Consider the following 71,129-nt stretch of genomic DNA (forward strand, 5'->3'; position numbering starts at 1 on the left):
AGGGTCAATTTGGAACAGTGAAATCCCTAAGGGCTTGTGGGAGGGGGTGGCAGAGCACGAGGCCAGGCGCAGCTGTGGGCTGAGGCCACAGACTGGAGGCTGCACAGACAGACAGCTCACTTTCCCTGGACAGGCCCCCTTCTAGTGCCATGTGTCCTTGAAACCTTCTAGCAGGGTGAAGCTCATGGGGAATTCCACATATTTTGTGTGGGATCACCCCGAAATACAGATGGAGATGAAGCTGACACTGAAAAAGGAAGAGGCGTCAAGCTCCTGCGCCATTTCTACCCAGCACAACTGTCCCTGCGCCATTTCTACCCAGCACAACTGTCCATAGCTGTCCTCTGAGGTCCCCTGAGGGACAACTGGGATGAGGAAGGAAAATCTGCCATCCTCCTGACCCAGGCTCTAGTGAGATGCTAGAACCATCTTGTAGCCCAGCAACCACCAACCTAGAGCACCTTCCCAGTTGTGAACTCCTGGGGCTAAATGTGTCTTAAAGCTATGCACAGTGACAGGAAGAAAGCAGCCTCAAATCCCAGCTCTGCTGTGCACTCACTGGACCTTAAGCATGTCATTTGCATCTCAGCTGCCCAGTTTCCTGAAGTGACAGGTAGCATCCTCTGCAGAAAGCATTTATGGGGGGGGAAAAAGCGCCAACTGCTGCCTATTGGTTGAACCCTTTGAGACCAGGTTATGTTTAGTTGCTCTGGCCACACCCACTGATGGGATATCAGTCTGCCCCATCACTGACAGCTCCATGGTCCCACTAACTAAACTACACTGTCAACCAATGACGTGTGAATAGCATACAAACGTCATTATATGTGGGAGCTTGTGTGTCGGAGTGGGGTGACAAGGCCCCAGAAGACACTGAATGAGGCACTCCTGTCCTTACCAGGACCTGTCAGGACTGAACAGATCCTGGCTTGGCAAACCAAAAAGAGAGTCTGAGAAGGGTTCTTCTTGGAACCTGGGATCCCTGAGCAAATCTGCTCACCAGCCACCTCTGAAGCACCCCCTCTGGGACATACTTTAGACTAGACCCTCCAAACAAAGCAGCTAGGGGCCCAACTCCATCATTCTCACGGCTAGGGGGAAGCCTGCTGGATACTTTAATGGTAGCAGGCAGGAGGCTTGGACACGTGTCTTCCTGGCAAGATAACTCACTAGTAGGAAGGCCCTCAGTTCAGACCTCTCCACTGAGCCCAGGACCTGCTTGTTTCTGCTGGTCCCTTTAAGAAGAGAGGGGAGAGACCATTTTCTATCCTGTGCCCCTCCAGCTGCAGCTGTGAAACTAGGGCTCTTGCACCCAGGCTGATCTGGGCTAAGAGAGCCTCTGCTCACCCCTTGACCTTCCAGCCACCCCTCTCTTAGTCCTAAGCCCCCATGCTTTGGTCCTGGCCCCTCATCAGCCACAGTCATCTCAGCTGATCTTTCCCTGGCCGGGACTCCTGGCTGGGCTGCCCAGCCCTTCCCTTCCCACTCCGTGCTTGGCAGAAGGGTAAGCGTCTGTTCTCAAGCTGGGCCCAGGGGGGCTGGCCAAGGCTAATGAGTGCAAAAGAGGGCGGAGGGCTAGACTGTCTAAAACGAACCCCCTTTCCCAAGGAGCCGGCCCCGCCCACCAGGGGGGATGTGAGGTGAGATCAGCTGTGTACACAGAAGACTGAGAAAGTGGTTCTTTAGGCTTCTAGAAGAAATGACTGGCCAAAGAGATTTCAGACCCCCACAAGAACAGATAGACCAGAGAGAACAGGTAAGGTGAGTACTGGCCCTGCCTGACATCATGCTAGCTGCCTGTCAGTCTGATGCTCTCCCACAAGTGGATCCCACCTCCCACCTCAAACCCCCTCCAAACTCAGAGGACTCCAAGCCCCTGTTTGGAGTGTGGAGAAATGATGGGGACAAGTCCAGGTGCTGCCACCATCACCTGTCCAGCCTCAGTTTCCATATCTGCAAAATAGCAGCGATGCTACCCACCTGGCATTCATGTAGATGAACTGCTGGCATTAGACGGCACTCAGTTGGTGCATACATCTCTCCACAGGTCTGCTGGCTCTGCTCCCTCACCTGCACTCAACAGTCCCTGGTAGGGACTAGGTAGGGACCCCTGAGCACTGAGCAGTGGGTCAGCCCCTCCTCTCTGCTCTGCCATTTTCCTGCCTGAATATGGCCTTGTTCAGCAGAGAGTGCACAGAGCTTCGGTGTAGCACTCCTGCAGAGAGAGTCAGGGTTCCGAGGACCTACCCTCAAGTTGTCCCTGTGCTATCACCAAGGGAATCGGAGTGAAGCAGAGAGAGGCAACCTAGAAAAGAATGGATGCCCAAGGTTTGAGTGTAGACACCCAAGGTCAAGACTGGGTCTTCCACTGCCTCTGCTGGCCCAGTCCTAACCCTCGGTGTCTTGCCCTTGCTGATCCAATAGTGCATGGAAGGTCCTAAAAGATTCCCTAAAGGCTTCAGAGCTCGTGAGCAAGCCAGGGAAATGCAAATTCAGCTCTCAAGACATCTCTGGCCTTTCGTTGCTTTGTTGAGTCAAAGAAAATACTTTGACCCTTTTATGGGGATTTGGGGAGGGGATGTTTGATCCAAGAGAAACAACTTCTGAAGGACTCCAGCCAAGAAAGTCCAAGGGCAGGGCCAGGAGGGTCCTCGGATCACAGCATGGGTAGGAAGCCGAGGGAGTGGGAGCCAGAAGACAGGCAGGTAGGCGGGGGACCTCCATTCCAGCTGCTGAATCTCTCTCTTTTTTCGCTGCTGCTGCTGCTGCTGCTGCTGCTGCTGCTGCTGCTGCTGCTGCTGCTGCTGCTGCTGCCACCCCTTCAAGGCGTCGACCACCATGCAGTAGCCATTGCCTGCTGGTGCACACTCGTGAACTCTATCATCCATTCCCTCAGCACCATCCAGGAACCTGCTCTCAGGTATGCTGCAGCCACACAGGACCACCCTGAAGGCCCAGTGCCCTGGCTGGGGCTTATGTTCTATGCACCCACTCTGAATTCTAGGCCTCCCTAGAGTCTTCTATGAAGTTTTCTATCCGATGTCAGCTAACAGGCAGGAGTGAGATGTCACAGAGCACTAAATGGGCATTTTTAGCCTGGCCCTGAAATTGCATACTTCTCTTGCCTGTATTCCGGGACAGTCACCCTGTGACTACTCACCTACAGGGGAGAGTGAGAACAGAAGAGACAGTTTTCATAGGTAAGCAGCAAGTATGTCGCAAGCAGGAGGCTGAGGAGGAGGAGGAACCAAGCCTATAGGAGCCTTGGTGCTTCTAGACGATGTGACCCAACCTGCACCCCTGTCGGAAGTGTGGAAAGGGTGGCTTGGGAGGAGCTGCAGTCCAACACATCATAGGAAGTGACAGAGACCCCACTTTTGGAGCCTGGATAAATATGTCATCTCTAGGACAGTGTCCTTACCAGTAAAAAGGCTTGTCGCTTGTAGCTGAGAGGTGGGACAGGCATGCACAGGAGGCACTACACACGTGTGACTATTCTGGCCACTGTGGATTCTTGCATCCACTCCCCAAGTGGAGTTGCCTAGACAGACAGAGAGGAAAACGCATCCCCCTGCTCCCCAGTAAGTCTGGTCACAAGCATGTCCCAGCCTTGAAGCCCCAAGAAGAGGGAGGGAGACTCCATGGAGGAGTCTTCACCCAGGCTCTGAAAGACCTTTCTGCCCCAAATACTCAGAAGCCGGGGACAACTGACATATCCATTGAGCCATTATCTAACAAAGGGGACAGCTGAGCATCTAAAACCTCCTATCCCCAAAACAGGACTGGTTGATAGGCATCACAGCATGTGCAAACTCTGATCCATTGCTTGTGGTTGCCTGCCTGGCAGTGAGACTGCAGAGGTTTTTATCAAGGCTCCCATGGAAAACGATGCTGGGATCGATCAGTCATGTCTGCCATGGGTGAGAGTAGAACCTGGAATCTATTAGTCATGTCTGCCATGGGCAGGGGTAAAGCCCACTGCAGGCATTTATATTCCTCAAGGTTAGGATAAAGATTGGCCCTTCTTGCCATCTTTATTTTCTCCCTAAAATGTTTACAAACAGGCACAGAAGATGGGGTTAAATAAGCCAGAAAAGCCCAGAGGACAAAAGCCAAAGGGCTACTTAATTAAAAACCAGTTTAGAATTCCCAGCAACTCTGGTATTTAGTAGCACCCAGCTATGTAGCCAGAGCCCAGTCAGCTACTGGAGCATCCTGAACTACAGCCAACATTCATCATCATTTCCCATCCCAACAACATCCCCACTTCCTCCTGGGAAGGAGCATACCTGACAGCAGGTTCCTTGTCCCCATTACCCACCTTCCATTACGTGTTCCTCAGCTGTTCCCCCTATACCCAAGTCTAGAGTTTGAACCTTGAACAATGAGTCACATGGGTCGGAAGTGGTGGCATCTGGCCCTGTTGTTCAAGCTCAGAATAAAGAGGCAATTCCCAACGCCTACCCTATCACAGATGTTTCTGCATCACACTATAACTGTCTGAGTCCTCAAATCCCTGGTGGATGGAGGAGAACCTGCTGAGTTCACCGATATATCCCTGAACTTTAGCAAGCTGCCTATGCACTACTGGCATTCGGTAAGTTCACCCATTCTTAAATAACTGAATGAGCGTAAATCTTAAGGCTGGGTATATGGCTCGGTGATAGAATGCTTGCCTAGCATACACAAAGCCCTGAGTTCAAATCTCCAGACTCAAGAAAGGAAAGAAAAGGAAGAGGAGGAGAGGGAAGGGGATGGAGGGAGGGAGGGAAGAGATGGGAGGGAAGGGAGAGGACAGCAGAGTCTGGAATTAGAGAACAGGATTCAAGCTCATTTGCTGTGTGGTCTCTGGCCTGCCTCTCTGAGTTTCTGTCCTCTCTTGTGTAAAATGGAGACAATCTAAGCACATCTTTGCGCTGTTGATGGATTTAAATGAAGTAAAGGATATGAAACACAGAGGGAACTCTGATCGTAAGGGAGGGAAGAAGTGAGAGTTTTAGGTGATTTGAAGATCGTGTCTACCCCAAGATCACTGAGCAGGCAGAAGGCAAGTGTTGCCTTTCCCTAAACATAGCTTGTGATGCAATGTCTTCGTTAACCAGAAAACTGAACTCAAAAAAGCTTAGTCAGTCAGGGAACTGTGTTGACTCAAGACATTGGAACAATTTGGGCATTAACTTCAGGTAGGTTTTGATATGCCTAGGTGCAAACACCTAGTTTCTAAGAAGCAAAGACTAAGTGACCAAACACTAGTTCATGGCCCATTTACTGAGCACCTGAGAAGAAACTAGGGTTTTGTTTTGCCAAAGCAGATAATGAAAACTGCCCTTGACCTGACATGTAGAACAAATATTGGCTTCAATCACTCAGAGTTTTGTTTTGTTTGCTTGCTTTTTTTGTCTACATGCAACAGAAGCTGTGTTTCTGTTATTGTTGCTGCCCGTTTTAATATAGTTTAGTATGTAAGATGTGTTTCAGCGCACAGTCGAAGAGATTCTAGTCCACAGCCCTGGCTTCGTTGACTCTGGGCCGGTGCTGAGACAGAGCAGAACATCATGACAGCAAGAATATGTCCAGAGGCTGCTCAGTTCCCGGTAGACAAACATCAGGGAAAAGCACTGATCCCAGCATCAATGTAACAAGCAGGAGCACATCTGTAATTCCAGCACTGTGGAGGCAGAGAGAAGTCCCTGGAGCTTGCCAGTCTAGACAACTCAGTAAGCTCTAGGTTCAATGAGAGAGCCATATACACACAAAATAAAATTTAAAAAAAAAAAAAAAAAAAAAAAAAGCAAGGTCAGCAATAAACAACAACCCCCCCACACACACATGCGCACGCACACACACACATGCACGCACGCACGTACGCACACACGTACGCGCACACATGCCTTCTGATACCAATTTTATCAACGTCCTATCGATTCGATGATGGAATGTCTGACATAAACAAGTTCAAAAGAAGAATTTTTTTTTTCTGTCTAACACTTTTGGAGTGCTCCATCCGTAGTTTCTTGACTCCCCACCTTTAGGAGAAGGTGATGGGGAAAGAACCTTCTTCAGTGATGAACAGGAAGCAGCACAGAGGAACCCACATCATGGCAGACAGGAAGTGGATAAAGGGAAAACAGGAAGTAACCAGCCCATGACGCAATCAATCTCCAAGGACACGCCCCCCATGACCTGCTTCCCTCAACCAAACAGAAAGTCCCACCACCTCCTTATGGTCTGTTCAGGAAGTCCCACCTCCTTATCGTCTGTTAGGGTTTTGAATCTGTCAGCACCAAATCTTCTGAAGTTTAGGTTCCAAACCGTCTATCTCCAAAGCAACATCCTTTCAGACACACCCAGAGTTGTGCTTCACTGACCTCATAGGTATATAGTAATCCAATCAAGATGAAAACTCAAGATTAGCCATTACATTAACTATAACCAAAGAAACGCATGGGCAGAAAGGATGAGAAGGCTGGGAACACGGCTTGGAAACAAACAGGAGTCAGTGGTTGACAGAGCCAGGTCAGGTCGGGCCAAAGTCAGGGAGAGTGGCCTGCTGCTGCTGTTTGCATATGAGAGAAACCTTTGGCTTCAGGCTTGGGGAGGGGGTGGGGGAGGCAGAGATAGGAGAAAAGAGATGAAGAAAGTGAGAGATGACAGAATCAGGGCTTGAGGACTGAGAGACCCAGAGAAAGCGACTCAGCAGGACACGGAGCACGGAAGAGGCAAAAGTGACGACCCACCAAAGGTTCCAAGCTTGAGAGCTGAAGTGGCCAAGGCTGTGCCCTCCGCTAAAGGAGGTTTGCCCTAACTGGGTCTCAGTGGGGTTGATGCAGCCAGTACCTTTTAGCCTACTCAAAACCGGGGCCAGGGAAACCAGTCAGGGATGGACAGACCGCAGAAGGATGCTCAGCCTGGTATCAGACGCGAGGGTAATTCCAAACTCATTTGGGTACGGCGTGGGGCCTCTAGAGCCAAGTTCTGGAATGCTCTTTGCCTCTGGTCTCCTGCCACAGACATCATCTGCAGAGAATAGTCCCAGATGTAAGCATGATGATTTCATCAGGGTCCTCGTGTGAAGGGACACATGTGCAGGAGATGGCAGCCCATCAGACCGTGGAAATTCTGACCCAAGAGGCTGAGACACAACAATGCGGTGGCCTCCTGCCCCTGCTGGCCCGCGCCCAGTTCTCAAACGTGGCTAATTAGTGTAATGAATTATGACAAATGTGGATGGCGCCTCTGATTTGCTGACAGCAGATACAAACAGAGGCGCTGGCCAAGAACCCCAGTGCATACATTACACACACACACACACACACACACACACACACACACACACACCTCCACCAAAAATAGCTTACCATCAGCCTGTAATCCAGCGACCTCCATCTGTTCTGGAATCTGGCTAGTAGCAAGCTGCTGCCGAGAGTGGAAGAGAAGGTTGGAGACGTGGTCTCCCCACCTTTGATCACTCAGACTTGCTTCTCATCGCTGCTTCTCTCTGCCACATGCACCTCTGGTTAGTGAGACTAGCCAGCCCCGTAGTCCATCAAGGAAGGAGCTTGAGTTCTCCAAGGACCTGCAGTGTGCTTTATATACAAGACCAGAATGCCTGGGATCATCACCATGCAGAACTGTGGATCAGCTAGGAGGGAACAAAAAGTTGTGAATCCTCAACAGGAAAAACTAGTTGGTAATGATACAGGTAGCATGTGGATGGACAGAAACATGTGCGATAAGAATTTATCAGCTGTGTGTGCTCATGCGTATGTGTGCATGTATGCATGTGTGCGTATATGTGTATGTGTGTGCATATTTGCAAATCTGAGTGAAGGTATGTGCACGTGTGCATATGTGTTTACATAAATGTTTATTGCATGTGTGTGTGCATGTATAGGACTACTGGAATAATCCTATAATCAAACAGAAGCTATAACCAGGACAGGGAGACAACTAGAGTTGGTGACTGATGGATGACACCCCATGGAACTGAGGGACAAATTGGATGAATGGATACGTAAGAGACAGATACGTAAATAAATTGGTAATAAACATATAACGAAGATGGTCAATAGTTAAATAATGGATAAGTTGATTGATTCTGAGACTGAATATTTGCCTGCTTATTAAAATGTATTTATAGTACCCAAATCAATGTAGTCTTTTGACAGGCAGTCACGTACACTGCGATGGTTAGTATTGATTCTCAACTTGACTGGACCTGGAATCAAGTAAAAGGTCCAGTCTCTGAGTGGGTGTATGAGGACATTTCCAGGGAGGAGGGATGAGAAGCCCTTTCCCCAGAGCAAGCAGCCCAGGCATAAGGAGGTCTGAAAGAAAAGCTGTGCTTCCCCCCCCACCCCCGGAGCTGAGGACCGAACCCAGGGCCTTGCGCTTGCTAGGCAAGCACTCTACCACTGAGCTAAATCCCCAACCCCAAACCTGTGTCTTTTTGCCTGCCCACCTTTATGTCTTGCTGATGGGTACATCTATCTTATTGCTGCTGCTGCTGCTGCTGCTGCTGCCATTCTCCATTGACATTGGGCCATAGCTTCATGGGCTTTTCAACATAGACCGAAGACTACAGCAGTTTCCAGGTAGTTCCAGGCAATTAGCGCCAGGTTGGGGATGCTGAAGCACCAGTCTTATAGAGCAAGCAAGTTCTCAGCCTTTCCCGTGTGCAGGCAGCCATTGCTAGACTACACGGTGAGTATCTAAATTCCCTTTGCAGTATGTTTTCATCCTTTTGGGGTTGTTCTTCTAGAGGCCCTGACAGATATAGACAGGCACAGGTTTAGGTCACCTGATGCAAACATTTTCAGCCAGCATCAAACAATGTTAAGTCCTCACCCACTCTCATTTCTCCTACTGGAAATAAAGTATCCTTTCTGGGACCCATCTGGGGCCAGACTCTGCTTATGTTTGCCTTTGGTTGGTGATTTTGCTGTTTTGGGTCCCGAGTATAAGGACCCAAAGCTCAAGAGTCTGCTTTGGGGAGAGAGGAACATGTTAGGTGGGTTGTACTCCAGCAGAACTCACAGACCTAAGGCCCGTGAGTCCATTGCTAATGACTGTGTTGAATAAGGTGTTTAAAAGGAACGTGCCCAAGGTAAGGTTGCTTTCCAACCTTCTTCGTTTGGCTGGTGGAGGAACGACTCTCAGCTTACAGGCTCCTCATGAAGAATTGCATCCTGGTTACATCGAGCAGCGAGACTCTGTGCAAACTGCGTATCCCCTTTGCAGCCACCCATCCGCCTTCCACACTGCAGCTTCACATCCTCATGGGGCAGAAGCTGGCAGCCCTGGACTTCCCAGCCCTGCCTCCAGGGGTAGGGAGTGCCCTTTCTGGGTGCAAACTTAGGACCGGCCAGCAACAGAGGGACAGAGAGCCATGTCTGAAGACACGGCACCTCCCAGAAGAGCCATGCAAAAACTCAGAAACAGTAATTCCAAAAGAACCTGTTGTCATAGACCTGGAAGGACTGAGCAGATAAATGTCTCCCACTCACATACAGGCACAGGCACACATGTGCGCACAACACATACATACACATACACATATACACACATATGACATACAACTGCACACATATACATGCACTGCACGCATACACATACACATTCACACAAGTATACACTCTCGCAACACACACATCCACGTACACTCACGCGTGAATACACTCATACACCTCCATGCAACACGTTTACACACATACATGCAGCAAGCATGCACATACATACACGCACACACACTTGCAAACATGCATACACATGAATATGTATCCACACATGCACACATACGCATGAGCACACGCGTCTGTCAGTTTCTGTACCGCCCACATTTCTGTACATCCACATGCCACCTGTATGCAAGATCCCCAACTAGCTTTTCTTAAATTAACTCTTTTCTGCCTTTCCTCATATGTACTTAAAAGGGAAATTTTCATTCCTTCCATATATAGAAAGTGATCATCAAAATATACTCACAACATTAAAATAGAAAGCAAATGTTCGTCCTGGAGCCAGCTGCAGCCCTCCCTCTGAAGGCTGAGCACATGTTTATAGCAGGTTTGTTCCAGCATGCACCCTGTCTGGGAGCTCTGTGCAGGGGAACCAGGGCTTACCCTTCCAGCCTAACTCAGGGCCCACTCAGGGCCCCTCTGGAGAGGGGATGGCCGAGGAAGGGAATCCTTGCAAGAGCTGTAGAGGACAGGGCTGAACCCCACGCAACCTCACCTCAGAACTAGCCCTGCTGGGACTGGTTGCTCTCCCCACATTATCCCTGTGTGCTCAGCACCGCTGTGGGTCCTGTCTCCTTCCTGAAGCATCCTTCTTTCTCTGGAGGACTCGATCTTCAAACTCTACTTCACTCCTGTAGCATGGCAGCAACACACTCCATAAAAGCCCAATAGATTCAAGGAAATTCTGTCACCTCAGCTGAAAAAGCACTGCATGGCTTTCTCCTGTCCATCTCTTTGCTCCACCATCCTCAGTGTGGTGACTTCCTCTCCTTATAGTTACAAAATGGCTCCCATAGCTCCAGCCATCACATCCTCACAAAAGCCCAAACTGATAGAGAAAAAGCCAAGACTTTGTTACACACTTGCTGTTGCTTGGAGAGAAGGTTTTCCTGTGTAGACTAGGTTGACCTTGAATTCACAATCCTTCCATCTTTGATTCCCAAATAGTGGGGTTACAGCTGCGTGTCACTGTGTCTCTCCCCTTTGTCTATAAGTTAAGAAGTCTCCCTAGAAAGATTCCACACCTCTATAACTCATTGGCTAGAGTGGCATCCCATGATCCTCTTTGAGCCAGTTACTAGCAAAGGGAATACAGTTGGCACGAAGGGTGTTGGAAGTCCAGGCCCTTCCGTTCAGATTGAGGTGGGCGTGGCCTCTCTGAGGTCCCCATTCCCCCCATTATGTGATCAGAAGCGACTCTTCTCTAAGATGTCAGCCATATCTTCCCCAGCATTTTCCCTCTATGAATTTACCTTCAGAGAACCTGGAAAAGCCCTGTGACCAACAGAAGCTTCAGAGACAATGGGTGAAACACATCTGCCTGTCTCTCCTTCTAGCCTCTTATGCACAAAGGCCAATACTCTACACCCAATCTCTCTGTGCGTCTTGTTCAGTCTCATTGAATTACTTCACACTTATGACTTTTTTTTTTACTTTTTTTTTAATACTGGGGCTACAGCTCAGAGTCTCTTAGGCACAAGCAAGCCCTTGACCACCAAGCCACACCCCACTCCTAAAGGTATTAGGAAGCAACCTGTTGTGAGCTTGTCTTTGTCTCTAGCCTGAGAGACCCTTCCACCATAGCATGGATTTGCTCTGAGATCCATCCGGAGGTTCCAGGCAAACAAATACAGCCACGTTGACAGGATGGAACTGAAGGGACCGGGAAAGGAGGAGACAGGAGGGAGATGCAAGGCGGACCACGCCGCCCACGGAGGCTGCAGTTATTTCCTGCAAGGTCCTCCCAGGATCACCCCACCCCCTTTCTCCTTTCCTATATTTGTTCTCTTCAGCTTAAACGTGGCTTCCTCCAGGCAGGCTTCTCTGACTGCACCTGTACAGCCCTTCACGTGGTAGCATTTAACCACAATATGGTTGCTCTTGACTGGTTTGCTTCTCAGCAGCACTTTTGGATTCCAGGGAGCCCAGTATAGAGTAATTCCTCAGAAGGAGAGGAGGAAGACAGGAAGACAGATCTGAGCTTTATAAACTGCTATGTGCCCGGGTTTCCAACAGGAAGTCCTCCTAAGGGACTCTGTGGAAGGCAGGCAAGTGGCCGATGACCAGAAGAATGTTCGTGATTGCTTATCTGTGTATGTGCACCAACAAGGGGACAGGTGAATGGTCAGATGCATGGATGGACAGGTGCGTGGATGGACAGGTGTGTGGATGGACAGGTGCATGGATGGACAGATGCATAGACAGATGCAAGCATTAACAGGTAGATGGACAGATACATGAATGGACAGGTGGGTGGACAGATGCATGGACAGATGCAAGGATGGACAGATACATGGGTAGACAGGTGGACGGACAGATGCATGGTTGGACAGGTGCATGGATATACAGGTGCATGGATGGACAGGTGGATGGACAGGCAGGTGGGCAGATGCATGGATAGACAGGTGGATGGACAGGTGGTGGGCAGATAGATAACTGAATGCTTAACCTTGAGTTTATGTCTTCTGAATCAAGTTTCTCCTACCGCCCATATTTCTCTCCCTATAGGGAGACCCTGTACTACCTACCATTGAGTGCAGTGAGAAGCAAGATTTGGAGAATGAGAGACGGTTTAGTCAAAACAAAACTGTTGCCACTCCTGACCCCAGCTATGCCTGAGCTCAGAACATCCCAGCTGGCCAAGACATAAGCCATAGTTTGTCTTTTTAAAGCTGCTGGATACCAGCAGGGAAGGCATAGCTCCCTCCCACAGGATAAAGGTATCGTGACTTAGCATCCCACCTGTGGATTCCATGTTCTAAAATTCTCCACAGACCAGAGCAATCATAGAAGCTAGAGCTGCTCCCTTCTCTAGGAAAGTGGAGAAGAGGAGAGCGAAGAAGATCCTATTGGTCCCCGGGGCATGCGCAGGAGGTCAAGCTAGGACACAGCACTGAGGCTGAAGGGCTGTGGGTGAGTTCCCGAGAGATTCCTCTTGGAAAAGTATCACACGGTGGGTGCATCCCAAGTTGAAGGCCTGGCATGGGGACACATCTCACATGGCACAGGAACATGCAATGAGGGTAGGAACACAAAAAGAGAAAAACGTTAACCCCGCAGCGTCAGGATCCTTGGAACTTTCCAGTAGTGTCAACCCAAGAGGGGCCCCCAGGCCTTCTGAAGGTGAGCCTGTTGGGCGGAACCCAGCAACTATGTGTGTCCTGGGCTTGCAATGTGGCCTGAGGTAGGGACCCCAGGCAGAAGCTTCTCTGGTAGATCATGTCTGTGGTCCATCAGTTTCACTTTCAGAGACTGCAGCTGGGTGGAACTGGCTTTTCCCTATCCCAATCTGGATCTAGTCCTGGCTACGTCAGCTCCTGTGTCCCCGGTGACTTGTGTGAAAATGTGCATAACAGAGGTTCATCTGATCAGAGTCAGCAGGACTTTCTTTGGAGCCTCTGAGAATGGCGAAGTTGTTAACTTAGCTGGACGGAAGGTGGGAAGGACAAGAAACCTCTTCTTGAGACCCAGAAGAAGCACAACAGAATGGAGCATGAAGAAAAAGAGCACCTAGATCAAGCTTTACCTGAAGCCTGATGCCAGCTTACTTTCCCATCATACATATTAATAAAGATCTTGCTGGGCTTTGACTTTCTGGGTTTCTAGCACCTGCAGCCCAGAGAATCTCAAACAACACAGGGACAGGAGTGGGGGTGTGGGAAAAGCACTAAGGCTCTTTAACCTGAGTTCAAATCCTGTGATGTCCCTTCCTGTGTCATGTCCCTGTCCCTTGTCATGTTGTCTCCACCACACCATGCCCATCCCTATCCCTGTCCTCCCCACCCTACACTCCCTAAGCCCCAAGCCCCTTTAACATCTGTGTGACTCTGGGTAAGCCTCTTTGCCTCTCTCATCCTTTATCTTTGGTGAAGCAAGAGAACCACCAATGTGTTGTGGAGGGAGAGAAGGGCAGATGTTTCTCCAACTTAATAAAGCTGGAGGGGGTTAGGAAATCAAACAAAAGCCCTCCAGTGAGCAAGTTCCCTTCCCAGTACCTACTTCTTTACTGGTAAGAAGCAACTTAAGAGACCTGGAAAGAAATGAGAAAAGCAGAAGAGGGCCGTGTAATGATGCTGCAACATGGTGACGTCTCAGCCTGCGTGGGGTGGACCAAGCGAGCCCTCAACCGCAGACGGTATTGGGAGCCCCCTTCCGCAGTGCAGCGGACAGAAATTCTAAAAGAGCTAATTAGGCCTGCACACTGCCCAGAGAGGGGGAAAAGGCTGCCTAATAACTGGCTTTCCCAGCAGGGGGCCACATCTAAGGCTACCTGCCACCTTCCCTCCTGGCCAGAGCTGGAAACCTCAGCCAGAAGGCCAGGCAAGTTCTGTCCCAGGACAGCATGCAGAGCTGAGCCTAGAAGCCATCTGGTCCCCAATTCCACCTAATGTCTGCAGCAGACCTTGAGGTAATTGCCTGGTTGGGGCAGTGCCTGGACATCTTTAGCACCTAATTCACTACTGTTTCTCTGGAAGCCCCATTCCCTGCCTGCAAGGGAAGGACATGTCTGTTTACAGGGACTTTAAGCCCCTGGAATCCTGGTCTGACCTGGCAAGGCTCCAGCTGACCCTAGAGCCAGGAGAGCATCTTTGGCTTCCAGCCCAAGCCCTAAGCTGCACGACCGCCACCAGCAGCCCAGCCTCCTGCCCCAGGCTTTTGGGTTCTATCCCCAACTCCACTCCCAGCAAAGGTGGAGGATGGGAAAAGTGAGACATGGGATTAGGGACCTGGGTTCAAATTCCAGCCCAGTCACTTCCTGACATGGGTCCTGGAAACAATACCACTCTACGCTGGTCTGTTTTCCCGTCTGCAAAGGAGACACTGTGATGCCTCGGTCCGTTAACAGCTGAGGTAGCAACAGTTCTGCTGGTGTCACTGATCAGAATCAGGCACACGCTGCTGCAGAACCAGCAGGGAGACTTCATCACCACAGCACCCCCGGGTAAATGTAGAAAGCACCTTGTCCCCAAACTCACTGTATCCCAGATTTAGTGTCCCTCCATACCTCCTGCCACCATCTTGAATAGCTATGTCCAGACCCCTTTGTACCCTTATCCAATGCCAGTCACAGATCCCCCACTGTGCGCATAAGTAGGGCAATGAGCCGGTGTCCCCTCCTGAAGCCCCTCCCCATCTGACACTTCTGATCATAGAACCAGATGGAGGAGGGATCTAGCTGTCCAATGATGAGGACATCCTGAGTCAGGCTGGGTTATAACACTCTGTAAAGCCTAGAGTCCCTGCTTCCTCTGTGGGTCTGGGCTGCCTCTTCTCTGAAACAGATAGGAGAAGACCAGAGAACAGAGTATTCCAGCTCCTGCCCAGCAGGATGAATCCCCTGTTGTCTCTTTAGAATGAGACATTAGCCCCATGAAGTCAAAACAGTTGGGACGTGAAAGATAGCACCCTAGAAAGGATTTGCCTGAGGCCCCACGGCCAGGCAGGGCGGATGGGTCAAGGCACACTCTGGCTGCAGGTCCTGTCCAGAGAATAGGAAAAGCAGTAGCCAGCCTGGAGATGCTGAACATGGGGTTTGCATCTCTGTTCCATCGAGCGGGAAGGGACATGAGGGGCACCAAGACCATGAGGGGCAGCCTTCAGGGTTCCAGAGACTGACTTAATGGGTTTGCAGGAAATGAAAAAATGGCAAACACATAGAGACACAAGAGAAAAGCTGGGATCAGGCAGTCTGGACTCTCGGATGGAGACGCTGTGGCATTCTGGAAGCCCAGTGTGCTTATTATATACAGTTAAACAGGGAGGCAAGTTTAGCTGATCTCTGTAGGGGCCGCCTCTCTCTGTAGAGGGTAGTCTTCATTCTGTAGGGGCAGTCTCTCTCTCTGGGGCTCTCCTCTCTCTCTCTCTCTCTCTCAGTCTCTCTCTCTCTCTAGGGCTCTCTAGGGGGTCTCTAGGCAGTTGCAGGGGTCTCTCTGTGGGGCCAGTTTCTCCTGTCTGGGGCAGTCTCTTTCTATAGGGCAGTCTCTCTCTCTCTGTAGGGGCAGTCCCCATGTGGGCAGTCTCTTTCTGTAGGGGCAGTCTTTCTCTGTAGGGGCAGTCTCTCTGTGTAGGGCAGTCTCTCTCTGTAGGGTAGTCTCTCTCTCTCTGTAGGACAGTCTCTCTCTCTGTAGGGGCAGTCTCTCTCTGTGTAGGAGCAGTCTCTCTCTGTAGGGTCAGTCTCTCTCTCTGTAGGAGCAGTCTCTCTCTGTAGGGGCAGTCTCTCTATGTAGGGGTAGTCTTCAGGCTGTAAACATCTGGGGAGAGAAATCTGCAGAAGACGTTTTCTGCACACGCTGTCAACCTCACATACCAAAGGAAGGCTTTGCCTCTGAGCTTCGGAAGCTTTACCATTTTCCCATAGATCTGAGGCTTTGGTCCTTGACATGGCTGGCTCATGTCAACAATACACATCTACTTGAGAAGATCACAAATTCAAGGCTTCCTCTGTTCCCCACAGAAGCCAAACCAGGGATCAGGAGTTATATAGGCACCTCCAAGCATCCAGACTTGAGGTCAAGCTATGGCATTAGAGATGGGCAGGGCTGGACTCAACTCCTAGCTTCTGTTTCCTCGCCGTGTAATCTCAAGCAAGCAACTCTTTCTCTCTGATCTAGACCTACCAAGCATAGTTAACAATGTTCACCAAAAAGGCCACTTGAAGTGGGCTGCAGTGCACAGCATAAGTTCTGAACATGGTGAGTGTGGTCCTGAGATTCCCTGCACAGCTGTGTGGAAGAAGCCCGTCCTGGCCTCCTCCCTAGAGTGAGCGTTCCTAAGAAGATATCGTCCGTGGCAGGGAAGTCTTCCCGCCGGCCCCCTATGCTTATCACTCACATATTTCTCCTAACTTGGGAAATACACCGAGCATGCTAAGCAAAAGGACGCTGGGCCACATCTGCCTGTGTCTTCCCACCTCAGACCCAAAGACCCCAGTGCAGCCTGGGGGACAAGCTTGGAGGCTCGAGCCATCTTGGGAACGCTACTTCTGGGCAGTCAGAGTCAGCAGAGGCTTATGGGAGGCCCCAGCGGTATGTCCTTGAAGAGGATCAGAGGACGCCAGGCCTTTTCTCCTCTCCCTCTTTTTCTTCTAGGCCATGATGTAGCCATGAGTAAGACTATGGCCTGCCACATGCTTCCCTTGTAGCCTCCTCCTAGACCCACACACTGGGGTTTTCATCAAGAGTTTCACTGAGGCCTTGGGTAAATTGGTGATTGTGTTGAGCCTGGGAGTATTTCTCTGTCAAATATGGAAGGAGGCCATGGGCCTGGGAAGGTGCCTGCCCTGCTTACTGTCTTACTTAATGCTCTTGGCCAAGCAATTTTATGTTTCTTAGCCTCAGTACATCATCTACAAATGGGACAACCAAAGAACTTTCCCATCTACAGGGCACCTAGAGGGCTTCACAAAGTTCCAAGGACATAGGCTCTGTGTCTGTCAGGAGGGAGAACCAAGTGGCAGGAGCCGGGGACGAGGTGGGGGTAGGGGTGGCATGTGAAGGTGGTGGGCGGATCCCAGAGCAGATTCGCTTGTTGGGGCAAGCTTTTAGAAGCCAACCAACGCCTTCCCTGGCCAGACGACTTCCCCCTCCAAATCCCTTCCGCATGTGGGATCCCTCCAGCCAGTCTCTGCAGGAGGAGGGGTGAAAGAACAGAGGGTCAGGGTCCCCTCTCACTTCCAGAGACAGTTATCCTGAAGGGACACCCCCACGCCCCAGTTGAACCCCCCCCCAATAAAAGGGTTCCCGGGAGCCTTGTCTGCTTCCAGCCCTGGGAGTCACCCTGGAAGAGAGGGGTCCTCACAAGTCACCAAGGCATAAATAACCCTTACTCTCAGCACAGGAAACTCAGGGTTGGAACTGACCTCAAAAATCCAGCCTCAGCTTGACCAAACACTATGGAACTCATAGACTGTGATGGATTCCCAGCACTTAGCAAGAGTGAATGGACAGGCACATCAGTGAAGGAATAAATCAGAATCACTAATGGTGAAGTTCCCCATGGGCCCCGAGGTAAATTCCCCAGGGCCCAGACTAACAAGGCTTGTGAACAAATGGCTGGGTTTATTGCTTTATCAGGGACACCGGGAACCTAATTTCTCGGAGGAAGCGATTCCCATCTGCTGGGAGGTTGCCTGCTCAATGCCTTGAATAGTGTGCCCCAGCATACAACCACCATGTTGAATGAAAAGCAAATGCATGATAATGGCCCCAGCCCTCAGCATTAAATACCGAGAGGAAGGAAGCACCAGAGACCGCCCTGCCCCAAGCCCTGTCCCCAGCCACCACACTCTTCACCGGTTTGCTTTTTTTTTTTTTTTAAATAATTTGTGGGTTGTTTTTAATTGTTGGGGCAGTAATACTTGGTTCATGAGACTGCAATATACAGAGAGGTGAAATAAATAGCTTATATATATAATATATATAATATAGCTGGTTTTAAAATATTCCCTTATCATTGGTGTACTAGGTCACGTGAGTCACGGAAGGTCCATAGCAGCATCCTCCAGAACTGCGGGCAAGGCAGGCCACCATGATTGGACGAGGCGTCTGTCGTCGGAAAGTCGAGGCGCGGAGAATTCTCAGGGGCGCCTTCCCTGCGCGGTGTCGCGGGACAGCTTGCAGTGGACAATAAATAAATGACTGCAAACCAGAGAGCGATTCTTGTTGGAGTCTGGGGCAGGGAGGGGGTGGGGGTGGGGCACTACTTTTCCTTTTTTTTTTTTTTTTTGTTTGTTTTGTTTTTGTTTGCTTCCAGAACCTTTGGGGGGAAAGGACTTTGGTTTCTCGCAGCGTCAGTTTTCTCGTTCAAGTCCTCCTCTGGGGATGAGTTTTGAATTGTCACCTCCTAGAGAGAGGCAAGCACCTGTGGGTTGACAGTGGTCCCCTTGTGTGAGTCCTTCGTCATGGGGTTCAGGTCAACAGTGGGATCTATCACCCCTCCCCCCAAGACTTTTAGGTTCAGTTTTTGTCTTCTTTTAAACACAATGTACAAAAATAGAGATTTTTTTCCTTATTTTTCATGTAAAAATATTCCTCTGATGTAGTTCTCTGGGGGGCGAGTGTGACCGGACCTAGCCGGGGTGAGTGGGGCGGATCCGCCGGGATCGCTTAGTAACTGTGGTGTACTTGAAGGGCTTCTGCAGCTCAGTCTGTCCCTTGGGGTAACGCTTCATGAAGTGCACATCTTGCTGGTTCTCGCGGGTCTTGGGACCCTTGCGAGGCCGCCCCTTCTTGGTGAAGCCCACGTACCAGCCTGAGTACTTGGCTGACATCAGGGCCGTGTAGTTGTTTTCCAGAACCTTCTCAATGAACACGCACTCCTTGCTAGTACCATCAGGCTGCAGGAGAGAGAGAGAGAGAGAAGAGGTGTCAGAGCCTGGTTAAGTGTGCCACAGCAAACATTACTCACAACCACAGCGATGACTGGGTACTGGGCCCACTGCACCCAGGTCCCCCCAGATCTAGGAAGGCTTTGCTCAGCTCCCAACCTCACAGCAAGAGCACATGTACTTTATAGCCACAGAGCCACTAGACAGAAGTGCCCGGGGAAGGGAATGAAGACAGGCACGAGCAGATATGCCTGGGAGACATGGTGAGCAATCAGATACCAAATTCTGCTTAAAATTGCACTTCACAAGCACTATAGAGCTAGACCTAGAAGAAGATTCAGAAGTCGGACTAGAGCCCAGCGGGGAGCCTTTTGTCAAAAGGAGAAAATAAAAGAAAAAAGAAATTGAAGGAGCAAAGTTTCGTGGAGAGGGCACAGGGCACTTGGGACAGGGCAGGCTGGGACAGCACAGCAGACCGGGTCTAACCTCTGCTTCCTGATACGCAGAGTCTTTTGTTATAGGCCCCTATACCTTCTCCCATCCTCCACCCAGGGAGCAGAGTTCCACTGTCTCGCAGAAGTCCACCTCATCCTTAAGAGGCTCCACATCATCCCTACTAGATCTAGCCAATCAAATAGTAGCCCCTCCCAGACATGTGACCCAAGCCCACCAATCAGTGTGCTATGTGGGTCCAACTACCAGTGCCCGAAACAAAACAAACAAACAGAAAAGAAAATGGGTTTAAACTCGAGGTATTTGTAAGGCTGAAATGAGGGCAGCCATTTTACCAACACCAAGGGAAATCCTGCTGCGCAGCGATGCCAGCCGTGAGGAGGCAGAGCCAAGCAGGGGAATGAAAGAAACAACCAAACCCTGGTCACATCACTTGGGCTCTGAATCCAGCTGCATCTGCAGTTCACGTTACCTCACCACCATGCGGGCCAACGATGTCTCATTTCCTTTAACTCAGCTGATGTTTTTAGTCTATCATTTGTAAGAGAAACGGGTCCTGGCAGATCTGCCCAAAATCTGACATTCAGTCAGCTACTCAACTCTTCTGCGACACAGTTCAACACAACTACACTCAGTGTGGGATGTGGCACGCTTGAATACTTAGTATGAAGTAAGCCAGGAGCCTCCAAAAATAAGGCGTAACATAGCCAAACTCCACAGGCTGCGAGCGTAAGGGGGCCTTGGAGTCTCGGGTTGCCGAGTAGATCTCTTGAGGGCACGGACTCTGGAGCCAAGAGCCAAACGAACTCTAGCACATCCTGTGACCTCGGGCTGCTCAATCCTTGCTCCAAACCTCAGATTCCTCACCGAGCAAAAGAGGACAATGACTTCTGCGTCATTGCGACACACACAAGGAATGATACTTGGAAAGGAGTCTGACACACAGGGGGACTCTCCAGGTTGTTCCTCAAGAGCAGGTGGCTCTGTTGGGACTGCCCTGAACAAAAGACGATGGGGAGACAGCTTGCAGCCTCCTTCTGGAAGTGATTGCTGGATGGGAGAGAGTGGGAAACACAGAGTTGGACGGGCTGACCTAGCAGCACAAGTTTCCAGCGAACATCTCCAAATTTAGGCCAGGCCCACTCCTCGTTCCGGACGGCTGCCCAGCCAAGTTGGAAGCCCAGCGGTCTGGCTATGTGTGGAGACTGAGGTGTGGGTTCCAGCCTTTTGTTTGAAGTGGAAAACTGGCCTGGGCTTCCAGGGACATTTACCTTTGAGAGGAGGGCAAGCTTACTCCCTGCAGACAGAGTGCTGAACTCGGCAGAAAAGGCCGGGGGAAATGCCGTCTTTCCAGACGGCTGAAGGATAAAGGGCAGGTTCGAGACACACACGATACCCAGAGGATAGTCTGGGTAGCCATTGTAGTAAGACTATTAGAAAGGAAGGCAGAAAACATGTGTAAGGCAGGTCGGGGAGGCGAGAGACCTCTGGGTTCTGGGTCTCTCTCACGGAAAGGTCTAGAAGCTCCTCACCCAATTCTCGGCCTGAGTCAAAGCAACCTGAACCAAAGCTAGACAACGCCATTCTGTGTCTGCCCTTCCAAGCTCTGAAACTGCCACCACTAGGACGCACCCTATGACTGCCTCTTCTCTCTCTAGGCGACTCCTTCCCTTCCTCAAGAGGCAATGGTCAAACTCAGGTGCAGCCTGCTGTTGGCCTTGTAGCCTTTCTGACTGAGTCCATGGGTGACAATCTCTGCTCACTGTAGTCTTCACCGCTGGGTCCCAAAAGCCCCTCTGTGTCCTGAGATGTTAGAACCAGCCCAGAGCCCAGCTCCCCAGCCTTTTGAAGTAAACTTAGATATGTACTGAACATTTGTGGTTAGAATTTTACTGGTCTACACACTTCCATTTCTGGAAGTCTCTGGCTAACCCACTCCTCTCCTACCCCCACTTGGTCTTCCTACTCCTTCATTCAGTATTTACTGATTGCTGACCACAGGCCAGACATTCTCAAGTACGTTATGTCATTTTGCCCTCTTACGTCATTGAGAGCGACTCTACCTAGAGAAAGGAAACATCTAAAAGAGACAAAAGGGCTTGCCCAAGGTCATGGCACTGGAAAGTGTGGCCCCAAGCACACTTGTCTCATGTCCAATTCTAGAGAAGTCGGTGGGGAGAAAAGAGGAGGCAGGGTGAGTGGTGCCCCTCCCTCCAAACTCCTCACCTCCCTACAGAGCCAGGTTGGACACGAAGTAAAACTGGGCACAAAGTAAAAGTTGGGTTGCAACAGTGTAGCACAGATCAAGCTTTGAGGCTCAGTGCTTATCTACCTTTACTCTGTGCGGGTCCCAAGACACAGAGGGGCTCTTGGGTTCAGAGGTAGATCCTACCATGAGTAGAGAGTTTCCAACTTGGTCTGAGCCAGAAAGGCTGAGAGTGCACCTGAGTTTGGCCCTTGTCACTGTTTCTGAACACGTCTATGGCCCTAAATCACCTACAATTACATTAAAAAAAATCAATGTCTGGGCCCCACCCCAGAGCTTCTGACTGTGCTGGCCAAGACAAACAGGAGCATCAGTTTTTAGAGAGCAACCTATCCCTCCAGAGCCTTGGAAGGTTAGTGGAAATCAGTCTTCCCTTCCACTCCCACTTCCCTCCCACCCCCTTACTTCCTGAGAGTCACCATCCTTCCATGTGACGTGTCCTTCCTGATGACATCACTAAGTCCCACCTCACCTAAAACCTAGAGACTTGGGTTTTTTTAGCTCTTTTGGGGGTGGGGGAATCCCCTTCTGCTGAAAACATTGAGTTTTCAATAACTTACAACTAAAATAGTCTTAAAAAACACCTGCCCTGAAGGACTCTGCAGCTCTGTTGCTCCCTAAGGACAGGCAAGGACAGATGAGGAGATTCTGGTTAGCATATGATAGATGCTCAAAAATTCTTTCTGGCCTGTGCTACCTTCTGCCCAAGTGGTTATGGTTCAGAGAAGTGACTGAGAGCAGGCTACCAGAGCGTGCAGGACTGCAAGACTGCAAGACAGATAAAAGGAGTGATTCCTGCCCATGGCTGGAGCATCTGAAATAGCTGTTTTCAGGCCCCAATGCATAATCCCTGTGCTGGCCACTCACAAGGTTGGCACCTATAACCCACAGGAAGGAAGAAAGCTGTCCTGCTAAGGCATTCCATCTAAGGCAGCAGAGGCCAGAGTTCCCGTGGGTATAGGAGTGATGTCAAGTCCTGCCTTCTGGCTGGCGATAGTATAGCTCAGCCCACATAGTGCCTACTTGACATGCACAGAACTCTGGGTGCATTCTCAGCACCACACGAAGCAGGGGTGTTGTACACGCCTCTAGTCTCTGCACTTGGGAGGTAGAGGAAGGATGGTCAGGAGTCTGTGGTCCTCCTTGGCTACATAGGGAATTCCAGAGTCCCAGAACAGCCTTGGCTGGAAGAGACCATTTCTCGACAAATAAATAAAATAAAGTAAAATAAATCTATCTTCAGAGGAAGGAGGAAAAGACAGTCAGTCTGAGCCTGCTTAAATGCTAGCATGGGTCCCCCTTACAGACAAAGCCCCAAGGTTCACTGGGACAAGGTACCTAGTGGGCCAGAGTACTAAACTCCCCAGCATCGTTCCTGCAGACTCAGAAAGCAAGGGCCATGTCCCCGCCTCTTTTTGCCTTCTGCACCCATCAGGCTCCACATGAGCTCCTGACTGGGAAGGGAGTGCAGACCTGAGGATAAGGAGTGACATCAAGCTGAGCAAGTGGGGCCTGGGGTGAGGGTAGGGATGGCATAGACAGCCGAGGGAGGACCATGAGTTAGCTAGGGGCTAAGTGAGTCTAGAGACCATTGAAGGTGAGCCAAGAAGAAGGGTCCATGGAGAGAGCAGGATAGGGCTGGAATGGCTCATGCGTGAAGCCCTAAGTCTACATCTTGGAGATGTGTGAGCAGAGCAGAGAACCCAAGCTGGGCCCTAAACTTCCACGGAGAAAGAAAAGATCAGTTGAAGGCTGAAGCTTCCCAAGCAGGCAATGAGGGTTGGGGCAGCAGTATGCAGAAAGAGCTGAGGGTAGCCCAGGTTGTAAGGGAGAGACACACCCAGCCATCAAAGATGGGACTCCCCACACAGCCTGGGTGAGCAGGGGAGGGGGGTCATCAACAGTCTACCAAAAGCATAATTCCTACCCAGCACAGGTGGATGGGGGCCATCAAGGCTTTGAGCCCAGAAGGGTGACCGAGGCAGTTGGGCTGGAAGGACAGGGCAGAGGTGGAGGCAGGGGACTGGACCTGCTTCGCTACTGTGCCTTGAGCCAGCTGAACCATCACCAATATTAATGACGGGAGAGAGGGCAAGGGGGCAGGAAATCAGAGCCGGCTCCTGTGGAAGCAGTGACTCAGCGGCCAGCCAGCAGGAGGCGGCGGTGGCTGCAGCCAGAGGGGACTGGGCGCTCTCCTGACCCCGCGATGGCACTCCTGGGGGTCAGGATGCCGGGAAGAGCGCAGGCAGGAGGCGGCATGAGGCGGCACCGCACTGCGCGCGCGGGCACCGGGCACAGAGGGAGCAAAGGGGAAAACCGAGTCTCAAACTCAAAGCAGGTTGGTCTGGGAGGAGGCCCAGACGGGCAGGAGAACAAAGCGCCTGACGCGGGGCTGGGCAGCCGCCGCAGGAAACTGCTGGCCAAGACGGGGACGGGCCAGGCCAGGGGACCAGGCACCCGCCCCTGCCCGCCGTCCCAGCCGCTTGAGGGACCCCCTCGCCGACCGGCCTGCGACGGCGGAAAGTGAGTCACTAATTGAAACCACTCCTAGGCATCCCGACGCTCTGCGGGTCACTATTATTTTGGAGTTTGGGTTGGTATGGGTGTGTGGCTGGAATCTTTCCCTTCCAAACCCGGCTTTGAATCCTGCCTAGCTCTAGTGTGGGACTTAGGACAAGAGCCCAGGAATGTGGCCAACCCTCAACTTTCCCACCTGTGAAATGGGAATGGTAGTGGGTCCAACCTGTCAAAATTATCAGCAGTTTTTTTTTTAACCCAATGCCTGGGAGATAGTAGGTACTCAATTAAAGGAAGCAGTCATCATTTATGTGACAATTCCTTGGTCCTCGACCCAGGGATAAGGGGTCAAAGAGCAGAACTAAAGGCTCAAGAAATCAAATACTGCTTCAACAGGACTGACCATTCTCCCCTTATCCTGAGTATAATAAAAATCAGTTTCCCTGAGACCTTGTTCCTAAGCAGTGGTCTGTTTCCCATGCCACCTGTCCAGACTGACTTCACTCTTGGTTCAGTCTAGAAGCAGAGAGAGTCCTTACAGAGAGCAGAGGACAGAGAGGTGACTTAGCTACAGAGCTACTGTGAGTTGACAAGCTCCTCTTGAATCTTTGCAGGGAGACATACTCGTGAACTTCACGAACAAGCACATGAAGGATATAAAGAGGTGAAAAGCAGCCTCCAGGGCGTATTCAAGCCCTGCAAGTGTGTTTACACACACACACACACACACACACACACACACACAAATGCACACATAAGCATGCACATGTATACACGTGCAAGCACATCCATGCACACATGTGTATGTGAACACACTAACATACACTAATGTGCCTCATGCAGCTCTCTGGCCTGTTCCAAAGTAATAAAATCTTCCTGAATTGCTAGAACTGTGGGCCCCAGCTGAGGAGCAACTGCTCCCGGAGGTGGAGGCGGTGGCTGCTGGCTCCGGCTGCTGCTGAGACCCCTGGTAAGTGTTAGGATGATCCCTCAGTCACAGCCCTCGGGCTGCAGGTTCCCTGTTCCTAGACATCCATGAGTAGGTTGTCCCAGAATTCCACATCCTTCCTCATCAGAACCCGGGGCTCTTGGCACCAAGTGGCAACCATAAATAGACCTCAGCCTGACTGCTGCAGGGACCAAAACAAAAAACACGGTGACAGAAAGAGAGGTCATCAAGTGATTCTCTCTCCCACCCAGATACACACCACACCTGGGTTCCAGGTAAGGCCAACAGGGCCCTGGGTGGGCTTTGCTGGTTTTCCAGATCTGGCTGAATCGGACCCCGAGCACCCATGATGTCACACTCACCTTCCCCACGAGCTTGCCTTTTCGGTTCATACACAGGTAGAACTCTGTCTCTTTGCCCTTGATCCGGACTTGACTCCCGAAGGTATCCGTCTCCACTAGGAGCTGGGCTTCGAAAGGCAGAAGGAGAATAAGACAAGCTTTTTAACCAGAGGCAATGGTATAGTCTAAACCAGCAACACGCTCCCTGACCAGATCCCCTGGTCCTTTATTTCCCCAAAGTCAAGCACAGGGGAAGATTCTCGCAGGTCCCATGAGAGCACTGACTCTGGACAGGGTGAGAGAAACTGCCCCCTCTTTCCTACAATCCAGTCTGAGGGCAGTTCTGCCTGTGGCCCTTCCCCCTCATACATCTCCAAGCTCTCCGTTCCACTCCCCAAGTGGGACCAACAGTCATTCAGAATACCCACAGAAGTAACCAAGGGAACACACAGAGAGAGCGACAGACAGATGGACAGACAGACAGACTACAGGACCTCATGCTGTTTCCTTCAAAAGTTAGGTCAGATGTCCTTTTCCCTCAGAGCAAACATCTGGTGCCCCTACTGATGCAGCTTTCGCACCTTTGACCTGGCAACTTGACCCAGGAAGACACGGAGGTGACAGTGCTATAGCCCTGGTAAAGAATCCATGTTCAAAGTCGCCTCCCCACCCCCGACTGAGGCCATCAAAACCGATGGGTAACTAATTTTCAAGAGCACAGAGGTCTGATCAGGACCCAGTTCTCCCCACCCAGGACTGGAGCCCACCCACGCCTCAGCATCAGGATGGAGTTGTCCAAAATTGCTGCCCCGAACCCCTACCAGACAAAGGCATCAGCGACCTCCTCCCTTTGGCTAGTCTAGGTTTCCCCCTATGGGATTCAGTGTGACCTGGGGTGAGCTCTCACTCTGGTCTTGAACTCTGGACCTGTTCTCCATTGCCACTCCCCTCCCCCATGGTTGTTTTCTTTGGCTGTGACCCTTCACTTCCAGCACCTGCCCCTCCCTCAGCTACAAAAGTTTCATTTCAGTGACAGGGGACTTGCTTCTCCATAACAAAATCATAGCCTCAAATTCCTGAGTACAGTACCCTTGGAGCCGCAAGGAGTGTACCCCAGTGCCCCTAAAATACACTAGGTATGATTTTAATAAAAAAAACATTTACAAATATAGGCCCTGGTGCCCTGCTGTGAAAATTGAAACCACCTGGAACTTAGGATCTCTATAATTAACCTAGCCCTCCTTTGACACCACTTCTAATTAAAATATGATTCCCACCTTAAAAAAAGAATTTACATAAAATTTAAAGACCTAACAAGAATTTTGTAATTCTGGGAGGAAGGTGGGGCGCATTCTTCTTTCTGCCTCCCCCCATCCCCAGTAAACACCGAATTAGAACATGAACAAGGGCTTGCTGCATTCTGCTTACCCTCGCTCAAAACCTTGTCCTCTTTCTCCACTCGTTAGATCCCCAGAGGGAACGTCACAGAAGCTCCCCAGCTTGCTCTACCATCTCCTGGCAGAACTCAGGCCTCCGATACTGAGAAAGTTCTAGAAACCTCTATGGAGCTAAGTGTATACGGGGAAGGTAGGAGTCTGGTATGCCTAAATATGGACTTGACCCCGGGGCTGTACCTCACTGACTTCTGTGTGGCCTTGAGCCACAGGGTCTTCACCAGCGAAATGAGAACTGCCCTGGCCCTCCACAGGGCCTGGGAGGCCAGCAGCATGAAAACACTCCACTCTAGAGGTCCGAAGGGGAAACTAACCTTCATTTTAAGTTTCCTAAAAGCTACAAAGTGGAACCTTTCCTGGAAGAAAAGGAAACCCTGCTTCCTGAGGCCCTGTCCCTTGCTCTGAACCAAGTCAACCTTCTCCAGGCCCAAGAATGCCACCCCAGATAGGGCATCTGAGAGCACCCGCAGGTCTGCTGCCATCGAACACTGTGTGACTTGAACCCTGAAGGGAGCGTCACACCCCTCTCTGAGCCTTAGCTTCCTCTCTGGTGCAAGGGGGCATCAGGCTCAACCCTGCTCTATTTCATTCTGGAATACTGGACGAAGTCAAGCCTGGGAGAAGGCCAGGCTCTACTGGGAGTAGGGAGACAGTCATTAAAGGAGGAAACATTGGAGATAGGGCCCAGGATACCACCACCCAACTAAGAGAGGCTGCTCTGTCTGCCTCCTCCGACAACAAGATCTGCCTCTGTACAATCAAAGCCCCGCCCCCACATCCACAGGAAGCAAGTCCCCATTTCCCAAGGTAAGCAAGTGAGATGCCCACCAACAGCCTAGCAGAGGGACTAACTACAGGATTGGCTGGCTCTGAAAGCCACTACTAACATTGCCCCACCTCTCAGCAGCAAGGACCCTGGCCATCACCACCACCCGTCCCTCCTCATACTACATCCCCAAGGTGGGTGCTGATATCCAAAGGGCCTGGGGCAGAGTCCACCCTCCACAGGCCTGGCCACTCCATCCAGCCTGGGGAGGGTCTGAGTCTAACCACTAGCAGTCTGTTCTTCTTACCCACCCTGACCACGGCTTTCTGGAGAGTGACCTAGACTCCACTCAGAGAGTGACATAATGAGGGAGCCAGGTCAGAATTATGTAAAGTCTTTGGGGAGTAATAGACCGGCAGCAGCAGCCGCAGCAGGAGAGAAAGAGGAACAGAGGCTCCACCCAAGCTAGGTTTGCTCCAGAGCCTTCCTGGTCCTCTTCATCCTCCACCCCCTCCTGAGAGCCGAGCTCCAATGATGCAGCTCGGGAGAAGCCTCATCTTGGTTCAGTTTCATTGACAGGGCCTACAGCTGGTGTGGAGGGGGTGGGGATGGAGGATGGGGGGAGGGGGATAACATCTGGCCACCCCTCCCCCACCAGTCTGTATAGCTCAACAGCCACCTCCTTCCATCACTCTTGCCCCCACCAGTGTTCCCTCCACATGTCAGCCTGAAGCATTCTTTAAAAATCTTAGATGCTTCAGTCAGTAAAGTACCCACTGTGCAGCATGAGTACCTGAGTTCAGATCCCCCAACAACCCACATGAAAGTTGGGCCCACAGAGACAGGCAGATCCACTGACTTCACAAGCTCACCGGCCAGATAGTCTAGCCAATCTGTGATCTCCAGGTTCAGTGAGAGACTCTTCCTCAAAATTAAAGATAGAGAGTGATGTTGACCTCTGGCTACCCATGTACACAGACACAATTATGTCTCTTCTCCGCTGCTGCAAACCCTCCCAGTGATTGCCAAAGTACTTGGAGAAAATGCAAACTCTTCATTGGGATCCACATCATCTGCCTCCTTCCTCCATCCCTCCTTCCTCCTGTCCTCCCTTCCTAGACTTCCTCCCAATCTCCCAATGCACACTGACTCCCTTTCTATTACTCTGACACACCTAATTCCTGCTAGAGGCCCTTTATGCTTGCTATTTCTTCTATCTGAAGGTTGCTTTGTTCAAACCTCCTTTTCTTCCACGGAGCCAAATATCATCTCCTTGGAGATGCTGTGGTTTGAATAAGAATGGCCCATGGCCTCATACATTTTTCAATGATTAGTCTCCAGGGAGTGGTGTTTGAAAGGATTAGAAGGATTGGGATCTGTGGCCTCGCTGGAGTAGATGTTGGAGGAAGTGTGTCACTGGGGATAGGTTTTGAGGCTTTAAAAGCCCATACCAGGCCCAGACACTGTGCTTTCCCTCTCAAAAGATCAGGATGTAGCTAGCTCTCAACTACTTCTCAACACCATGTCTGTCACGTCTGCTGCCATGATGATAATGGACTAAGCCTCTGAAACTGTAAGCCAGCCACATTAAATGCTTTCTTTTGTAAGAGTTGTCTTGGTCATAGTGCCTCTTCACAGCAAGAGAGGAGTAACTACAACAGATGCCTGCCCTGACTGTACTGCCTGATGTTAGTATCCCTTCCCCAACCTAGCACACTTCAGTCCCCCATGCCACATTCCAACACTCTATTCATTTTATTTTCTCTGTGCATTGTTGTTGTTTCTGTGTGAGGGTGTCAGACCCCCTGGAACTAGAGCTACAGACTGCTGTGAACCCCCATGTGGGTTTTGGGAATAGAACCTGGTCCTCTGGAAGAGAAGCCAATACTTTTAACCACTGAGCCATCTCTGTGGCCCAATATTCCATCACTCTCAAACTGTTTGTTTCTATTGTTTAGATCTTAAATGTTTCCCCAAGGTCCATGTGTGGAAGACTTAGTTTCCTGCCTACAGTATTACAAGACCCTTTCAGACGTGAGGCCTGGGGGAAGAAGTTAGGTAATCTCTCTCTGCTTCTCAGCTATCATGAGGCTGGCTCTGTCACATACTCAAGCCATGACATTCTGCCTTGCCACAAGACCAGGAGCAAGGGGGCTAACCAATCATGGACCAAGTCTTCAAACCTGAGCCCAAAGAAACCTTACTTCTTTTTAACTTGATCGCCTCAGATACTTTGTTGCGATAATAGCAACACTATTTGCCGACCTTTCCATTGTGCAGGTGGTCTCCATGAAGACAGAACAGCTTCTCCTTACTCCAGGAGTAAGTGGTGGAATCTTGCTTTTCTGTAACCTCAGCCCAGGCCTGGCTCATAGTAAATGGCCACTAATTAAATTACAGTAAGTGCATGGAAGCCTTGGGATGTAGGCAGTGGCCAACATGATTCAGGAGCTAAACCAAGATTCAGGATGGTGACGGGACATGTTACAGAGCACATAGTTGGTGATGACAAGTTTAATCGGCCTCTGATTCAATGTCCTTCCTCACTCCATTCCTCCCTGCTGTGACTCCTTACTGGGCTATGCCTTGTTGGGACGCTAGACTACTACCTACCCATCCCCAGCCACAGTGACAGACAGAAAACTCCTTGCTGTCTAACAAGGGAAGTGCATGGGCCAGAAATAAATGAGTCAGGGGCCTCCTTTGCTTCTGCCTTTCTGTTGGGCTTGAGATGTCCTGGACATGGCACTATCTCATCTAACCATCATCCTTATGACGGTCAGCACTGATGTCACTGTCCCCATCTCACAGGTGTACAAACTGAGTTCCAACAGTATGCACATGGGGCTAAAGTCAAACTCAGGCAAGCTGGTCGCAAAGTCTTGGTCTGAATCTGCCCTCTCCACCCTTCCCTTTCCCTACTTGGGACATGTTCCCGGGGTGAGTGAGCCCTGGCTGCAGTGGTAGGGCTTCTCTCTCTGGCTTTGCTTTCCTGAGACAGAATTGAGTGAGTGGTTCATCCCTGTTCCAGATCCATTTCCAGATCACCTTGAAACGGGAGGAGTCCCGGGCCACCCTGAAGAGTAACCCTGGAGTCAACATGGGGAGATGGAGAAAATCTATGGGGGCTCCCAGGTTGGACTAAAGCCATAGACAGAAAGGAGAGGGACTCCCCAAACCCTCCAAGAAGGTGGGGCAGAGGGCGGGAAGAAAGCTGCATGGGCAGAGCGAGGGAAGACACTATGGGCCCCAAATGGCAAGAAGGGACAAGTGGCCCCATGGATGGACTGACATTGAAGTGTAGGTCCCCAGCTGGCCTTACCAAAAACAACTCAGGGTCTCTGCTTTTAGACTCTGGGTTTGAAGGGTAGGAAATGGAGAGAGACTTGGGAGCTTGCTTCCATAAGAGGCAAATCAGAGAACAAAGCCAGGGGTTGGGTTAGATCTCCCTAGCCGCAAGGGAGATCCCAGCTCTGAAAAAAACAAAAACAAAAACAAAAAACAAAAAACAAAAAACAGAGAACAAAGCCAGGATGAGTTAGATCTCCCTCTCCCAGGGAGATCCCCAGAACTGGTTCAGAGCACACACCACACACTCTCTCTCTCTCACACACACACACACACACACACACACACACACACACACACACACACACACACACACCAGGGAAAGGCTGGGCAAAGAACTGTGCAGAAGTGCCTGAGGGACCAGCTGACACATTCCCACACCACAGAGCTGCTGGCTCTTTTCCAGACATCTTCCCAGGAGGAAATGTCCTTGTCTCCAAAAACACCAAGAGGTCAAGTCACCTACCCCGCTCGCAGCTCTCTCTCTCGCGCGCTCTCTCTCTCTCTCTCTCTCTCTCTCTCTCTCTCTCTCTCTCTCTCTCTCTCTCTCTCCTCTGAAGGTGAGCCAGGTGACACGAAGCAGAAAGAGGAGGTCCTTTCTGGAGCCATCAGCCTGTTGCTGTTATACATACACGCTCCAGTGCTCAAAGTCCCCTTCTCATAAGTCCCTGGAGACGTTTACAGGCCACACAGACTCACCAGAAAGGAAGAGAGGAAGAAAAGAAATCAATAGGATTGATCAGAAGCTTTATTGAATCCTGGCTGTAGCTTTATAACACAGATTCATAATACGTGGGTGGCCGCTGTTCCCCGGGGACAGAGGCAAGGACAGAGGATGGGAGGCCTAAGTTGAAACGCAAAGGCCCCGCTCAAGATGAGAGGGCTCCTAGGGAAGCCAGGTCTGTTCATTTAAGTATCCGCAAGGCAAAAACAGATGAGAGGAAGGGAGAAAGAAAGGCTTTCCTGAGCACTGGGCCACGTGCCCCCTGCATGTGCAATAAGCTTTTTGCTCTACTGTCCTGGGCTGACTTCCTTGTCCCTAGTCTTAGATGTACCCTGGAGGTGTCCCTGCCCTCAAGCCATCCTGATCACATCTCTGCAGGATACATGACCCCAGAGGCTCGGACAGAGACAGAGCTGGGAAGTATGTAATGGTGCCCGACTAGAAGAGGAAAGTAAGCCAGGAGAAGGCAGAGACTGGAACCCTGTTGAGAAGACAGCAAAGTGGGGGGCTGGGCCTCAGGAATGTAGAGAGCATCCTAGGCCTTTAGATGACCACTGAGGCTGGTACCATGCCTGGTGGAGCACAGTGCACAAGAAGAGGTGATACAGCCTGAGATTGTGGAGGGATGGGCGTGTCTCATGAGCAGAACCATTTCAGGCCTCCGGCTGACCCGCATTCTGAGTGATATGAGTCTCTGAGCAATGGAGTAGTATTTTGGACTAATAGACAGAAGATGGAGAACGGGACCAGAGACTCAGGACAAAAAGAGGGCTCTCCAGCCTCAACCATGCTAGCTGGTCCAAAGAGCTCTTGGCTCAAACCACCTTCCAGAAAGTACTAACATAAAGAAGCAGCAAGATCTGAGGGTCTACGGACCAGAAGCCCTGTACCCAACAGAGGCCAGCCTTGGGCGCCAGACCCGGCTCTGAGGAATCCAGGTGTTCACCTGGCATTTGTGGTACTCCTCTGTCTCAGCAGATAACACAAGGATGTGTAGTCAAGTGGGTATCACAAGTCTCTGGGGGCCCGGGCCCAGCCCTGAGAAGACAGAGCAGATTCCGAAGTGCCCCTGCATCCCACCGCCCCTCCCCCAGCAAGGCAGCTCCCGGTGCAGAGAAGCCGCCCATCCTCCTGCCCTGCACGGTCACATAAATCACCCTCCCAATAATATTTGTATTGATCATCTAGATTGGAAGCCTCAGTGGGCTCCATTGTCTCACTTCCTCTCCCAGGGCTCACAGATGGGATCTCCCAGCCTCATCTGCGTTTCTAATGGGACATTCAAATGGAACAGTGGCAGCCCGCAAGGCCCCATGCTGCCCTGGGTGTTGGGGGGGTTGGAAGATCATGTAAACATGTTCCTCTAGAGAGAGGATAAAGATCAAGTATTTGAGGAGACAGAAGAGCAGCAAGCCAGGCCAGTTCGAGAAACTCAAAGCAGGCTTCCATCAACCTGAGTGCCGTCAGCACTGCAGCAGCTCAGACAACACCGGGACCCACGAATCACTGAGTACATCTTGAAAAGACCCCTCTCTCAGAAACCCTTATGTGTGTAAACGGCTCATCCGAGCCTGGAACTGTACAGATGAGAAGTGGGGACAGAGAGGGTAGCCGCGTACTAGAAGATTGCAGAGTGGCCCAGTTGAAGCAGAGAAAGTCCGAAGGGCTAGCAGCAGCCTCTGAAACGGGGGTGAGCCTCTTTGAGACTCATCTCCCTCCCCAGCTCCTGCCTCCCATCCCAGGGTGTGGACAGATGGCTCAACCAGAGTCTGACCCCCCTCTCTGTACTCTCCAGCCTGGAGGGGCCAGAGCGAGCTCCGGGGACACCCCAGGAGGGCACCTCCTCCCGCCTGGCCAGCCAGCTGCCCCTTCCCTGGCAGCACTGGGCAGAGGGTCCCAGGGAAAACTACCACCTGGGTCTGCCCTGCACAGCCCAGCATCTGGGGGTGTCCCGAATGAGAGTCAGAGGACCTGTGAGGACGGACGCTGTGGTCAGAGCAAGGAAGAACAGGGACCATGGGGAGGGAGGAACAGAGATGGACCAAACAAAGATGGAAAGGGGCAGGAGACAGGAAGGGGAGAAAGGAACCATAAAGAATAGCTGTGCAGGAAGCAGAGAAGGAGGCAGCTGGCCTGGAGGTGCTGGGGCCCGGGACCCAGCCCATGTTGCCCAGCCTGGCCCAGCCCCCAGTGTGGTGCAGCTGCCTCACTCAGGGCCCTACCATGAGGTCAGTCCTGCCCTGAGGCTGTGGGAAAATAAATGGTGTCCAAGATAAAAGGTCTAAGAAATTATTTGTCTTGTTGTCATGACCTGACAGCAACGGGCAGGACCGACAGGGCACCATCCCAGAAAGGCGAGGCTCACAAGCTCACACACACACACACACACACACACACACACACACACACACACACACACACACACAAATGACCCTGCCCAAAGAGGTAGGGAGACTGGGGACAGGGGCATCCCAGAGATGGGCAAGAACCAGAAGGACTCCTGGTAGTGCAGAGCCTTTCCTGTCTAGCAATTTTAAGTAAAATATCTACGGGTTTAGGGTTTGCATGGTGACTGTCTTGGCTGAATCCTCTCCAAAGCACTGACGAGGTGGAATTATGTCTCCTCTGTTCACTGCCCAGGGCTTTCATGAGCCAGGCTTAGGAAGAGAAAGAATCCTGGTGTCCCTTATGTGAGCCTCTGCAGTAGGAGAGGGGTATAAAGGTCCCTCAGCCCTCCAAGGAGAACTGAGCTGCTCCTGAGCCAAAAGAGAGCATGACCAGAGTCTTCTACCCCACAAAGTAGCTGAGCCTCGGCCAGAGGGAGCTGTGGTTGCAAGAAGCAGCCACTAATTTTTGGGCATTCCCATCCAAGCCACCGACAGGGCACCATCCTGAGTAAAGGCACTCTTTTTACTCACGTCTTAGTGTCCCCAATGAGCTTCTTAAGGAGTCACTAATGCCTCCCCATTTTACAGACTGGTAAACTTAAGCCCAGGAGGGCTGGTGCTGGTGGCAAGACCATGCATCCAGCACAACACAGGGCTGGAGATTTGAATGGAGACTCTCCAAGGCTGGGGAGACTGTGGGCGAGGGATACCGGTTGGATCTGGCACATACCATACTTGTCCCCGTCCTCGCCACGGGCACTGATCCTACGGCCCAGGACTTGAATGTGCTTCCCACTGGTCCTGCTGTAGAGCTGGTACAAGCGCAGCTGCTTCCGACTCACATCATCGCGAGCCCGCGTCTGGTTCTCCACATGGATGCGGAAGTCCACGTTCTCCTCGGCTGCCAACACCTATGCGAGGGGAGGGAAGATGGTGAGTCAGCTCTGTCTCTCCTCTGCACCACCTCTGGCCAGGCCCCATTCCACAGACAAAGCAACCGAGGCAGCTGGAAAGTCAAACGGCTGAGAATCGAGCCGAGGTATATGGTTCTCCCCACTTGCCCACACGTGGTGTCTTCTGAGACCTCGGTATGCAGGTTGCTCTGCCTCCGTTTCCCTTTTGGCACAGAGGCCCCTAACTCAGTGGCATCCGAGAGTGTCTGAGCAACTAGGAAGGGAGCCAACATCCACTGAGCTGCGGTTGGAGGGACACGCGGCAGGGAGGACGCAGGATGAGCATCTCAAGTACTGCCACTGGGCTAGAGGACAGCATGCCACCTCTGCCCCAGGATCTCCACGGGGTCCTTCACATGCATGCCATGGTCCATATCCCAGGCCTCCAGTCTCTAGCCGCCATGGTAACTCCATGGATCTCTGACTAGAGGTCTGCATTGGCCGTACCATCTAGGAAGCCTTCTTAGGTTGTACCAACAACCACTGTTCCACAACCGAGAATACAGCCACCATGTGAACAGTATGCACACATCTTCTGCTCAGCCTACTCCATTTTTGCCCTGCTAATAACCTAGACTCCACCAAACAAAGCCCTCCCATAGAATCCTCCCTGTCCACCTCCTCAGGGCTTCCTCACACCCATACAGAGGTCCTTGCTGGGGCTTCCACACCCGACTGGTAGCCCCTGATGCTTCCTTCCCCCTCCTCCTCTCCTCATCCTCTTCCTCCTCCCCCTCCTCCTGTTACTTCCATGCCAGCCATACCGCCTTACTTTTAAAGGCTTTGGGACCTTCCTAATGCTTAGCACACACCAACCCCAGGCCCTTTGCACATGCTCTCACTTCTAATCTGATGCTCTTTCTCAGTTCTCTACACTCAGATTTCCCCCAAGTGTTACCTCAAACAGGCCCTCCTTGGATTGTCCTACCCCTGCCTCTCTCCATGCCTCTACTCTGCTTTGAGATTCTTTCTAGCATATGTGGTTCAACATATCGTCTACCTAACATGGTTTTGTCTGATCTGAACACACTGGCGGTGCCGTGAAAGCCAGACTGCTTGCTCGCTCTCCTGCTTCCCCCCTCCCCTCTTTCCCTTCCCCTCCCTCCCTCCCTCCTTTCTATGTTGCTAGCCCTGCAACCCAAGCACAGACACCCAAGCACATGCTCAACAGATAAGTGAATGAATGAATGAGTGGATGAACAAATGAATGAATGAGCAAATAAAGTTCTGTCAGAACATTAAGCACTGAGTTGTGTTCACCTGTGCCTGCTAGTTAGCTGCATGGTCCCTCGCATGTTATAAACCAGAACAGGTTCTGAAGCACGGGTAGCGTTATGGGTTTGTTCTGTGGACTCACCAAGCCTGACACACAAAGCTAGCACACAAGACCCCATTCCCAGAAACGAGTTGCCCGCCCAAACTTTGCTGGAGCTCTCTGGACCCTGGCTACCCAAGACCTCTCAGCCTTAACTGCAGGTCCGTTTCTTCACAATGAACTTGATGAAGACACCACCCACTTCAGGGGTTGCTTCAAAGACAAAATCCAAAAGGCAGCATGGCAGCTACTTTCCACATCTGAGCAAACACCAGGACTTTTGACAAGACTCCAAGTGAAGCTCAGCTAAGCAGACATCGAGGTTCACAAACGTCCATTCTGCAACTACTCAACCACTGCGTGCCTCCCTCCCTCCATCTCCTCATGGCGGCCAGCCTCCTCCATCTCCTCATGGCAGCCAGCCCACAGTACCAGGACTGCCTCTCCTCCAATCCTGGCATCTAGGGAGGAAAGAGCCTAGGACCCAGGAGGCCCATACCTGGAGGCGTTTTTCTGGAAGATTCCACACTTGGGGCCACTGCCTCTTCTGGAATGATTCCTGGAGCCAGTTTACTTCTGTTTCCTCCCCCAAAAGTAGGCAAAGTATCCCTGTCCTCCAACGTCCTTCCTCTCACAGGACACCCTATCGACTAGAGGTCAAGCCAATCTCCTCACCCCCAGTTCCCACGGGGCGCTCCCTGCCCCTGAAGCTGGCCTCTCGTAATGATTTTCTTCCTCGCCCACTGGACAGAAGCAGTAGAGTGACCCAGGGTCAGCAAGGTCTATTGGGTGGCCCTGCACCAGGATATGGGGGTACCATCCATCTTGCCTAGCTTCCACCGCTTAAGCCATCCTCTGACCAGGTCAATCCCTAGGGTCTCTGCCGGATACTGGGCTCCTCTTCTAGAAAGGCTGGATACCTTGGACTGCCTATTAAAACCTCTGGTGGGCTCAGGGCACCAGTCCTTTATACCTGCCGGCTTGAGAGATCCTCTCCTGACATTACCTCACAGGGCAGGATCACGAACATGCTGTTGTCCCCAGAGTTAGGATAATCAGGCTCATCCCTGGGCATCAGTTTGTCCCCAGGACGAAATCAGCAGTGCTTCTGGTGGTGACTGGCCAGGAGTAAGGGACACCTAGAGGTCAACAACCAGCCTTTCCCTTCTCATCCAGATAACTATGGTCCCCAGCAGGCAAGAGATGCCATGCTATGGGTGTTGCACACTGCTTTGCTCCAGACACCCTGCTAAGAAGACCCTAGGCATGGCCCGGATCTGATCCCATCAGCTTCCAGAGCTTTGGGATATCAGGGAGCCAGAGAGAGCCCATTTCCCAAGTTGAACGTAGAGACCACTGAGAACTATAGGGTTGGGTACAAGTATCTGGAATTCCAGGTTCTGCTCCCAGAGCCATGCAGGGCAAGCTTGTCTTGGGAGAGTCACTGCCCCTGCTTTCTGTCTGAGTGAGCGGCAACTCTCTGGGCTAGGGTGCCTAAGAGCAGTCTGTCTGTCCGACGTCCCTCCAAGTGCACAATGATCAGAGGGCTTGAAAAGCTTCAGGACGAACAAAAAAGCCACAGCACACAGTAGAGAGCAAGAAGTCCAGATGCAGAGACGACATGGCCCCTCCTCCCTCAATGCTACACCCACAGATGATCCCTGGTCAAAATGGGGCCTCCATAATGGGTGACCGATAGTGTCATGCAGCTTTAGACTCTAAGTATCCCAGTCCAGCCCTTCCCTTTGCCCTAAAGACTGGGCTCCGGTGGAAATATTTGCTCCCCGGGCAAGAGCTGCCCATGAACAACAAGGGCCCTATAGGCTCGAATCGCATTCTGACCTTGGGCTCTTCCAAAGCCTCTGCCTAAGAATGGCAACAGGGTGCTCCATAGACAGAGCCCACAGCTATGCCTGCATCCCGTCTTCACCTAGAGTGCTCTCAGTTCAGGGGAGGGTGTCCCTGCCTCTTCAGAAACCTGCCAGGCCCCAGCTCTCCAAGCACAATATCCAGGGTCTTCCAGCAATCGATCCAGCCCCTGTTTCACTCCAAGTCTATTGTCCTTTATCTTGTTAATAATCTGACTAATATTTAGCATTTCTACCAGCTTCCAGAGAGCAATCAAGAGCAATCAAGGTACCCCACAGGGATACCTGCCACCCACCATCCACCTATGCTTCCTTAAAGGCTTCAGTCCCCTGGCTCTGAGAAAGATGCTTGGGAACAGCCTCTTTCTCCTCGGGCCACATTAGCATCTCCCTCGGGTCTCCACTGAGGTGCAGCTCACCCAGGCAAACCTCTGACAAGAGGATAACAAGAAGCACCATTCAACCTGCAGGTTACCTGGCTCCGCCCACAACAGCTGACTTACTTGATCTCTTTACCCTCAGTTTTCTTGTCTGCAAAATGGGGATCGTTTGTAGCATTTGCCTTGGGGAAAATGACCTTAGTGACCACAGCCATTTCATTCTTTCTTTTTTAAGTCTGGCTTAATAAAATAGCTATGGGGTCCTTCATCTTCGTGTGTGTGCTTGTGTGCAGTGCATACTTGGGGGAGGGAGGGTATATGCTGAGGTGCATGTGTGGAAATCAGAGGACAACCTTGGGGGCCAGTCCTTGCCTCTTACCTCTTGAGGCAGGGCCTCTCTTTCTGTTATTTTTCTCCGCTGCATACATCAGGTTGTCTGGCCCATGAGCCTCCCTAGTTCACCTCCTGTGCTGAGATTACAGGCACACACCACCATGCCCAACTTGATGTGCCTTCCGGAGATTCGAACTCAGGTCCTCACACTTGAACAGAAAACACTTCGCTCGCTGACCCATCTCTCCTGTTCAACAGTCACGTTCTCTAAATACTCACGATCTATCTCTCCTCAACAGCCATGTTTTCTAAATAGCCACCGCAGGTGACTTACCCTGTAAAATCACCTGAGTGAGGTCAGAAGCAGGAACAATTATCATCCCCATGTTCAAGTTGGGGAAAGTGGGGCTTGGGGGAGGTCCTAAGTCACGGAGTTAGAGAGGAGAGGACTCGAGATTCAAACACAACTTCCCCTGAGTTTAGAGTTTAAGTTCCCCCATCCACGTTCTTCCTATCTACAACCATTTTCCCTTGCTCTTACCACTTCCTTCTCATCACTGTCCCTGAATCCTTGGTTTCAGCTATACCTGGACAACTAAGGACCAAAAGTATTAAATGGGAAATTCTAGATATGAACAATTATGTTTCTATTCAGAGCTGTCGTGAGTAAGCAGTCCGATGAAGTTCCGTGGCACTCTTTGACCAGCGTATCCAAGCTGTATCCGCTCCCCACCCATGTTAGTATCTAGGCTATCAGACCCTGTTGGTCTTGGTGCTTGTGCACGGGGTAGCCATCCCCAGAAGATCTGAACAGGTATCTTGCAAAGAAAAGGATACAGCTGCACTTGGGACAGGAGCTGGATCAGAACTCATGGATGCACGAATGAGGGGGAGGAATGCCATCCAAGAAGAGGTTAGTCTCTTGAACTAACTCCCCTGTGCGAAAGAGATAATAGAGTCCTATTGCCCAGAAGTGAAGGCTCTCCCCGGTCCCAAGAAGGACAACCCACAGGCCTCAAGTAGTAGCAGGAGACGGGGCTTTTAGAGCTCTTCCAAATTCTGGGTTCAAACCTAAGACTTTAGGCCATCTAAGAATGGACCCCAGTAAAGTCAGCCTCCTCCACTCCAAAAGGCAGCCCTCCAAATGCCTCCTCAAGGGCAGCCTGGACTCCAGCCCGGAGTCAGCTGCCAGTTACATCAAGAGTGAAACTCACATTGGCTCTGAATTCCTGGGCATGCACTAAACACTGCCTGGGGGGCCATCAGCCTCTTCCTTACCCAACCTGAGCAAGTGTAAACTGTACTCCCCTGTGCTCCCATTACACAGGGAGGCACAGAGAGGACAAGGGACTTGCTAAGGTGCACAGGAAGGACACAGCAGAACCAGGGTCTGAACACATTCAGCTCTGAAGCATTAGTCCCTCCAATTGCCCTGCTTCACATGAAGGGGAACAAGGCGCACCCCCCACGGTCCCTCCCGTGCTCCATCCTCCCATCAGCTCAAGCGCATTGGCCTCTCCCCTCGTACTCCCCACACCCACCACAGCCTGGATAGAAAGTGAGGCCACAGAGGACCTTTCCCCACCCCCAGCCTGTCCATTAAGCTCCCAGGGCTATCAATGTATTGATTGGCAGCACCAAGCCATCAGCATGGGTGGGGCACTGCAGAATGGGGGCTGGGCCCAAGCTCCAGCCTCCTTCTCCCCATACATCAGCCGTCTCCATACAGATCGTCAATATGGAGCAGATACTCAATCCTGGATATCGCCTGGACAGGGACAGGACTTGTGCGAACTGAGGTCTTTTTCCCTTTCCCTTCCCCCTGCCAGCATCTCAACATCACTCCATCTCGCTGAAGCCCCGGGCCCCCGTAGTCATTAAGCCCAGATGGCAGACAAGTTTTTTTTCCTGGTGTTTGGTGTCCATGAGGACCTCTTCCATCAGCCCAGTTCTGAGCATGACGTTCCAGCAAACGCAATGAGTGTACACTGAACACACAATGCTGTTCCCTCCTTCGGGTAGCCTGTTCCAAGTGCCTCAGAAATCTTACAAACACACGTGCAAGCCTACACACACACACCCGCAGGTTCACAGCACACTCCTCATCTGGCCAGCTGCTCTTGGCCCGGATCCAGTCTCAGAGTCCTTCATCATAGAACCCATTGTCCTTCAAGCTCTACCCTCCAGCCTCATCCCTCAGTTACCACTACTTGTGGGCTGGGATACAGGTATGAACCCTTAGGGGCCCAGTACCGGGCATAGGGGCAGCAAGCACAGGAATTCAGGTCCACATCCAGACCCCCAAACCCTTTGTTCACTAAACTGAGGGTCCAGTCAGTACCCAAGGGCTGCAGCAGGGGTCTGCTGTCCCCTAGATTTCTAGAAATAAGTGCAAACTTGGTGGGCAAGCAGGCCTCAAGACACCACAGCTGAGAGCTGAGGCTCTCATTTACTTAACATCTGCAAAGAGCCTGGCTCTGTGCCAAGGGCTCCCCCAGGGACCACAGTCCTCCTCCCAGCAACCCCAAGGGCGAGCCTGTATTTTGGTGCTTCCTTAAATGATGAGAACAGAGGGGTCAATCCATCCTCTCTATCAATACAGCTAGTGAGTGACCAGGGTGTGACCAGTGGACTGAGAGCTGACCCCCGGCTCTTTCCTGTCCCTGCGAATTCCAGCAAAGAAGGCAGGTGGTCAAAGACAGTAGACTAGTGCTACGGGATTCCAAGTCAAAAGGCGGGAGGAGGGGGAGGAAGATAGCCAAAGTACTAGTGACCTCCTCGGATAGCACACTGTCGGAAGCTGAAGCATTGATGAGCAGACCCAGCGTAGGGGCAGGCATACAGGAGGTATGCCATAAATGTCCAACTAGTTAAGACTGGTGCCATAGTTGAGTGTCTACTGCATACGTCGTCCAAGCTATGACCTTCATCGTTCCTATGTGGAGAATGCTTGAGGAGTCTGCGGTAGTCATTCAACTTTTGAAATAGGGTCTCCCCATCTGACTAACCTAAACCCCAGGCTGACTCACCATCCTGCCTCAGTCTCCCCAAGGTCAAGTTACAAGTGGGTGTCTCCATGCAAAGCCTTAGGAGTCGTATAATTAGTCGCTGTTTATACATGATGAGGAAGCAGTGACTCCAAGACGTCTAGGGTCTTGCCCAAAGCCATGTAACCTGAATGTGGAATAAGATGCGTGGGCCTAGTTTCAGACCTGCACTACCCATAGACCAGAGCTCCCACTGTCACTCACCCAAGGAACACGCCTTTCCTCGCTTTCTCGAGCACGTGACAGCACCTGGTGTTCTAGGACACAGCATCCTGACACAGTCACTCAGTTATTTGACAGGTGTTGGCCGTTCTCTGTATAATAACTCTTATTTATTTAGTTCTCACTGACCCTTCACGTTACCTCACTTTACAGATATAGGGAAAACAGAGGAGCGGGAGGGTGAAGGCCACAGGCCATGGGCTGAAGAGCTACAGAACTGAAACTTGAGCCTCTCTGTGCATAAGGCCCCGCAGAAGCTTTTGGTGGCCCGTTCCTACCCAGCTGGATAGACCCAGCAGAGCAGTGGCTCTCAACCTTCCTAATGCTATGCCCTTTAACACGGTTCCTTATGTAGTGGTGACCCCCAACCAGGAAATAATTTTGTTGCTACTTCATAACTGTAATCTTGCCACTGTTATGAACTGTAATGTAAATATTTTTTGAGACAGAAATTTGTCCAAAGGGTCACAATCCATAGGTTGAGAACCAGTGAAGTAGAACAAAGGTCCAGGGTTAATTGAGCCAAGGTAGAGACTCATCATGCAACCCTGAGCTGACCAGTGCAGTGTCTCTGGCTCCATCATCAACAGGGCAACATTTTAAATGTCACTTAGATGTTAGAACATAAGAACTACCAGCCAGGGGGCCTGGAGAGATGGCTCAGCGGTTAAGAGCACTGACTGCTCTCCCAAAGGTCCTGAGTTCAATTCCCACCTACTACATGGTGACTCACAACCATCTGTAATGTGATCCAATCCGAGGACAGTGATAGAATACTCATATTTGAAATAAATAAATATTTAAAAAGAAAGAACTACCAGCCAGTCAGACCACAGCCTGCAGAGCTGCATACCCTCTGATGTTCCAGAACAAATTCATACTCAGGCCCACGGTGTAACAGCAGATCTAAGCTCATCCTAAAGTCACGTGCCTCTCCTCCTGCCCTGGCCCCTGCCCTGGCCTATGGGGACAGATGTCAGTATGCCCTTTCCCCAGTGGTCTGCCAGCAGCCTTAAAGTCACACACAGGACACATACAGGTTCATTAGAACAGCCCTTGTTGCCTTGTTGAACACACACACACACACACACACACACACACACACACACACACACCAGGCAACAGAGGCAGCCGAGACTCCTCCTAGAACCAGAGACACAACAGCCAAGCCCAGAACTGTCATCTACTTCCTCCCCTTAGAAGACAGGGAATATTTCATTGGAGTTTTTGTTTGCTATGGGGGGGGAGTGTTTTTTTGTTTTGTTTTGTTTCTTTTTGCTTTGTTTTTGCCATTTCACCCTTACAGAAGTTAAGCCCCAGAGAGGTTAAGTAACTTGTCCCAAGGTCACACAGCAAACAGAAGGCAGATCCACAGTTTGAACCAGGCTGTATTAATCGAAAGCCCTTAAAACGCCTTTTAGCTTGGGCCCTGGAGTCAGGCAGCCAGAGTCGAATCCGTAACTTTGCTTTCCTTGCACTGTGTGACCAAAGGCAGGTTACCGTGAGCTGCTGAAGCTCTTGCTCCTCAGAATTGCCTAATCTCAAGTAGGTTGTGAGCTAGAACCTGGCCAGCGCACGACAGACACCCAGTGAAAATGGCGGGCTTGAGCTGTTGTTGTCAGCGGCCTGGGGGCCAGCACCCCTGTGTAGCACCCGGATACAAGACAAAGTTCTACTGGGGATAGACCTCCTCCCGGTTCCACTTCAGCCTCCCTCTGGAGGCCTGCAGAACCCCAGAGCTGTCCTAGCACAGGGAGGAGGCTACACCTGTGACTATGACAGACTGCCCCCCAGCCCACTAACACTGGCTGTGCCAACCACAAGAAATTTAAAGAATCCACCTCCTTATCTCAAAGCAAGTGGGTGACCTTCCCTGGCTGCAGGAATGCTGGCAGGGTGCCCCACCCCTCCCCTCTCTCTCTGCCTTGGGAAGGAGGCTTGGAGAAAGCATTAAGTCTTCTATGACACTCTATCCCCCCCCCCACACACACACACAGCATCCACCTCTAGCCCTGGAGTGCTAGAAGATCACCACTCCCCCACCACCACCACCATCCCCACCCCACCCCAACCTTCAGGAGTGGAGCCTCCTGACAGGGGCAGGGAGGGAGCTGTCCACAACTAGAGTCACCTATCCTCATAAGAATTTACACAAGACTTCCCACTAAAGACCCCCCAGCATGCTTCCTGAGACTCTTTTCCCTGCTAGCAAACTTGAGGGTTCCTTCTAGAAGAGAGAGAACTAACACAAGGTCTTAAATCCAGTTCTTGGCTTGGAGCCATGACCCTGAACAAATCCTTTCCTGGCTAGCTCTGTATCTTCTTTCTCTCTGTGTGGAGCAGGAATATGACCCCATCCTACCTGACTTCCTTGTAGAAAGCTGGAAGGCTGAGATTAGCTTCCTCTCTTGCACCTAGGCAAGTCTCTTCCCAGAAAGCGGAAGGGTTGCCACAACGCCAGAGCATCTGACAGTGTTCTCTTCTAAGGCCAGGGGACTGTCTAGTTCTCTCCCAGGGCCAAGGAGAAGCAGGCTAAGTGAATGGAAACTCAGGAGAATGGACCAATGAACGATGTTGCTTTGAGATATTACAAGTGCCATCCAACAGGACAGCTTTCTATTCTCCTCTTGTCCCAAAGGACACTGTCCCCTAGCCTCTCCAACCTGGCCAGCCTAAAGGAAGGGCCTAAGCTTCAGTGAGGATGCTAGGTGTGGGTGGTCAATCAGGAGTATGAAGGGAACTGCAAACTTCAACACCTCCCGGTGAGACAGGAAGTAGCTCTGTGGGAAGAACAAGGAACTGGCAGGAGGGATAAGAGACTGGAGGAAGCCCTCCCCCCCTCTCCCAGCACTGGCTGACCTTATGCTAGCTTGTCTGAGGAAGGCAAGGACCTAGTGGAGCCTGGCGGCAGGAACAATGTCCGGCAGGTGCCGGCGGAGCTCCGTGAAAAGCCGGGCCCGGTGTCATTGTCAGAGCTTAGCCAAGTGCAGAAAAGCAATTTACTGGTCACGCTGCCTGCTCCCCGCGGAAATTTTTAAAATTCTTCCGATTTGAGCTATCTGTGGTGTTCTGAGTCGTGTGGAGAAAGGATGAAGGGGTTTTATTAAATTCCCAGCTTCCCGCTTCCCAGGGTGGCCAGTGGGTGAGGGCGGGGCTCACCACACTGGTGGTGGGCGGAGGACAGTATCTACATTGAGTGTATTCATGGAAACCTGTCTTGGTGAGGGAAATCCATTTGGGGCCTGGCGACTGAGGGCTGGGAGGAGGGGAGGCACCCAGAAATTCCATTGCTAAGACTGTACCAATCCCCTAAAACAGTAAGGATGGAAGTAAATTGTTTTTTTTCAGTTAGCCAAGATGCCTCGCTGGGGGTGGGGGTGGGGGGATTGACAATCAGCAACATGTCTTCTGACACTTCCGCTTACCGGCCACTTTTCACAAACAAGGAAACAAAAACCCTCACAAAAATCACCTATTTCCAAGCCCGGGTCCCCTCCTCCCCATAGGATGGCCTTCTGCTCTTCTTACACCAGAGGCGTTCCAACTGTAGGTGCCCCTGTGCACCCTGCCCAGGACTGCACCTACTTCCACAGCATCACGCAAACTTGCCCCTGCAGGGTTCAGACTGCAGACTCCCGAGGCAACCCACACCTTTGAAGCCATCCTCGCCTCTACCACTAAGGGCCACTCCATGGTCTATAAACTGTAAAAGCAAACACGAGCCCGCTAATTGTTCCCCCTGGTGGTTTATTTACCTTTTAGGAATCTTGGTTTAAAAAAAAAAAAAAAAAGTCTAAAGATTGCTATGAATGAATTCTCTTCCAGACATACCAGATTCGAGCACTGTTTTCTGAGTGATCTTCACGAAGACCCCTAGCTGGTCCCAAGGATAGAAACCAGGGGTTTAAAGACGCCAGCCCAATGCAGGTCAGATGTCTAGAGGCTGGAGGGGACAAAGGGGCAAAAGGAAGGGGGGTGGAAAAGAAGAGGCTCCCTCACCTGCATGGATCCTGCCTCTTGACCTAACCCAAGCAGACCACCCAGATCTTTCTTAAAGATGCTGGCTTAGTTCTGGCCAGGAGGTGGAGGTGGAAGCAGAGTCCAGACCCCCTCCCTCACACACACTCCCATCAGAGAACACAAAGACCACCCGGCAGCCCCTCCCGGGCCCTACTTAAAGAAGAACCGAAAGTAGCAAGCAAGCGCGGGATTGGGCAGTAAGACCCAAAGGCTCCTTTCTGCCTCCACACCCATTTCCTCAGCTCCTGCCCCAAGCTCAGCCCAGCCAGACAAGCAGACCCCCTGGAGTGACCCTGGAACCTGCCTTCTGCTTGGGAACTCAGCTGCAGACAGACTAGGCAGCCTATGCCTGGCACTGGCCTTTTCTCTAACATCGACCATTCCCACACCCTGTCCCCCACCCCCTCACCACATAGGGTCACATCTGCTTGGGCAAACAGCCAGCGTTAAGTTACTGACTCCAGTTGTATTGATTCAAGAAGTCACTGGGGACCCCAGCCTAGCCAATAGAAGGAAAGAGTCATCAGTCTGTCCATCCATCTATCCTTCCAGCCCAGAGTCTCAACTGGTTGCCCTGAGTTTCATGCCTGTCCCAAGGAACAGTCATGATCAAACTAGGAACCACAGCCCCAGAGACACAGACAAGCTTCCTTGTACCAGAAAACTGAGAGGATCACCTCTGGCCGGTACACAGGGCTGTCTCCAGGCATCTCCAGAACTCAGAAGGCTACAACCAAGCATCTTCCCATTAGCCCTGCAAGGGCACCTGCCTTTCACGCAGAGGGGGAGGGGACAGATAATCCTCTTTTGGCCTATGTCCAGTTTATTCAGCGTCCCCTCCCTTGTAGCTGTAGGTAGGTAGGTAGAGGTATTGGGCAGCTGGTGTTTCCTAGTCTACTGCCACCCCTCCCACCCGCCCCACACACACCATGCTGAGGCAGCCCTGGTCTGGTTCTAATCGGGGCTGAAGTCGACTCCCTACCCCCCCCCCTTTCCTTCATTTCCACGGCTTTGGAAGCCAGAGCATTCCAACTGTCTGTGTGCCAAGACCTTCCCGAGTCTGAAAGCTGCTGAAGTAACAGATCAGATTTTAGCAAGTGCTTTCCAGGCTGAGCGCCAAGCTCTTTTCTGATTCACAGAGAGCGAACGGGGACCAAGCAGGGAACAAGCCCTGGGCTGCACCACCTTGGGCAAGGACATGTGGAGCAGAACGCAGCAGGATAGGGAGCAGTCAGTCTCTCTCTCTCTCTCTCTCTCTCTCTCTCTCTCTCTCTCTCTCTCTCTCTCTCCTCCCACCCACAGAGTAATTTACAACTAAAGCTCTCTCTCTGGACTCAAAATCCACTCAGCTGAAAACAACCTTTTTGTCTGCAGGGACAAGCAGGCTGTAAAGGGACAGTTGGCATAAAAACCTCTAGGTCCCTACCTCGCCAGCTGTGCTCGGGGGTTGGAGTCCCACACATCACTCCGGCTGAGCCCTCCGGCTCTGGGGGATCTCCCTACCGAGGCCAACCGAGGCCGCGACAGTCCGCACTGGCTCAAGCAGTAGCTCCTAGCCCTTGGCCTGACACCGCCAGCGCAGGACGCGCGCGAAGCCGCCCTTCCGCGCCCTGGGAACAGGTGCACTGGGCTTGTTGCCCAGGAGGGGTGGGGCACCGAGAGGGGGCGCGGTCCCGGGAAGGGGGGTCAGCCCGCACCTCGAAGAAGAGCGCGCTGAGGTTGGCGGGGGGTTGGGAGGGGGGGACAGGACACGACTCTCAGGAGCCCACGTACCTGAACCTGGAAGCACAGCAATAGAAAGTGTAAACACCTGCAGGAGAAAGAGGGAGAGGTCAGTGGGATCAGAGGAGGGACCGCAGATGGACAGACAGACATGCAGGCAGAAAGTCGGGCGGGCAGACAGACAGAGCCACACGCACGGGGACAGGCATCCAGGCAGGGTGGCCAGAACCGGGCGGGTGCTTACAGGCAAGTGCAGGCGGAGGGCGCTGAATACATCGCGGGGCGGGGGGGGAGGCGGCGGCTCCTAGCCCAGCCTGCACATGTCCGCTCCGCGCGGCCGGGACCGGGCGCCTCCGCCGCCGCCGCCGCCGCCGCCGCCGCTGCTGCTGCTGCTCCCTCCTCGCCGGCTGCTTCTGCAGACTCTGCTGCTCCGGGGCGCTCCGCGGCGCGCCCTGCGGCATCAGCGCCCCGCGCGGCTCCTCCCGAGCGCTGCGCCCTCCGAGCCGGCGCGGGGGCTGTGGGGCGACCGCGGTGCGGGAGGCGCCCGGCCGGTGCGGGGAAGCTGGACTGAAGCGGGCGGACGGAGGGCCGTCTGGGCGTTCGCGGGACGTGGGCAGCCGGTTCAGTGGGGGGCAGCATGCACGGCAGGGGGCTGCGGCTGAGGCGCCGCGGCCGGGGCGCGAGGCTGGCGGGACCGGGGTCAGCGCTCCGAGGCTGGGGCGCGCATCTGCAGTGCGAGCGCGTCACGCCCGCGCCGTCTGGGCGCCCGCCGGCTCATGTCTCCTCCTCCGTGTCTCTCCGGCCGTGCACATCGCCGCCTCCCACCGCTGGCGGCGGCCGGGGCGTTTTCTACGCGCGGGCGGCGAGGGGGCGGGGGGCCAGGGGCGGGCCCGGGCCCGCGCCGGCACAATGAGGATGCAGGGGCCCGGGGGCTCCCCCCTCGGGGCGCGGCCGGACGGGCGCTCAGCGCGGCTGGGTGCGCCGCGCCCACATCAAAGCCGGCCCTGCCTGCTCGCCTGCCTGCCGCGGCCTCTCCACTGCCTCCTCCTTCTGGCGGCGCAGGGTTGGAGGGGAGGCACTCAAGACTGTCGGCGATGGGACTGGCCGTTCAGCAGGGCAGAATCACGAAGCTGGAGCTGGTGAGCTCTGGAAGCCGTCGGAGCTCTGCGCCACAAGGCTAATATTGGCCGAATGGAACAGGCGGAGTTCCCAAAGAATGCAATTAGGTGCAAAGGGTCCGTCCTCCCTCCCTCACATTTGCTGTCCACTAGTGTTCGGAAGCAAGAGGAGGACAAACAAGGCCCGCCCGGTGAGGTTGACTCAACTGAAAGGAGTCGTGTTTACCCTTACCCTTAGGCCACGCGAGATAGTGGCTTTTCCCAGACACACACACCCCACCACCACCACCACCACCACCACCACCACCACCACCACCACCACCACCACCACCACCACCACCACCACCACCACCACCACCACCACCACCACCACCCAACACAACCACCACACCACCACTGCACCACCACTGCACCCACCACCACCACCACCACCACCACCACCACCACCACCACCACCACCACCCCACCACCACCACCGTGGGGGTGACTACAGTAGTAATGCCTTTTTCTGTTCTTGTCCCTGCTATGGGAGATGGGAAAGTCTTGGGGGCGTCTCTCTCCCTACCCCTGCTCTGGGACTCTAAGGTCGGGTCTAAGGATTCCAGCTGCGTTCTCTGCTGTGACCCGGGTTTTGGAAGCACACGACTACCACCTAGCGGCTCAAAAGTGTCGCTGTAACCTCGGCCCTGACTGGCTACATGCCTGGGAGTAGCCAGGACTCTGGTCAGCGCTCACTCCAGGCCCTCTTCAGTTCACACACTAAGCAGCTTGTTTTCCTGCCCTTGATCACCAACCCTGAACTTTTTCTGTCCTCCTATTAACCCCAAAATGTAGATATTGTTGTCAGAGGCCTGCCTCATTCTGTCTAGAGCCTAGGTCAGCCAAGTTCTGCTTTGGACTGATGCTAAAACTAACAGGTCACAGTGGGCAGGCAAGAAACTAGAGAACGAGCTCAAAATGCAAAACTCAGGAATTCGGATTATTTGGTTTAAAAGCCTTGTCCGTAGCTGTGGTTGCTATTCCCCTTTCGCTGGAGCATACAGTGAAGAAGGTGCTGCTCAATGGTGTTATTCCTGAAGTTATAGAAACATAGTAGTATTTGTTCCAAGTACCAGACCTCCCTGTAAGCTACTTTCAGTTTTTTCAAAGTTGAGGCTAAAGGGACAGTATTAAAAACAAATCCTGAAAACCTTTGCAAAATCCAGTGTTTTGAGATAGTTCTTGCATGAAGCGAAGTTGATTTTATGTCGTCTGTCTGGCTGCCTGAACTAGCCTTGCAAAGTTATTATAACTTCCTAAATTCTGGAATGAACGAATAGAGTGAAACGACAAACCACAAATGGGATGAACCAAAAAGCCCTTGGCTTGCTTTACAGACTGCCACTCAGCACATGTGTGTATCTGCTAACATGTTTCATGTATCTTCTAAGAATAATTTCTTCCTTTTCCTCTGTGCATTTTACTAGTATTTTTCACCACTTTTGAATGCAATGGGTAACTAGTGTCCCACCTACAATGGTTTGGTGACCTCAGTCATCACACAAGACAGCCCCAAACCCCAAAAACCCAGTAGTGTTCTGAGATCATTCAAGAATCAAAAGTTCTGGGTGCTGGGGATATAGTTTGGAGAGACTCACAGTTCAATTCCCAACACTCACTAAATAATAGGATAAAAGTGTACAGATCTATAATGTAAGGCCTGCCACTCCAAAGGTAGAAGCTGCAGGATCTATTCAGGCTTATGTTTGGGTCCAGCCACCTAGTGGTCCACCTGGGTGCTACATTAGACACTATCTCAAAGGGATGAGGGCTATAGAGCTGGCTCAGCAGTTGAGGACTTGTGTACCCGCATACTTGTGACATACGTAGTTCTTTAAAAATCAAATCCTAGACTCAAATGTTTTTCCTTGCCAGCAAAATATAACTAACTCAAAAGATTTGCTACTCAGCAAATCTTTTTACAATGAGATAGACATGACAAAGACAACCAAAGACTGACAATAGCTGTAATTCCAATCTTCTCATCTCAACTTCATGTAGAAACCAGACCACCATTCCAGTTATAGCATTGAAAGTTATGTTGACTTTAGCCACTTAGATCACTCAATTACACCCTGAAGCCCAGTTTGTTACCAATACATATTTATCAGTGACTTTTGAAATGTTGAAACTCACTCCATTCCACTGCTATTTGAAGTCCTACTGTGTTGTCAGTCCTAAGTTACCTCAGTTTAAACAAAAAAGAAAAAAAAACCTGGGGGGGGGGGCGCAGAGTGACAGTGAGATGAATCCATAGGATTTACCGAAGCTCACGTAATAATCTACCCATTATCTTCTGACTCCCACATGTAGACTGTTAACACATGATACACATACATGTGAGTACAAACCACACAAACCCCCAGGTGACCCAAGACCTAGCAATTTAGATGCTAGACTTTTAACCAGTATTCTGAAGAATAAAAACATGTAGCTAAGACCAAGGTAGATGCAGCCAGCTAAAGGAATATTTCATGTGTGTTCAAGACAGGCAGGCATTACCAGGGACAGTAGTGCCTTGTAAACAGGCCTTCCTAAGGAACCAGGTAGACAACATTCTTTGTTAAAGGTTTACATTCATTTTAATCACTCAGTTTTGACAAACCCACCAGTGTACAAACATCACCTCTTAGGAAATCTCCCCACCTCTAATAGGACAAGACTCTTTCCCCTTCCAGTGGAATCCGGTGAGTCATTTGCTGCTACAATCACCCCATGCTTGACCACTAAAGCCAGGAATGGTGGCATGAACCTTTTATCTCAGCACTGTGCAGGCAGAGGCAAGAGATCTGTGAATCAGGCCAGCCTGGTAAAGGGCAACCAGGGCTATTACATGGAGAAACCATGAAAAACACCACCCTGCCCCCTCAAAAAAACAGGCACTTCTAATACAGCAAAACTTGGAAGTCTCTAAGGCATCAAATTCTGATAGCCTGCAATTTTAACCCTCTATTTCTGGAACCCAAACCCCACTTTTAGCCCCATAACTTAAAAAAATGCTTTAGTAATTCCTCAATGTGCTTTGAGAACACTATAAACAAGCTACTCTTCATTTTACATTGCCTATACTCCAGGATAAACTGCCTTTACTGAGCTCTGCAGTTTACATCAATAGCTTGCAACGCACAAACACAAGTTACACATCAGTCAGCAGCTGGCTACCTAGGAATCAGGATTAATAAGCTTTGAGATACATGGATTTTCTTTGCCTTTTTGTTTCATATACTTCCACCTTATATGTTAACATTTTTCACAAGTTAGCAAGCAGGCAGAAACATCTTGCATAAAACAGGACAGCCAGCCTCTCTCATGGTGTTCCCTCTACCTAGTTTTAACTTTAGATAAAAGTTGTTTCAAATTAGAATCTTAGACCTCTCCCTTCCATTAAGACGTCAATATTCTTACCTCTTCTGATGTATTCAATGCTAACTGAATACCCTACTGTATATAAACCCTACCTGAATACTGTTTTTTAAGACTACCACCAAAGCACATCAATATTCCTACTTCCATGTAGCCATGGTAATGCTCACTTGGCATTGTGCGTAATCATACCATACACCAACCCAGGTCTGCACAAAGTCTACCTAGACAAAGCTCTGCTCCTACAGTTTAATGGCTGAAGCTTAAGACTTAATTCTTGGTAACTAACTGGTTAGGACAGTTCCAAGATTCAGAAATGCCGCAAACATTTTACCATTTGTAATTAAGAAAAGTGCTCTTCTCAATAATTATTCTATTATTTAGCCAAGCAATCTTTATGCAAAAATCAAGCACATTTAGCTTAATATGCAGATATTAGTCTAATCTATTTACCAAATAGCTGTATACACCTGCATGCATAGTATTTCCTTAGTGAAGGTTATTTTTTTGACTAGAAAGTTACCTCAAGTGAGTAGGAATAGACAAACTGTACCACACTTTCTAACCTACCTTGTGACCTGCTAGACAACTTCAGAGTCTCAATCCCAAACCATCAGATTGAAAAAATTCTATACAGATAGCCTAAGAATTTATTAAAACTATCTATCAAGTTTTATTTTCACATATGGATTCTCCCATGCACTGTTACAATGCTATTTTGTTAATATCCCAGCAAAATAGAGTGAATGAACCAGAATGGTTAGATGCAACTTATATCTGAATCTCAGTACAGAAGGTGTTTTTAAGTGTTAGTCCCCTAAATGTCCACAACTAAAGACTTACATGGATGGGAATGACTGCTCAGAAATAGCTGAGGGGATAGTAGGAACACTTAACTGGGATGAGGGCACCGATGAAGTATGAAACCATTAAATAAGCAAATAGAAACAGGGCTACTTTATTAAAATACTGAGTTTATTTCACATGTATATTTGTCTCCCTACCATTTCCACATCTGACCACCACTACTACTATGTCCTATCATAACATTCCATACATACTTAAAACCAAGTAAAGGGTGGAGTTCCATCCTTGAAAACTAAACAGGCATTTTAGACAACACATTCTTGGCAATTGAACCTGGACAACATTTATCAAACACAGTAGGGAAAGTTCTCACTTTGCATTATAAAAAGGACAGCCAGATAGCAACTATTACAGAAATGAAGTAAGACAGAATTATTTCAAACTGTTTAAACCATTTTCTTAAAGAGACTTCCTCCACTGCCAGAGATCTTGAATAGCCTGTAAAAAAGGAAAAATGGTAAAGAAATGTTAACTTTATAAAATTAAATTTAATGTTTTCATCATACAAAGGGAAAATGCAGAATTTTAACTCAAACATAGCCATGAATGAGACTCCTAATTAAATGGCTTAGCCATGACTTTATGGCCAATGCTGCCTCCTCAGTCTGTGTGGGTCAACCCTATTTAGGGATTCAGAATGAGTTTACAGTAAAGTCCAGGCAAGTATTACAAAGCAAAAAAACACAACCTGGAAAAACCCAAAGGGACATAACCTATTCTTAATGAAGTTTGGATAGACACCTATAGCTCAGACTGATGAAACCCTTTAAATCAACTGTTCATACAGAAAGTCTAACAAAACCCGTATTTCCTATTTACAACTAATAGAAAATTTAAATTCACACCCTTGCATGGCCCAAGTGACTCCACCACAATAAACCATACCATTTATCTCACTTGCATGAGGCTTTTTAACCTATCCTAGTTTGATTTTACCAATATTGTTCTCCCCCCCCTTCGCTATCTGGAGAAGACACTACCACTCCCAAGAGAGCAAATATCAGACTGTGTAAAGCAAATAAAAAGCCACAGCCTATTTCCTTAGCCAACACACTACCAAGAGTAAAACTAAGTTCAGTAACCAAGAGATAATTGACCAACTATTTAAAAAGCTGGGGAAAAAATGTGCACTAAAAATTATTTGCTCAGTCTGCCAATTAAATTCTTTCCATGTATTTAAGTACTGTCTGTGGTTAGGAACCTTTTACAAGAAGCCAACAACTTAAGAGTCTAAAAGAAAGAGTCATAATAAATCACAATGAAAATTTTAGATTTGGTCATGTCCACAGAAAATTCAGTTACCTCCTGGTCAGTCATCCGGAAACAATTCTTCACATAATTAATGAACTTGGCTTCCACTTTGGGAAGAGAACCACCCTATTGAGGAAGAAAGCATTAATTATTAAGGACAAGCACAGAAGTGAGACACAATTAGAAAACTTCCAAAGATTTGCATGCCATTACAAACTATCCCTCAACACTACCATTTGATTAAAAAAAAACAAAAAACATCGAGGCCCAAAAACTCAGAGTGGTTTTTCACTGCTTAAAGTCCAATTCCTTCCAAACTGCCAGTTTAAAACTGTATGGTTCTACCAGCATGCAAATACAGCAATTTGGTGCCTATTATAATAAAAGTTAGTGTCATCACCTACCACCAAAAACCAAATTAAATCAAAACTGTTTATAAAAGTGTTCCAATAACCTAGGAAAGCACACAATCAAAGGGTTCTAAAAAGCTACCCTCACTGTTGCACCGACCTGGCATGTTTCCAATTATGAATATAGGCAGTGAACCACAGTATCAGCAATATCAGTTTTGCCACCAAAACTCTTACAAGCTAGGTACAACTGTAACCAGCATAAAGTTATCACTACAGAGATTTATCCCTATTCTAAATAAAATCCACTTCTCTATAAATTTTAGGTTTTTTTCATTTTTATGCACTTAGCAAGTCTAAGGCTTCCAAATTCCAGATTCATCTTGAGTATAAAGTACTCAAATTGCCTCCATCACCTAGAAGATAATTCACTACAATTTAAAAATATTGTCACATACATCCTTATTGGTTCATTCAAAAATTTATTTCGAGCAGCTAAGGATACAAAGGTTAAAATTAAAACATGGTCAGAGTTAAGGCATATGCACAAGTGATATAGAAAAGCAGTCAAGTTTTCTGCATCACAAGAGTGAAAAAGAAAAATGCTTTAGGAAAATGATTGCTTCCAGCCTGCAAGGGGGAATGGATGGCCAATCAGGAAAGGGGATTGAGATTAAAATAGAAGACTTCAGTCTGGATTGTTGATGGTACTATATTTGTTTCTCCTTTTCCTCTTTCCCCATCTTTGGGCTTAATTTACCAGTAGTGCCCAGGAATGTTCAATGCGCCTGCAATTAAACCAAGGAGATAGGACCACATTAAAATGGGGGGGAGGGGCATCATTTTAGCAGTGTATGCAAGGGATAAAAAATAAATCAGCGACACCAGGAAACTTAAGTTTACAGTTTTTAAATAAGAAATATATGTGCTGGCCAAGTGCTAAATTCCAATCCATTCGTGGTTGCAAAGGAAGAAACTTCTGAAGCCATGTGAGGCCTACAGGACAGGACAAGACTGGGCAATTTCCTTATCTTTCACATGTATTCTCAGTATGTTGGAATCATAATGGAGAATCTTTAATTCTCCAATAATCATGTGTATTATTCAATTTTCTACACAAACATGGTTTATATAATAATGTATTAGTTCCAGCCAAATGGCCAAGAAAGAAATTCTACCTAAGACTAGATGAAAGCCTTTTAGTAGCCACACATAAATTTCAGGTCATGGACTAAGGGTGCTCTGGTACAGAAGGCACAGAAATAACTCAAATTGTTGTTGGTGGTGATCCTTTTCATCTTAGCTATAATCTCAGGCAGCCAAACACTTGTCTTACTTTTCCAGCTGTTTTTAATTTTACTGAAAACTGCGCCCTCTGCTGGTTCTACAGCATAACCCCAGAAAGGACAATGTAAGATTGGAGTGCACCCTTACAAATTTTGAGTGCACAGGATTATTGTTATAATCTACTTTTTAACCTGAATTCCCATGTTAGTACCATTTAAAGTGGGAGAAAGACGAATCTATTTAAAGGTAATTTTTACTCACTTTTTCTATACTTGCTTGCATTTTTGCCTTAATGTCTTCTACAGAGCTAGGTCCTTTGGGTGTTTTGGGAGTTTTTTCCTGTTTTTTGAAGGACTCTTGACCCTGGAAAAAAGTTTTTAAAATTGTTAGTACAGTTCTTAACAAGCAGTAACTACAAGGACTTCTATTATCCTTATAATCCCTTTTATAGATAAAACAGAAGTTGCTAATATAAATTGATGCATTGTAGTAATTCTTCCTAGCTAGTTTCAGAGAACCAAGTAGGTCATCCTTTAAAAAAAAAAATCAAATAACAAGCAACTGTGATGGGATCCGATGCCCTCTTAAGACTGTCTGAAGACAGTGACAACAGTGTACTCATATTTAAAAAAGGGGTTGGGAGAGATGCTTCAAAGTTAGGATAGGATAAAATCAAACTTGATAGGCCTCTTAAGATAATCAACTCCTGACAATTATTTGACCTCTACAAGTATATACCTAGATCATGAAAGTTATACACACACAACACAGCTCAGAATTGGTGTACAGCTGGTGTACAAAATAAAGTCAACTACAGATGCCATGTAGTCCATCCCAGTACATGACACACTTCACAAATTTATGTATCGTGATATTTTAATATACACGACAATCTCAATCTATTATGTATACAGGGTTAATTAAGTACCACAAACACCAAGTTTTGGCAGACAAGGTTTTTAACACGGAATTTGCTAAATAGATGAATGACATCCATTGTTAACTTGGGTACTTACCTTTGACCTTGGTGTTGATGGTTTTAAATCTTTCCCATTTTGGTTTGATTTTTGTGCATTTTTGGCTGGGGTATCTCGTACAGACTGCAATTAGAAAATGATCTTAAATCATTAAATGCCCTCTCCAGTAGAGATCAACTCAGATTAAACTGCCCTAAACCAAAGAAATCAACAAGTTGTAGCTCACATATAAAAAGATAAAGTCCTCAAATTTTCTTGTCTAACTCAGAACCAATTTTTTTCTTTTTTCTTTCCTTTTTTTTGGAGCTGGGGACCGAACCCAGGGCCTTGCACTCTACCACTGAGCTAAATCCCCAACCCTCAGAACCAATTTTTAAGTTAACAACTAAGCCAGCTTTTACTAATAGGACTAAGAAATTTCCATATCTTATGTACTCACTTTCTTCACTGGAACCTTTTCTTCAGTTTCCTCTTCATCAAAATCATCATCATCATCACTATAAATGAAATATGCCAAGACACTTAGAACTAAGCCATATTGACGCACTGTAGCAATGTTAGTAGCACCAGTACTTGAATAGATTGATATTAAGAACCAAATAATTTACTTGAAACTATTGTTTCAGAGGGTTGTGAAATGCAGTTGTTTAATTTCAGTGTTAGCAAATATCTCCAATCAAACCAGTTGTATCAAACTGTAAAGAATCTAGGCTTTTTAAAGTTAAACTTTTAGCCAGGTGATGGTTACTTATCTTTAGTGCCACTTTTAGTGGACAGCCAGGGCTAGATTAATCCTCCTTCTGCAGGGTGGGGATTTAACTTTTACATGATCCCTAACTAGAGCAAAGATGCTTGTCTAATTGAATCTAAACAGACCATGTCTCCCCAAATACTAGTATGGTCAATAAATATGTAAGACTATTTTAGTCACCAGGGAGTATAAACCAAACAAGACACTGCTTCATACATTACTCAAGATGCAAACTTAGGAAGAACTCTCATGGTGAGAATAACCCCAAATACCCACAGCAATAGCACATGCACATGATATTTTTAGCCATTAAAAAACTAAGCATAGGGATCAATCTCGTCAAAAATCAAAGCCAGACATAAATGGGGTTGATGAACTATTGTACATACAGTAATACAGAAAGTAAAAAAATTGACCAAAAAAATTTTACATCTTCTGATTGTACCTGTGCCCCGTTTCTCCTATCAAAGCTCTTCTGCTTATACTTCATTCCAATGTGTATGTGCAGTGTTTGGCAAGGCTTATTTTATTGGCTCTCCCTAAAGATGCTTAAGTTGTCAGATTGCAATTAACAATCCACCTCCAACTACTTGAGTGTTACTTAACATCTATCTCAAAAAAAGGTGCTGCTGCTTCTCACTTTCAATCTAGATCTGAGATTATGATTTAAAGCCACATGGCACTTACTAAGAGGAAGTACAAAATTTTCACAAAATATGATTTTTAGAAGGGGGTGAATCCGTGTGGTCACTGAAACATCCTATTATAAGTACATAAAGTCTAACTTCATACCAAGTCTACTCTGAAAGCAAGGTCACTATTTTTCAATCTAGTGTTAATGAAGTTAAAAGCACGAATTTCTGCTAAGTTACCTTTTCAGTAGTGGGATTGTCTTGTTAGAATTAAGTCAAAGCCACCTGTAAATCCAGTGGTTTTGGTTATTTTTAACTATTGGTCAGTATAAAACTGGCCTTACAGAGCTGGAGAGAGCTCACTGGTTAAGAGCACTGACTGCTCTGCTCTTACAGAGGTCCTGATTTCAATTCCCAGCAACCACATGGTGGCTCATAACCCTGTATGTAATGGGATCTGATCCCCTCCTTCTGGCCTATCTGAAGACTGCTACAGTATATTCATACAAATAAATCTTTAAAAAAAAGACAGTTTACTCAACATGTGAGTTAAAAATTACTAGCCTTACAACCCAATCCATGGAGGTGCTTTCTGTTACCACAATCAATGTCAATTCCTATAAAAAAGCTTTTAGCATCATAATCCATGCATCATCATTCATCCAGCACCTAAAACTGATTCAAGAAAAGCTGTATCAGGGGTTTCGGATTTAGTTCAATGGTAGAGCCCTGGGTTCAGTCCTCAGCTCAAAAAAAAAAAAAAGGCCATATCACCAGGCAATACCATCTTATTATGGAGAACACATATATATAGATTCATTACCTAGTTTCTAACAGCATCCCATAAAGGGAATCTTGATTTTTCCTTAAATGGCAATAGTCAAAATCTTTGCATAAATGCCATTTTTGTAAGCCCATATATATATATATATATATATATATATATATGAATGTGGATTTTTTGCTGCTCCCCAAACTTATTGTTAAACCATACAAGAAAATGTAAGTCAATCTGGAAATCAGAAACATTGAGTATCTGATCCAGGATTCAGAAACATTGAGTATCTGATCCAGGATTTGAATTCATAGGCAGAACTTTTTATATAATATATACACAAAGCACATACCAGTGTTTAAAGCCTCTTTGCATTCTGAGGACATTTTTATTCCAGAACTTCTGCAATATGGTTTGACTCTCCAACTTAACTATGTAAACCTTCAGTCTATTACTTCACCCTCATTGGTATCTATGAACTATTACTGCCCCAGTGGAAACTGCTAAACTTAACCTCAAGATTTGTCCCTTATTGACTACTATGAATAAATGTAACCAATAAATACATCAAGACCAATTTTGCTTTGAACAGTTACCTTAAGTTCAGTATATATTGTCAATATACTTGACCAATTCCAGAACTTCTATAAGATCAAGGTATCAAATTATCATGTGAGACTCAAAGTAGGAATTCCGTACTTCCCATCTAGCTGTTTACTGACTTATATTGAACACATGAAATCTTATTTCTAAACTCTCTCCCAAGAAAAACCCATGTCCCATTGAGTAGCTTGTCAGTAAGGAAAACAAGAAATCATAATGCGAAATCCTTTATTGTTACGAAAACCTTTACTTCCTTCCAAACATCAACCACCGATTACTTTTTACAGAGCCCACTGGCAAATCAGTCCTCCTAAAACCTTACCACAAGTACATGTACTATCAAATTTCTGAGATCATATTACTCATACTTACTCTTCATCATCCTCATCATCTTCATCATCCTCATCATCATCTTCATCAAGTTTTACTTTTTTCTGAAAGAAAAATATTTATGAGCAACAGAAGAAATCCTTGGTGATTAACCAATCAATCTGAAAGCCAGAAAATGATCTAGGGGGAATAAAACCATTGTACTGTCTTTACCTGTGGGACTTTGTTACCACCTCCGGGAGCAGATCTCTTTCCAGACATGCCTAACAGTTTTACATCTTCCTCATCTTCATCTTCTGACTCTGCATCTTCCTCTACAGCTAAAATAAAATTAGACATACTAACTCTTTACAAGAACATATAAGGGTATATAGCACATAGTATTTTTTAAAGATTCTATTTAAGGTAGCAGAAAAAGATGTTTCCTGTACTTTAAGAACAGAGGTCAAACCTTTCTAGATACACACCATCAAGTAGAGCTAAGACATGCTTTACAAAGTCCAAACTGGAAGTCTAGAAAGAACCCTCACTGATCATAGGGTTAACCTGATGACCAGTGTTTGATCCAAAGGACCCATGTGGTATAGAGAAAAAGGGCTAGGCAAATTGCGTTTTCACCTGGACATGCATGCCATGGCATATGTGTCTACACACAAATGCTTAAAAAATAAAGGTAGCCTATACTGAAATAAGCAATACAGAGTAAAAGGAAAAACCACCTACCTACTAGGTGCTGTCCACTTATGTGCACAGGCCCAGAACCACACTTCAACCTCAAGACCACAGGTGGTGTAATTTCGAAGCCCCCAAGGGAAACCTAAAAATAAGCAATTTTAGTTTTACACCAGGCATCACCAGCAAGTTATACAATCAAACAAACCTATTTAGAATAGCAGCAGAAATAATCTTGGTGACAAGATATATCTTTGCTGAGACATCTTTGTGTAACCTAAATGACACTGTCTTAAAAGATCTGCACCATAAAATCCAAAACTTAGCAATGTACTTACTGTTGGTTGTACAGACATTTTCAAAGTTGCCAGTGTTACTTTAATTGGGCTGCCTTCATAGTTCATTGCTTCTGCCTCTACGATGTGCAACTCATCTTTTGCCCCTGCTCCTAAACTGACCTGTGAATAAAAGATTAAAATTAACCTTTCACCACTATTGATGGAAAATTAATCCCATAATTAGAACTAGAAATCCACAGAAACAAACTGTTCCTCTGAAATACAACCTAATAAATGAATAAAGCTGGCAGATTAAAAGGCACCTATCGAGAGTGACCAAGCTATCCAAAATTACAAGTGATAAAATTCCCTATCTTTTCAGGGATTAAATTCCTAGCTTATCAGTAATTACTAAGATGCTGAAAGTTTTTAAAATACTAAGTAGTTTCAAAGTTTACATACCGTTCTTAATGATAACTGGTGCTCATTTTCATCATTATCCACTTTAAAGTGATAATCTTTGTCAGCCTTTAGTTCACAACCTGTAAAACAAAAAAAGAAAGCAAACCTAGCAAGGAGGCATATATCAAAATCCAAAGACTTAAAAATTCTGTGAAAGCAATGTAAGTGAAACCTATAAAGTTTTCATTCTTATAGTACTAACTACATCAAGGCTACATTGTCAGTTTTCACAGTATACTTAACGACTTAAATAAAACTGGAAACTAAACTACTTGGCTGAGGCTAAACACAATATATATTTCCTTCTATTTCAAAAACCCCAACTAACCCAATTAAGTTCTGAAGAGAAGTATTGCAAATGAGAATGTTTACACATCACCAGTAGGAACAGCTTTGAATGGCTTAAGCATGCCTTCATGATCAGCATATAAGAACACCTACCTCTCTTTCAAGTAGCATAGGGAAATTGCTATAAATACTAGACTCATTTAACAAATCTCAGTACTGTTAATAAGCTAAAACTTGAGTCCTTGAAAACCAAACTGACGTTCTTTTAAAACACATACTGAGTGGGGCATCAAGTCTTCAGGTGAGAACCCCAAAAGCCTTGATATCAAAGTGAACCCTCTGTCTGCTCAACTGGTCCTTCCCTCTCCCCATCCCAGCCAAAAGAACCAGTTCTAGATAAAGGCAAGTGGATTCAGGGGTACTCCAAGCCACATGCACCATCAGTACAGTCCTCTGCAACGTGGGGCTGACTCCGCCTACCAGAGGCAGAAAAGGGGTTTATCACTGTGGATATGGATAGACATGAACAAAGACCTTCCAAACCCGGGCGTCATCGCGGACTGAAATGTATTTCCTGCCCAGCACTCTTAACTAATCCACAGGACCCCAAAGGTGAAGGTTGGCAAGAGTCGTAGAGCCCGGATGTAGAGCCCACACCCCCTCCCTAACCCCCAACCACGTGGCAACCACGTGCTCCTAAGGGTTGCGGCCCCTCCGCCTCAGGGCGCCTGCTCGGACCAGTCCCCGTTACTGGCCGAACCCCTCGGACGCCACGGGGAACCGGAGACGCGACCCCTGGACAATCCAACGAGCTGCACATGTACCCTCCCAACAGTGCGAGGTAGGCCTCGCCTCGCTCCACAGGCCCCTTTTTCCCGTGCTACCTCCCGTGGCTCAACACTAGGAAAAAAATTCACACGGAGGCAGTCCGTGCGGGCACTCTCGCACCGGAGTAGATGTCTCCGTATGCCAAGTTCGCGCCACAAGCAAGGTCGCACCCTCGGCCGACCGCTTCTCTAACGCCCGAGGCTCGAGGCTGGGCCGCTCCCGCCCCATGTTACGCGGTTCTCCTAGCCTTCGGGTCACAGATTTTTCCTTAAGGCCTCCGCAGCCCAGGTGATTCCTCCCGGGCCTCCGGCCTCCACCCACGCCGCGTTCCCCACACGCCAGGCCTCGGTTGGACTCCCGCCCCCCCCACAACCGGGCCCTGCGCAAGCTCTCCCTTCCAGTCAGTTACCGAAAAGGTAGTTCTGAGGCCTAAGAGGGCTCATGTCCATGTCCATCGAGTCTTCCATGAGGTGGAGGCGCGCACTTCAGTGTGAGAGAAGCCGGACGGAAAACAACTGCCTACTGTTCCGCAGAACAGACACGCAGGACGGAATCACGCCAAGGAAAGGACGCGGGCTCGCCGCACGTATATATGGCCGCAGGAGATCTCGCGAGATCCACTCTAGTCCCGCCTCCGCGAGCATCCTCCGGATCCCTCCCACTTCCCGCACCGTCGCGCTTTTGCGCAAGCGCTCTTCAATCCTACGCCTCTCTACCTCGCCCCCCACCTCATCCAGGTGCTTGGCGGGCTATTACTGCGCATGCGCGTTCGTCCCTGGCCCCGCCCTTCCACCATGGTCGCCAAGCGCAGGCGCTTTTTCTCTTTGTGGCCTCGCTCAGGGCCTACACGGCTTCCACGTCTCTTCTACTGGTGCTCGCGGGCGCAGTGCCGAGAGGGTGTGCAGCCCACCCTAAAAGATGGCGGCTGCGAGTAGCGAACCACAGAGCGACTCTATTCGCTTTTCTCCGCCCTTCTGTTTCCCGTAGGCCTGGAAAAGGCACAGTCACCTCAGGATTTGACTTGCTCGAAGGCTTGCTCCTAGCTCATCCTCTTCACGTAGAGGCAGAGTGGATGGGTCATGAAGTACAAAGATAGGCTACTAACCCCGTAGCCATGCTTTTGTGCCTCTTTTCTGAGGCTGCATCTTCAAATTGGAAATGATCAGCTTTACGTCATTTGGGGACCAAAGAGGGACCAAGTCAGTCGCCTCCAAAGAGCATCTTTCTAAAAACTTTAGGGCGTGCAGAACTGAGAAAACGCAGGCCCTCTTTATCATTCCAAAGAAAGGGGTATAGCTTTTTAAGAAATTCATGATCTTTAATACGAATCTTTGTCTGGGAACTAGTGCTTCAGACTGGATCCTGACAAACATCATTGAACAGCATTGGGCGCTATTTGAGAGCGGCCCTAATCTTTTTTTTTTTTTTCCGGGGCTGGGGACCGAACCCAGGACCTTGCGCCTCCTAGGCAAGCGCTCTACCACTGAGCCAAATCCCCAACCCCGGCCCTAATCTTTTTAACTCAACATAGCTAAGCCAAGGATTTGGGGGAGGGATGTAGGTGATGTTCTTACACTCTCTTCACTCCGCCGAGCTATAATGTGCGTGAGCCCATTATTAATCAAATCGTAAACTTGGAGAAATCAGTATCAATAATGTGAATGGGACCCAATGCATTTCACTTTGCAACTATCAGAGAAAATCCTGAAACTTAGAAGAATTGTGTGTATAAAAGACCAGATAGACTGGGTGTCAGGTGGGAACGCACGGATGAACAGAATTTGACCATCCAAATGACCAGAAGGTGCGGGATACTCCTTGAGCTTGTGCAGGTCAAACTGCTTGATGTTTCTGGATTCTGAATCTTATTTAAATGCAGCTCATGCTAGTTTAATCCCAGCACTCAGGAGGCAGAGGCCTAGATCCTAGAGGATCTAGGAGTTCAAGGCCAGCGATCTACAGAGCAAGTTCCAGAACAGCCAGGACTACACAGAGACTCAGCTTTCTGCCTCCCCCAACTTCATGTTCTTTGCTGTCTCTGCATGATACCATATGCACAATGAGTAGGAGTTGTGTAGTATTACCTTACAACAAAATAAGCACTATCTTAAAAATAAAAAAGATTTATTTATTATATGTAAGTACACTGTAGCAGTCTACAGACACACCAGAAGAGGGCATCATATTCCATTACAGATGGTTGTGAGCCACCACGTGGTTGTTGGGAATTGAACTCAGAACCTCTGGAAGAGCAGTCAGTGCTCTTAAACACAGAGCCATCTCTCCAGCCCGCACTATCCTTTTTTCATGATTCCAGGCTTTTATTGTTAGTTTTTCACATGCTTTAAAACATAAAAATAGAATCCAATGGCCAATGCCCAGTTTCAACAGTCGTCGCCATATACACAGAACATGCTGTTTAATATCTTCCCATCTGCACATTTGGGTGCAGGCAGGGCAGAGTCCTGGAATTAGCTGATCCCTTGTGGATGCCAAGGACAACTATACAACTGTATTTCATACTGCACCACGTGACCAGAAATATGAGAAAAAATGTCCAGATTCACATTGATTAGACCATTCAATGCAATATACATGTCCCCAAGTGTGTCATACATCATAGATAGATGTACTTTATATCAATTAAAAATAAATTGAAGGGGGCTGGAGAGATGGCTCAGTGGTTAAGAGCACTGACTGCTCTTCCAGAGGTCCTGAGTTCAATTCCCAGCAACCACATGGTGGCTCACAACCATCTGTAATGGGATCTGACACCCTCTTCTGGTGTGTCTGAAGACAGCTACAGTGTACTCATCTATAATAAATAAAATATTAAAAAAAGAGAAAAGAAACATTTTTCCCCACGAACTTCTGGGTATATCTGTAGACAGTAGCCATGTAGGTGTACTGTAATAGGAAAAGAAAGGCTAAGTCATTTGAGAAATCTACATTTAACATCTAAAGATCCTGCACACACCTTTAATCCCAGCACTCAAAAGGCAGAGGCAGGCGGATCTCTCAGTTTGAGGAAAGCCTGGTCAACAGGGTGAGTTCCAAGACAGCCAGGGCTAGTTAGACGACCCTGTCAATGAACAAACAAACAAACAAACAAACAAATACGATTTCCCCCCCCAAGAAATTTCCAAACTATTTTCAAAAGGTGTCCTCCTTTGCCCTTGCTCCGCCCCCATCTCCCTTTGCCCTGCCCCCAGCAGCATCTGAGAGCAGCATCCTCACCAACAGTCTCCTTCTAGAAAGGCTACTGGTCGTGTGGTGCATCTTAGGGTTTTAATTAACATTTCTTTGATTACGAATTTCAGTGAGTATCTTTTCCTGTGCTTCTTTTCTGTCTGTATAGCCCTCTAAAATATGTGTACGTACGCGCGCGCATGCGTGAGCGCATGTGCGCATGCGTGCGTGCTCGTGCCCCAGTGCTTGTTCGTGTATGTTCGTGGGACGTGGGACGTGTACCGATGTGACCAAAGGGCTCTCAGTTTCCCACTCTTTTGCCTTCTCTCTTGTTCTCTTGAGACAGGGTCTCTCACTAACCTGGAGTTACATGCCCCCCCACACACATACAGTGCTAGGGTAACAGGTATAGGCTTTTTATGTGGCTATTGGGGACTTAAACACAGGTCCTCATTGCTTGCACTGCCAGACATCTCCCCAGCCTTCCATACGTTTCCACAAGCCTTTGCCCCTCCCTTTGTCTTGTTTCTTTTTTTAATATTTATTTATTTATTATGTATACATCATACAGCTTTCTGTCTGCATGTGTGCCTGCAGGCCAGAAGATGACCCAGATCTCATTACAGATGGTTGTGAGCCACCATGTGGTTGCTGGGAATTGAACTCAGGACCTTTGGAAGAGCAGTCAGTGCTCTTAACCGCTGAGTCATCTCTCCAGCCCCCCTTTGTCTTATTTTTGAGACTGAGTTTGTGAAGCCTTGGCTGTCCTGGAAACCCAGAGATCTGCCTGCCTCTGCCTCCTGAGTGCTGGGCTTTAAGGCGGGTGCCACCACCGCGCAGAGTAATTAAACTCTACCCACAGCCCACTAAGTTTTCATTTTCATATTACAGTAACTTAGGGGAGGAACTTGTGTATTCTGGATCAAGTCCCTTCATTTCTGTGGTTTGTAAGTACTCTCTCCTAGCTTATAACTTGTCAGTTCATTCTTTTAACGTCTTCCGTTGTTCTCATTTTTATTAACAATACCTAATGACGAGAAAGGCGTGGTGGTGACTCCTTTAGTCCTAGCTTTAATCCCATCACTCAGGACACAGAGGCAGGTAGATCTACAATTTTTTTTTAAACTTTTTATTGATTCTTTGTGAATTTCAATGCACTCCACAGTTACCTCCCTGTCGATTTGTATTCCCCTTCTGTCCTTGCAACCTCCCCACCAAAGAAAAACAAACAAACAAACAAACAAAACATTGTTTCCACAGTTTGCTTGGGGTTTTTCTTTGGGGGTGTGGGGGATCTGGTTCGGAGGTTTTGCTTGTGGTCTGCTTTGGTTCTGACTCATTTTCCCCCACAGTGGGTATTAACATCAGGGCGCCACATGTCGGACAAGCATTGCTCTACAATTGACCCACATCTCCAGCCTGCATTGTGCATTTGCTCTTCTCTTTGCAATGTGTCCTTCTTGCCCTCCCCATGTCTATGTGGTACAAGTCTTGAACTCAATCCTCCTGCCTCAGCCTAGAGTGCTGGGATCAGACATGGTTCCCTAGTTGACTGTAAGGTTTTTTTGTTTGTTTGTTTGTTTTTGTTTTTTGTTTTTTCCACTCAGACTAACCCGCTCGACGAGCCTATAATCTCAGTACTTGAGAAAATGGAGGCAGAAGGACCAGAGTTCAGGATCAGCCTGGGTTACATGAGACCTTGTCCAAAGATCTAGGGGGCCGGGGAGTGGGGGAGAAGAGGAAAGGGATAAAGAAAGGGACTTCCCTTTACCCTTGACCTTTGCTTTTCTTTTGCCTCCTGGAGACTGGAGATTCAATCTCGTCAAGTTTAGAAGAACTTAGCTATCGTTATCTGAACTGTGCTTCTATCCATTCTTTTCTCTTCTTTTATATGAGACTTTTTTGAGAGATAGGGTCAGAGCTGGGCATGGTGGTACGTGCTTTTAATCCCGGAGTTCAAGGCCAGCCTGGTCTACAAAATGAGTTTAGGATAACTAGTGTGGAGAAACCCTGTCTTAGAAAGAGAGGGGGTGGGGGGGTTGCGCTGAGGTTGTAGTTCAACAAAAAAGATAAACAGGACCGCTCACACTAAAAACATTCTGCACAGCATCAATAGAAAAACAAGCCATGAACCTCATTTTTTGGAGTTAATACACAAGATAGATAAGAAACTCCAATTATATATATATATATATATTACTCAAAAATTTGTAAAGGATATGGAAGGTTATTTCTTTTTTTTTTTTTTTTTTTTGGTTCTTTTTTTTTCGGAGCTGGGGACCTGAACCCAAAATTTACCACTGAGCTAAATCCCAACCCCTGGAAGGTTATTTCTTAACGAGACATTCAAAGTGAGGAAACCATTTGAGAAGATTTTGAACAACTAAACAGGGAAACAAGTCAGGACCACCACAAGCTCCCTGTCCACAAAGACAAACTACAGTCAGCGCTTGCTGTTCAGTCATGGAAAGGAAACCTTGTAGAGCACTTTGGGGCATGTAAATTACAAGAGCCATTTTAGAAAACTGGGGAAGTTCCTTAGAAGTTAAAAATAAGGGCTGGAGAGATGACTCAGCGGTTAAGAGCACTGACTGCTCTTCCAGAGGTCCTGAGTTCAAATCCCAGCAACCACATGGTGGCTCACAATCATCTGGGATCCGATGTCCTCTTCTGGTGTGTCTGACAGCTACAGTGTACTCATACAAAAATAAATAGATCTTTTTTTTTTTTTTTTGGTTCTTTTTTTTGGAGCTGGGGACCGAACAATAAATAGATCTTTAAAAAAATAAATAAAATGGATGCTGGGCATGGTGGTGTACACGTAGCCCAGGCTTACTGGAGTGGGGGTGGGGTGGGAATGGAGGCCAGAGGCTCAGGAATTCAAAGGCTATTCAGCCACCCTGAGAGTTTAAAGGTGGCGGCACATGCCTTTAATCCCAGCATTCCAGAGGCAGAGCAAGAGGATCTAGTCTTGTGCCTGTCTTATGTGATCCCTGTGTCCTATCCCATTAGTCCCACCCCACCCCAGCCATCTACAGCAGACACATGCTCACAGACATGTACAGACACCTACACAATCATATGCATGCTTACAAACATGTATACACATATGTACACTGTCTTTTTTTTTTGGTTTTGGATATTTTTATTTCTTCAATTTTTTATTATCAGGAGTGACTGAAATGAAAAATATAATTGAGTCCCATCATTATTGTCATTATGAAAATGGCTTTAAGAGAAAACTGGTCAGATGAATATTATTTTTTTTTTTGTTCTTTTTTTCAGAGCTGGGGACCGAACCCAGGGCCTTGCGCTTCCTAGGCAAGCGCTCTACCACTGAGCTAAATCCCCAACCCCCAGATGAATATTATTGCTTCCCACTTTGCAACTGGTAAATAGTTGCCATTGATAAAACAGACAAGCCCAGAGAATCTGTCCAGAATGTTCAAGAATATGGTCTGTTATACAACATGTCTGTTCTCGGGGAGAACACCTAGGACATACTTATGTGTCCTTCTTGATCTCATCATACAAGACAAGCACAAAGGCACCACCCATGCCTCTGAGAACGTTGGACCATGCACCCTTGAAAAAGGCCTTGCCTCCTTCGTCTTGATCTTCCGCCAGCAGTCAAGCGTGCCTGTATACATGATATCAGTTCCTTTGCGTCCAGACTGCATCATCATACGACGGCGAACCGTGTCAAAAGGATAAGAAGTCAGGCCAGCAACAGCAGTGACAGACTGTGCAATCCTCCAGCTGATGAAGATGTGAGTATTCTTGGGATCCGGGAGCATTCCCTTTGCAGTGTCATAGATACCAAAGTAGGCAGCTCGGTAGATGATAATGCCCTGCACTGACACATTAAAGCCTTGGTACAGGCCCTTAATCCCATCAGATTTGTAGATCTTAACCAGGCAGTCACCAAGGCCTTTGAATTCCCTTTCAGCTCCAGCTTTGCCCATATCAGCTGCTAGACAGGTACGGGCAAAATCAAGAGGGTACACAAAGCACAAGGATGTGGCCCCAGCAGCACCACCTGATGCCAGGTTCCCTGCAAAGTACCGCCAAAACTGGGTCCTCTTGTCCACACCACCCAAAAAGATCTGCTTGTATTTATCTTTGAAGGCAAAGTTGAGAGCCTGGGTGGGGAAGTATCTGATGACATTGGCCAGGTTACCACGCCAGAAGGACAGGACTCCCTGTTCCTTGGGGATACGAACCACGCAGTCTGCGATGCCCTTGTATCGCTTATCTGCCGCGATTTGCTTGCTGGCGTGCTGCACCTGCAGCAGCAGCTTGACCCGCTCGATGGGTGCTACCACCAACTTGAAGATGGCCGCGGCCATTCCACCAGCCAAGAAGTCCTTGGCGAAGGACACAGCGGCATCTGTCATGTTGAAAGCAAAAAAGAAGAGGCAGGTGACTGCAGGACAGGACTGGGTTGACAACCGGCTTTGACTCCCGGACTCTGGATATGTACACTGTCTTAGCCACTGTTCTATTGCTGTGAAGAGCTCCTGTGACTGAGGCTACTCTAATAGGAGGAAGCATGGACACTTGCTTACAGTTTCAGAGGTTTAGTTCATCCACATCATGGCCTGGAGCATAATGGGACATTTCACTCATGGTGCTACATACTGATCTACAGACCAAGAAAATGAGAAACTGTGCCTGACACAGGTTTTTGGAACCTCGTTGCCCACCCCTCCAGTGACGCACTTCTTCTTACAAGGGCACAGCTCCTAGCTCTTCTAATCCGTTCAGATAGTGCCACTCCCTGATGACTATATTAAATTATATGAATCTATGGGTGGCTTCTCAAACTACCACATTCTACTCCTGGACCCTCATAAGCTGATAGTCATATCATAATGCAAAAAAAAAATGCATTTAGCCCAACTTCAGAATTCCTCACAGTCTATCACAGTCACAGCATTTT

At 48.8% G+C, this 71,129-nt stretch overlaps 2 protein-coding genes and 1 pseudogene across 3 annotated transcripts; all 3 read right to left on the reverse strand.

Moving 5' to 3' along the window:
* Positions 1-18,472: 18,472 nt before the first annotated feature.
* On the reverse strand, positions 18,473-48,462 carry Fgf18 (fibroblast growth factor 18). Its single transcript, XM_032912591.1, has 5 exons — positions 48,372-48,462; positions 48,179-48,215; positions 34,998-35,178; positions 25,610-25,716; positions 18,473-19,071 (listed from the first exon to the last, which is right to left on the reverse strand). Exons 1-5 carry the CDS (start codon positions 48,401-48,403, stop codon positions 18,805-18,807), a joined length of 624 nt encoding a protein of 207 aa, XP_032768482.1. The 5' UTR covers positions 48,404-48,462; the 3' UTR covers positions 18,473-18,804.
* Positions 48,463-53,581: 5,119 nt separating this feature from the next.
* Positions 53,582-63,671, reverse strand: Npm1 (nucleophosmin 1). Its single transcript, XM_032912618.1, has 11 exons — positions 63,408-63,671; positions 61,883-61,962; positions 61,481-61,600; positions 61,194-61,287; positions 60,684-60,790; positions 60,513-60,574; positions 57,819-57,876; positions 57,419-57,502; positions 56,664-56,765; positions 54,817-54,891; positions 53,582-53,952 (listed from the first exon to the last, which is right to left on the reverse strand). Exons 1-11 carry the CDS (start codon positions 63,463-63,465, stop codon positions 53,914-53,916), a joined length of 879 nt encoding a protein of 292 aa, XP_032768509.1. The 5' UTR covers positions 63,466-63,671; the 3' UTR covers positions 53,582-53,913.
* Positions 63,672-69,671: 6,000 nt separating this feature from the next.
* LOC116908905 lies at positions 69,672-70,649 on the reverse strand (annotated as a pseudogene). The gene has a single exon (XR_004389038.1). The product of XR_004389038.1 is annotated as an ADP/ATP translocase 2-like (transcript).
* Between the last annotated feature and the right edge of the window lie 480 nt (positions 70,650-71,129).

The sequence above is a fragment of the Rattus rattus genome, chromosome 9 (assembly GCF_011064425.1).
Source record: "Rattus rattus isolate New Zealand chromosome 9, Rrattus_CSIRO_v1, whole genome shotgun sequence".
In the NCBI taxonomy this organism is placed as follows: domain Eukaryota; kingdom Metazoa; phylum Chordata; class Mammalia; order Rodentia; family Muridae; genus Rattus; species Rattus rattus.

Coding starts and splice junctions, on each gene's coding strand:
- Fgf18 (XM_032912591.1), bottom strand. CDS start 48,403: ATGTATTCAGCGCCCTCCGCCTGCACTTGCCT. Junction 35,179..48,178: donor TGCTGTGCTTCCAGGTTCAG/GTACGTGGGCTC, acceptor CCCCTCGCATAG/GTGTTGGCAGCCGAGGAGAA. Junction 25,717..34,997: donor CGAGGACGGGGACAAGTATG/GTATGTGCCAGA, acceptor TGCCTTTCGAAG/CCCAGCTCCTAGTGGAGACG.
- Npm1 (XM_032912618.1), bottom strand. CDS start 63,465: ATGGAAGACTCGATGGACATGGACATGAGCCCTCTTAGGCCTCAGAAC. Junction 60,575..60,683: donor GTGGTAACAAAGTCCCACAG/GTAAAGACAGTA, acceptor TTTTTCTTTCAG/AAAAAAGTAAAACTTGATGA. Junction 57,503..57,818: donor AAAAGGTTCCAGTGAAGAAA/GTGAGTACATAA, acceptor TTCTAATTGCAG/TCTGTACGAGATACCCCAGC.